Source organism: Corapipo altera, unplaced genomic scaffold (genome assembly GCF_003945725.1).
Source record: "Corapipo altera isolate COAL_440 unplaced genomic scaffold, ASM394572v1 48b, whole genome shotgun sequence".
Taxonomy (NCBI): domain Eukaryota; kingdom Metazoa; phylum Chordata; class Aves; order Passeriformes; family Pipridae; genus Corapipo; species Corapipo altera.
The window spans coordinates 10,126,695-10,198,783 of record NW_020884884.1 but is presented as its reverse complement, the minus strand read 5'-3'; the positions used below and the strand labels follow the sequence as shown (position 1 = coordinate 10,198,783).

Genomic DNA, 72,089 nt, shown 5'->3' with positions numbered 1-72,089 from the left:
CAGTGGATTTGCCTCAGTCCAATCCTGCCAGATCCTGTCCTACTGAGTAGGTACAATTCACACACATACAGTCAAGGACTTCTCAAAGCATCAGATAACCCATGTAACACCTAAGCCATGATCCCAGCTTAGGCAAGGGAGATTTGACATTTCTTGGATAAAGTCCTGTATTTGCAAATTCAAATACATATTAGCACAGGCAGTAGTAGGACTATAGAGTGCATTTCCAGACCCAGCTCCTTGAGATACCTTCAAACTATTCTTTCTCCACCTCCTACATGCCTCAGCACATAAGAAAATCAGACTGAAGTGTCTGACTTCTGCCTTGGTTTGCACAGACCCAGTGCTCTGCCATCAAGCATCTCCCAGAGCACGAGCAGGTGTTCTCCAGCGTTGCTGACATGGACAGGCAGGCAAGGTGGGCAGTCGTGTTGGTACTGCAGTGACAGATCCACTGGGTCTCACCACGCTTCACTCAGAGGATGTCTCATGGGTGCTTTGACTTGAAGGTGATCTTCACCTGACCTGATGAGACCAGCAACAAAGCCTGTACAAACATCTGCTGGGAATCAGTCAAGCAGGCTTTTACTATGGAAAAGAAGCCTGATTCTGAAGTCTGCCCTAGCATTCAGTCGCAGAGTGTACCTTTGATGCACAAGCTAAGGCATCACGTCATGAACAGTCTCAGTCAAACATGCCTATTTATGGTGGCAGGCTAAAGGTGCTATGAGTCAGGTGCCTGAACAGGGATCTCTAATAATACCTTCCAACTACGTGTAATATGTAAATATGCTATGTGGGCAGGAAATGTATGAAATAAGAAGGCATTTATTATAATTATTTTAAAGTAGTTTTAAAAATATTCAAGTATTTAAACTTTATTTACAGCATGGTAAAAGCTTCTGGGAAGAGAGCTGGAAGTGGATAAACTTTTCTCCAGCTTTCTTACTGGCCACTTGTCAAGACGAAGTGAATGTCACTTTTCTGTCTCAGTTTCTTTATTTTTTACAGCCACACCAGGCAATACTGAGCTATTCAATAAACTGATCTGAGTTTTGCTGATGGAAAGGAATTTATAGAGCCTGGTGTGATTTATAACAGTGTAATACAAAGGTATTTAAACTGTGGCTTCTTCTGACAAAGTGGACAAATTCTGGGATTTCTTTGTTGATGTTTATAGCACATTAACCTACTAGGGAAAACGCTGGAGTGACAGCAACGAGGAGCAGAGCAAAAAGGCAGAAGCTGCTCGTAGCTCTTCACAAAAGGGGTGAGCAACAGAGGTGGGAAAGCTCCCTGAGCTGCCATGTGCCCTCAGAAAAGGGTGCAGGAGGACAGTGGTGACTCACACAGTGGCAACTCACACAGTGGCCTGCACATGACATACACTTTTGTCCACTGTGCTCTGGGGTGAGATCACCACATGTGCCCAGCACTGGCTGGGCCACTGGCCCCTGGGGACAGCCTGCTCCTCTGTCCCCAGCTCTGACTTGGGAGCCTGCAATGTAGGATATGCCTATGCAAGCTCCAGGAAAACTGTCTAAGGCGGTCACAACATAGCAGTCTGACCAGAAGGGGACTTCCCAATAATGGAGTTGAAGATATTCAGGAGTATTTTAGAATCATCTCTATAAGAGCGGTTCAAACCTCAGAGATGGTTTTGGACAGTGACTCATGGTGCCCAGTGCACAGCTGGAACAGGACTGCACATACAATTACAGTTATTAAAGTCAGCCAGCTATAAAAACCCACTGCTTCAAAGTGGGATATGAGAAACAACAATTATTTCCGTTCCAAACTGTAGGAGAAAAATGTGGTATTTTTTGGTACCAGCATGCAGTACTGTTTGCAACAGCTGTACATGTTCAACTGAAAGAGAAATTATGTTTTCTGACATTAAAAGTCTAGTCAGTACTAGAAGATCCATCAGCCATGAAACATAAGTGTTATAAATGCAACTCTAAGTCCTTCACTGTCAGGGCAGGCTTTGGACCAGTGATGTATCCATAACTATGTTGAAGTACCATTTAGCAAACCTGTGTCATCTGTCCCTTCCTTTCTAATTTACAGGGGGAATAAAACTCACTGATACAATTACAGCTTTCTAAAGGATAAAATAAATGCTCAGAAGTTGGGAACAGCAAAAAATTTGAGGAAAAAAAAACTGTTGAGGTAAACTCTCAAATGAAGCAGAGAGAACCTTTGACTGTGGCTCAAGGCTCCCAAGACACTGGGAGAAGCAGTGAAGCAAACAGTCTTGTGCTTGGCTTATTTCCTGACAAGCATCTGGGAACTCCTTGGATGGGGCTGGCATGAAACCTTCATGGCTCAGAGGCCTTCCAGGAAGCACACTGCAGAGAAGAAAGCTGTCCTGTACATACTGCATGGATCAGATGGACTTGTCAGTCCAGAGGAGGGATCCAGAGTCCTCTCAAGGGAGAGGATTAAGAGCAAGGAGCAATTACATCTGATGTCCTTGGGCCAGCTAAGCTGCAATGCTCCTTTTTTAGTGGGTAACTGCCCCAACATTTTGGGTATTAGCAGTTTTAAATAGTCAGTTAAACTGAGGTGGGGCAGGGAAGAATACACTTAAGTGTATACAATGCTTTCCCGTTCACTCTGATAGCAAAATGACCTCTTTGGAAGGCTTACTACTTCTTCTACTAGCTCAAAAAGCTGGCTAAGTACAACAGCTACCAAGCTGGGTCATTTCCCCCCATCAAATTTGTCCAGAATTTGATTTTGCCTTGCTGGAATCACACAGCTGACAAGCAAAGAAAACTTGGAGCTTTGAGAGAGGCTATTCCAAGGCACCAATAGGAAATGAGTTCCTCAGAGCCTCTGGACATTGTGGTAACAGACTGACTTTGCTGGAGCAATAAAATCTACACCCATTCAGCAGTCCCCAGCTTCTGTTAAGGTTTCTCAAAGAAGCTTGGGTGTGTGTGGATTTGAATTATCTCTGAATTCAGAGGGAAAAAAAAGCAAGCTGTTGACAGCATTTAGATCATGTAGCCACCATAAGAGGGTCAACAGCAATCCTACACCAGCACTGTATCTCTGCTTATCTACACATTTAGGAGAATATTTTCTCCTCTACTTCAAAGCATTCAACACATCTCTAAGGGTATATTTTAATTTAATCATCCAGATTCTACTCTTTAAGGTATCAAGCCTGGAGTTAAATATAATTTTTACATGATTAATTCAGTATTTTTAGGACTCTCTTGCTTCAGGAGAGACTTTAAAAAATCTGCAAACAATGCAGATTGCTTTAAACATTTTTTTAAAGCCCTCAAATCTGAAAAATATACTATTGAGGTTTGGTCTCCTCAGAAGTAACCAAGGTTAGATCAGTCTGACTTCCTTCATTATCACAAACAAAATTCAATATAAATATGATACATATCTGACTATTATACCTAGCTCTGATAGCAGAAAGACTGTTTGGTTAATAGATTTTTCTTTCTTACCTTCTACAACACAAGGCATTACAGTACTCTCACTAGTTTTTATGTGTCTCTTTACAGATTATAAACCTTTCAGGTGTTGCCATTGAGGGACATTACCGTTTCACATAATAAATTGAATTTATGAATGGGAGATTCCATCCCAAAATGAGTAGTCGCATTATGAACGGGAATGTGGGTATGTCCCAGTGTGCAGTGTAAAGCTCTAATGTCACAATGTATACTAATTTATAATATATAAAAAAACAGTTTCTGAAGGTTTTCCCCTCTGTATCCAGGTAAAATAACTTCTAAATAAATCTTAACTAAATAGATAAAAAAAACACCCCAAAACAACAAAAAATCCCAACCAGCAAAAGAACAGCAGATCTGATCTGTCTAAATTTCAACAATCATGATACGAAAGAAAAGGCAGTGAATTACTTACACTGTTTGCCTCCATGCCAGCTTCAACAAAAAAAGAAATCCAAGTTAGTTTTTAAATATGTCTACATTTTTAGTTGTAATTACACACACCAAGAACACAGACTCATAGGACCTCGTTCAAGTGACAACGTGTGTGAGTGAATTCCCACGCTCCATGTTTGTGCAACCCATTTTAATCATCTTTGAGAAGATGAGGAGCCTTTCCATTGCACAAGTGATTGCTGGGATCATGATCAAAAAACTCTTTAAGGTGTGTCCTGAGGGAGATATTTATACAATGAATAGTTACCTGCCACATTCCCTGCATCTGGTTTCCCTTCCTGGAACCTTTTGCCATCTCAGTACTGTCACAGCATGAGCTGAGCATGAGGCCTTTGCCATGGCCACTAATGGCTGCTTTTGACAAACATGCTCCAGGATGACCATGTGTCTTATCCTAAAACAGTTTGACTGCAAATACAGAAGACCTGGGAGCAACAGGGACTGCCGGCTATCCCAGCTGGTTTGATGAGAACCAGCGAGCTGAGTCAGCCCACAACGTGATAATAAGACAGAGGATGAGTACACAGCAGTGTTAACAGCCACCAAATAGCACTGGGTCCCAAGCCAGATGTGGTAAGCAAGGAATAAAGGAGACTCAAACTTTCCTTCAGCAAATACATAACAAGAAATCTCTTATTTGGATGAGTGACCTAAGTCAGCAGGGAACAAAGCACAGCTGTGTTCCTGAAAGACTGTGGCCTTAACAGAGAGGGTCCAGTGGAACAGCTGTGACCTCACATCCGTGCTGTGGGACTTTTTGAGGAAAGAGGTGGGTCTGCACCATCTGTGGCCACCTTCTCCATGTTGCAGCCTCTGTGCAAAAAACATACAAACACACAGCTCAAAAGCTGCAATAATCTGACAGGCTGGCTGACTGGAGAGTGAGGGCTGTGGGGTGCACTCCACAAAGTAATCCATGAATGCTTCACAGCCCCACATGGATCAGCAGTGCTGCCTAACCCAGTCCACTGTTTCTGAGTCTACTTACTCAAGTTCCCACAAAAAAAAAAATTAAAACAGCCCCCACAGCTTTCCTTAAAGTTCCCATTGTAAACTCTTACTAATTTCTCATCTCAAAAAACAGCATTTAATCACTGCAGAATAAAGCAATTAAGTCAATACAAATAAATAATCAAAGTCTGCAGCTTCAAATTCTGTATTTCTAGATCTAAAAGCTAACCTACAGAAAATTACAGGTGACGTGCTGATCCAGGTCTGGATCTCATACAACTCAGAAGGAATCCCAGCCATGTCATTTTTCCCCAGGTAGGAAAACACCCATTGATCCATCACTCACATGCCAAGCACATCTTCTGACTTTTGCCTAATGCCTATGCTGACCAACAACAACTGCACAGTAAGTTCTGGAAGTGGGAATTATTATTATATATATATATATATATATATGTTGCTGAGAACACAGCTGTGCTGGGCAGGACACGTCTCCAGGATGAAGGACCACCGCCTCCCTAAGATCGTGCTCTATGGTGAACTTGCCACCGGCTGCTGCAAGAGAGGAGCCCCAAAGAGGAGATACAAGGACACCCTGAAACAACATCTCAGCCTTGGCCATATTGATCAACATAACTGGTCTACTCTGGCCTCTGATCGGGAGACCTGGAGACACACCATCTATAACACTGCTGATGCCTTTGAGAAAGCACGCAGGATCACCCTTGAGGAGAAAAGACAACGCAGAAAGAATCGTGTCTTGCAGAATGTACCACCTAAGGAGTCTTTCAGCTGTGCCTTTTGCAACTGGACGCGTCTATCTCGTATTGGCCTTTTTAGCCAACAGCGTGCTTGTAACAAACGTGGGTAGAGCCCTTCCCAAATCTTCGTTCGCGAAGCCCAGCCATGATGATGATATATATATATATATGCACACAAGTAGAGTAGGTTAAGTAAGCTGTAGAATGAAGATACAGCTCTGAGAGGCCATTCTGTACATTAAAACATTGTAAGAAAGTTTTAAACTTCTTTTGCATATTTACTGACTAGCTGAAGAACCTTTATGTGAAGGCATTTGCTTGAATTTTTTCAATCTTTTCCTCATCCATTCAAAGAGATTGCTTTGGCACAGAGAAGCATCCTCTCAAAGTACAATTTCAGTGAACTTGAAATTTTTCAGAAAATTAACTAAAAAAAGTATATATCTGTTAAGGCACATATTCACTACATACAAGTTGAAATGTATCAGAGTATTACTGGAACCACTTACACCATGCCAAGGGGCATGCACTTTGTTTACCTTGTGTCTGGAGCAGATGTATATACTTCACCCCCCATTAAAGTCACTTGGATTAAATGCATTTTCACAACAGGTCACAGCATGACTTTTACAAGAGCAACATTCATTTCCACAGACTATTCACCTGGTAGACAACCCTGCTACCCTCTGAACCCGAGAAAGTAATGTGGAGCAGTATTTTGCAGTTCCTGGAGAGGGATGAGCAGGGCACTGCTCTGCTGAAACCTCACCATTCCTGGAAACCCCCACATCAGAATATTCCTCAGTAAAGATGCAACCACAGCTCCAGGTAGTTGCTTTTGTCACCAAGTTCACAAGAGCACATTTAATATTTTCATCCTCTCACTTTTGTTATAGGTGGTGTCACAACCAGCTCTTTCATTTCCCAACCCTCAGATAAAATAGCCGAGACCTGCACTTCTGTTGTGGAAGGTGGTTCCAAACAGTTTAATAGTGTTCAAACAGAAAACCAAAAGGTTCCTCAATCTCCAAGAAAAAAATGGGATGATTCAGATATGTACATCTGCAGTTTTGGGAAGAACAGTAATTAGCATAAATGAAACTCACCTCAGATAAAACAGTAAAGCAAGTGTAAAATCAAATTTTGTCAAGAGAGACAGTGCAGGGAGGGCCAGCTATAAGGGCATGTATTGTTCACCCTTGTCATCGATTTGACAGTCATCAGAATGGTTGCTATGGGCTCAACAATGTGATCGTCCTGGATGTCTAATCCAGTTTAAATATCCCCCAAGGAAAGACGTTTTAAAATAACATAGAGAGAGAAAAATTAAAAGAGAATGAAAGGAAGTGTTTCCAAATCCTTTAAGTTTCTAACCATTGCAGGATGGAGGAGAAAAAACAGTGTTTCAGCAGCAAAGATGATCACAGACAAAATTTTAACTAAGAAGCTCAGACGCCAAACTGTGTGCCAGAATGAAAGGGAGGAATATGTCCCTGCAGAAAAGTGATGACTAAACTCCAAGTAGAGAATCTAATTACTTGGCTCAGGCGTTCATTCCTACTGTTAATTAGGGTATCTCCCAACAGAAAAGCAAAGTCATGATTTAACACTGAGGACCATATGATTGAGGGCAGTGAATGGAGCTTTGAGTGGAGATGCCAATTTAGAAGTCTGTGAGCAGGTCTGAAACAGTGTTGATCAGCACCTACTTGATCGACTGGTAAATTGCCTAGTTATTTTTGGCAAAACTTGCTGTAGCAAAACAAATTATAAGCTATTACTGACTCAAGTTACAATGGACATGAAGAGACTACAGTGTCTTGAGAAAACCAAGAGGAGCCCTTTAAAACAACCTGAAGAGGACAATAATACTGCAGAAATTCTCCTTATGCAAAACTGAAGGCAGCTCATTGCTCAGAGTGCAAATTTTTCACTATACAGGTGCAGAGACATTCTCTCTCTGTACTCTAGGAAAAGGCAGCCTGAGGAGAGCCCTGTTCAATTAACCAAGGCAAATGGGCAGAATCTCTTACCTTGTACGTGACAAGAGGGATGCCAGAACTGGCCCTGCTAGGACAGAGGGATTTGATCTGCAGACGTACTCAGGCAGGAGCCAAGCCAGATTTTCTCCTGTCAACCTAAGACTTCTGGCTACAGGAGGGTAGTAAGAGCTCTCTAATCACAGGACATGGGGATCAACTCTTGTGGCTGGTTGTCTCTTTTCACCTACAAAAGGAATCCCCAAGAGGCAAAGGAAGATTGAGCCACATTCAGAGCCTCAGACCATCTTAGGCTGTTTCACGAGGTGGCACTCGTCCTGGGAGAAGCATAAGGATTAGAAATGGAACCCTTGTGAAAATGTCTAAACTGCCAGAAACCAGGACCTAGGGTGAGCTCTGGAGGGCACCACTGCCTACGAAGCACACAGTGGACCAAGCGATGACCTGCTGGAAAGTGACTTCCAAGGCATCCACCAAGGGCTGCAGCCAAGTAATGTTTTAGGGCACTACTCAGCTTTTCTGGGCAACTGTATCTCTGGAGCTGGTGCCAGTCCTAAATTCTGGTGAGAGATACCAGACACCTGAGAATTTAAGGAGGTCTTAAAGTGACACAGATACTGGCCTTGGAAATGGCTCTTTCAAAGTTTGTGCTGGAACTATTTACAGGAAATTTTTCCCTTCTTTTCCTTTTCCCTCCAATGTAAAAAAAATCTAGGTGAGGTGACCTGGCATAAGGATTAAGACTCTTTGAAGTATGGAGTCAAGATGAAACTAAAATCATCCAGAAAAAAATAGCTGAAGCTGCTGATGCTTCTTGCAAACTCTTGGCTTAAAACCTTTCTCACAAAATGCTTCCCACTGGTTTTTTCCTGAACAGCATAAACACTGGCAGTACTCATCTGATGGTCAGTGCTGGCTCCAACACATCTGGAACAGCTCAAAGCCACAGAAAGCCACAGCCCTTATGCAAAGCCATTCACAGAAAGTCAGGAAAGCAAATCTGCAGCTAAAAAGAAAAACTGGATATCCCTGGCTCAAGTGGACAGTTAGAAGAACAAGTGTGAAAGTGTCCTCCAACCATGAGTAGATAACACATGCACCAGGCAGGAGGGGAGGGAAGGAGAGTACCCTTACCAATACTGCTAGGGCAGAAAAGTATTTGGCTTAAGTATCAAGGTGTCCCCATGCCTGTAGTATGAATGGTCACACAAGCAACCACTTGAAGGAAAAGTCTGTCTTTTTTCTTCTTGGTACATAATGAAACTGAAGATAAACAGTGTATAAATAAAACAGTGTGCTTCTGTAGTACAGAATGATAACAATCTCAACAATTCGTCAGCTCATGCCAGGAAATTCTCCTCACACACTGCTTGCAGGTTTATCAGCCTTATCAGATTGGCTACAAAAAGTAAAATGACAAAAGCAAGGAGCCAAAAAACAGTGTCTCCACAATAGAGCTTGTAAGGAGCAAACAATTCTTTATGTGGGGAAACCCCAAACTATGGCTTGACAGAGGGCTGCATTAGGAAATAAGGGGTGTATGGCAGTCAGTGCCATGCCACTTCATACCTGTGCATCACATATATCGTGTCAGTCACTCCTTGAGCAAAAACACCGAAACAGAAATACTGGGGGTGGACACATACCTACCTCAGGTCTCACTGCTTACTGAAGGAAGGATGTTAGACATGTGCTGCTCATCACTAGAGCACAAAGTATTTCACAGATGAACCAAGTAGCATTATTCTTTTTTTCACTAAAGGGAAACGCAAGGTAGAGAGCAGCAACACATCCAACTTACCCCACAACTAGCAAGTCTGATTCCAGGCAGCTCTTTGTGACCTTCTTATGAAGGCTGTGTCCCACACTTGAAACTGTAATGAATTTACATATTCCTAGTAATTTAACAGATGAGAGTGACAACTAATGCTATTCTGAAGATTAGAGATACTATAAATTACAATTTTTATCCATTTTTATAAGTTCTAAGGAGAGACTGTGAAATCCCTCCTGAAGGTTTACAACCTTGACTTCCCAGATGCCCCAAGACACCTGATGGGAGAGCAATGTGAGAACAGTCTCACAGGTAGGTTGTATATTTATTCTCTATACCAACATGTTCTATTCTAAATACCTGCACAGTTACAATACAAGAGCTTTCTGAGACAGAATTCTAAAATTCCCTCCCTAGGAAAGTGACACAGAAGCTTCAGATCACCTGGTGTTTTGAAACCCTTTTGAAATATTACTGTGCCTGTATCTTCTTTACCTAAACAATAAAACCATCATAATATTACATGATTAAGCATATCTGCTATAAATTTAAAAGTGCTTGCACTTCATATTTCAAACTCACCACCATAACAGGAAAGTCAATGTCCATTACTTTTATTTATTAATCAATTATGGATTTCAGCTGAATTTAAGGCACTTAGGCTTCTGCATGTTTCAATGAAGCTAAAGCTAGAGAGGCAATCTCTATGTAAAACAGCCAAAACTCAAGTTTGTTTTCAGGGTTTTCATTTTCTATTAGTTCACTACTGATGAGAGATAAATACTTCAATGGAGCCTAGCCTAAATGTATTTTTAGGAGCAGTGGTCTAGAAAATATATATAATTAACAAATTAAGAAGCCTGAAATAGTTCTACATAGCAGCCCACAATACTTCTTCAGCTTGTCACACGTTTGTTGCTGTGCCCAGCTATAACTCCTCACCAGCAGCATTTTGCTCAGTTTTCATAATTATCTACAGAGTTTGCACTAATTTGCTTTCAGAGCAGCTCCCATCAGGCACAGAGGAGAAACACTCCCAGTTTATGGGATGACATCTACATCTGTTCCTTAGTTTGTGCTCAGGGGGACTGTGCTCTAAAAGACACATTTATGTCAGAAAAACACATCTTTAACCCAAAACTTGGAAGAAAAACACTTGAGATTTAAGTGAAAACTTGCTAAATTTAGAGCTTGATGGAATTTCACAGTGAGATAAAACTTCTAGAGGCATTAACTGTCAGTCTGTGGATCTCTTGTCCAAAGTATTTTAGAAGCAACAGAAATGGACTGGAACAAACATGAGTTAACGATTACTTTAACAACTTACCGCTTTGACATGTACAAAAAAATATTTGTAAAACTGTGTATTTACAGTACAGACTTAAAATAAACTCATTAAACCCACTTTTTTGCTCCCAAACAAATATAAAAAGAAAACAATATGGCAGTTTATACCCCGTTTATTAAGACAGAGCCATCTATTACTTAATACACTGGTTGGGTAGCCATAAATCACATTATTTTCTTACTCTATTAAGATGCAAGACAGTTTGGCAACCAAATAACAAAGACAAATTAGGCAGGGTGGAGAAACATTTAAGCTGCAGGGAATTAAAGAACATCTAGGCTAGGGAGACCTAAACCAGCACAGTTATACAAGGTGCTGGCATCGGGTGACGCTCGGCACGGTGTGCTTGCCAGCCTACTCCTCGAGTGCCCAGCGGGCCTGCCAGGGCCCCTGCAACTGGAATGTCGGAAAAGGTCCAGGGACCGTCTGGATGCTGCTTTTTTGGCCACCTACCAAAGAGCGCACCACCAAAGCTACAGTTTCTGTGCAGGGATCGCATAGTTCTCTGTAAGAATGAAGGCTTCTGGTAAGAAAGTTTAGTGCAATCTGAATTAATTTGTGCCCACAGTGTCATTATTCATTTTCCCAAAACAGTTTAAATATACTTGCCGTTGGAATTTGCAATCTCTGTAAAGATATTACAAAGCAGTGCTTATACAGTTGGTGACTACATAGATTCAACTTTAATAAATACATCTCTTCAAGCTTTTGCAAAACCACAAGTATGAAAGCAAGAAGTGACAAAGCAGCCAAGTGCTTCTGTATCTTCCAAACGCTATTAAAACTGGCATGGCTCTAAGAAGTTGACATACCTTATCGCACAGGAAGCACACACTGTGTTCAGTTTAACAGCTGCTCAGAGAAGAACAAAACCTAATTCTGCTTCCTCTTTGCCAACGTGCCACCAAGTTACAGCTCCTGCTGAGAAGTCAGAGAGGTTGCTTTACTCCAGACAAGCAAGTTCAGATATGTTTCTGCTTGTCAGTGTAGCTGTGTGCTTAACATGGAAATCTGTAAAACGAGCTATATCGCAGAGTTACGTACTTTTCTTCCTATTGAAGACAAAAAAGGGTCAAGCACCGGGAGCTTCAGCTCATAAATACATTGTGTTGGCCCTAGAGAACCCAGCTGGTAACAGCTGTACCCTTAATGCAAATTTACAAAGTGAACACTTACTCAGCTTGAAAAGCATACACACAATAGTTACCTTGATAACAATAAATACAGTATCAGGTTAACATCCTGTTGATACACAATTTTTGTAAATTGAATATTTTATAAAAATAAGAAATGGCAATGCTTCCTTGAAATAACAGATTTAATTTGCTTCTTGAAACAACTGCTCTTAAATCAGTCTGGCAACATGCAAGCAAATTAAGTAAAAGCACCAGATTTCTTTTCAGTCTTGAAATGACTGTAAGGTTAAAGTCATCAAGAGGTTGTTTGGCTCTTTTCTTTTTTAAATAATCTTGATTTAAGACACAGTGAGAGGGGAAAATTTCTAAAAAGCATCTTCAAGAGATCCTTACCTCATTGCAAAACATTTACTTTATGCATATTGGCATAAAAACATCAAGCCTTCTTCTTTTCAAAGCCCTCATCAGTAGCATTTTCAATTACAAAAAATAAAGCTTAGAATTCAGACATTAAGTCAAATGCATTTGGCAGACACAACCCATGATTCCCTGTACATAGGTATTGCAAAAAGGGAGTGCAATTAGCAGTGTTATACCATGCTCCATAGGAGTTAACACTTTAAAAGCCAACTAATTTGATTTCTGTCTATTTTTAAAAAAATAATGATGAAAAATCTCCCTTGGTCACAGTTCGGAGATGACCGTTTAGCAAGCATAACAACAGCAGGAAAACACACACCAATCAACTAGTCATAATACATAAATATAGATGAAGATACAAATAAAATAGTCCTTCTATTTGCAAAGCATGCCATGCACAGAGAGAAAACTGAGGAAGAATTTTTAGAATTCCAATATATTAGTGCTCACCATACTGGTGTACTTCAGTAGCTTCAAAAAAGACCATGAATGAAAACCTGCTAAGAGGCATCTTATTAACTTATAAATATATATGTGCTAGATTCCTGCAGACTAAGGTTCAGCACATGTGCTCATTTCACAACAACAGTTTAGGAAAATGAGGCTCAAAAAGCGCTTTCATAATTTTAAATGCGAATGGTTTTAAAAGGAGAGACGTTGCTATTTTAGAAAGAATCAACTAAGACTCAGTTCATATTTTTCCATTAAATACTGTATTTCAAGATAACTTTGAAAAAAAAAATACCTGCAGGTACATCCCTCTGGTACTTCTGACATGACAGCTTCTGTCTTACATGCAACTCTGCAGCAGAGACAAACTTTATAGCATTCTGCAAATATTTTGGCTTCCACAAGGATACTAAAGTAAACAGTTTTTTTATCACAGAAACAAGGAAAGATCCTGAATTTCTAAGTAGTGCAAAACTTTAAAGTTAAATATGGACTTCAGGATTTGAGTGACTGACATGTAAGAGGCTTGACTTCATCTTATCAAACACTGTGGATACACAGACATGTCTTTCAAAGACTATGCTTCTGATTTAAAGACTAATTTCGTAAGCAACAAGCCTCCAAATACACATTAAATTTAAAAGTAGATAAATGCAAAACATGGATTTGCAACTTATTTTCTTTAGAAGTTCCTTTCTGACAAGTAAATTAGCTGGACAAGTATCTACTTGCCTTGAGAGTATTTTCAAGAGTTATGCCTTTAAAACTGATTCACAGACCCTCCTATATACTCAAAATATAGTATATTTTCTTTTCTCCAATTCCACGGGGACATAAAATATCTGTGTAAGATTTCTCACAAAATCCTCCTAGAGAGTAGACCCTTTCTGTAGCCCTTTCTGCAGAAATGAGAATCACCTCAAAAGAACACTTTACAAGACTGAGGCTCAAAAACTCAGGCATCTGTCATGTAACCAAGTTAGATGAGAATAATACAAGTGTACCTTATTACACTAAATCCTACTGTTAAATTAAGAAAAAAAATCTGTGCTCTGTGCACATCTGTAAGAAGACAAATGGAAGATTTTCTAAACCAAACCAGAAGGTCAAACAGAAACTGAGAAATCAATTATTTGCATTCTCCCCACACTAGCATGTTAGTGCCTTTAGAACTGAAAATGCATTCATTCAGAAATACACTGCAACTTGAGTAGTCAACACTCAAGTCCAGCATAATTTAAAGTGTCATTTTAGTACAACCACATTGGCAAATTATTCTGTATATTTCAGTGAAGCAAAGCTTTAAAAAAGCTGTAGAGAAATAGACCATTCCTTTTTTGTGTGTTTTAAGGGAACACTAAATCTCTCCATAAAGATTATTTACACAAAGGCAAGAGCAAACTTTCTGAGATAAGGGTTTGGGGTTTTTATTTTTTTTCTCCAAGGATTCCACCACATGATAAAAAATTAAACGAATGTGTATTCCTGACCACATTGACAACGTCACAGCTAATTTATGACAAGCAACTGCAACAGGTGTAAACAAAAAACAGGTCCCTACACCGGGACAAAGCTTGGTTGCAGGCTGACTGTATGATACTATTGAAAGCAAGATTTTAAGTAAATTCATCTGGCATTCAGATCTGACTGAGGGAACAGTGAGAACGACACAGTGAAGGTACACTTAGGTGCAATTTCATGCTGGTGACTTTTTCCTCTTTTTATGCTTAGAGCAGATTTTAAACCAGGAGTTGCATATCCAATGACACACATACAATTCAAAACTTAAGAGACCATTAGCACAGTTGTACACATAATTACATGAACTTAGTATTTACATATTCTAAACAAAGTTCCATTTTAACAGTGGAAGTCTTTTAACACACGAAAGAAGATAATCTACTACAAAGAATGCATAACGGGATCACAAATTTTCCACAAGCATATAAACACATGTTTTAAAGTGCTTTCTGGGTGCTTCAGATTAACCCCTCGCAGTACGAGCTTTCATGTAGTGCTGTTCCAGTCATTACAAAATTATTTAAATCATTCCTCTTCAGGTGCATTGTGAGTTCAGGAAAAATGACGACACCATTGATGTAAAAGTTTTAAGCTCTACCAACATAAACGTGTACATTACTTAAGTTCAGATGAAGTTGTCAAATACTTTGGTTTATCATAGCTTGGGATAAATATTTGATAGAACAAAAATTGCACCTCTCCACTCTTGAGTTTTTTTTACTAAAAAAAAATACCCCAACGTAAATTGACAGTATTCTTTGGTAAAAACAGGACATTTGGCCAGTTTGCGTGTACATCTATTTAATAAAATAGCCTAAAAGTGAACAAATGCCACTGCTGTACTGTCAATTTACAGGAATAAGCATTCCTTGCTCAGTGGGGAGTATCAAAATACTAACCTTAGCAGTTAGCTATATAACAAGCTGAAACACCTTCAGCAACCATTACAGGGGATCAATTATGTTTTAGAACACTTTTTGCTTAACATTTATCCTTTACATTACAAAAACCTGTAAAATGCTCTATGCCTGCAGACAAGTCCACTACTTTGCAGTGACTACAGAAACGTTATTCAGTAGTGTACACTGTCAAGTTTCTGTAACAAAAACCAGGAATACGGTGTGCTGACCAACCAATATTCAACTGCACAGTGCTTGTGCATTACCTATACTAAGTACTAAGAAAAGCCTATTAAAAATTCAGTTAACTGCTACAAGTTACGTGAATATATAAAAACAGAGCAGATATACAAGTATAACACTGAACATACTGTACTTTATTAGCACAAAGAGCCAGAACAAGGCACAGCAAGCAGAAAAATTCATCAATAGAAGGGTTAGTGTAGCATACAAGAGTAACGTTTATTGTACTTGCAGCCAAAATGTTCCCTACCTCACACAGGTCACTGCCCTAGAGAAGTAAGAAATAACATACTGTAGCAGCTGGTAAAGAAACTAGGGAGCACTCAATTGGTACAAAACATTAAACAGGGGTCAGGGCATTCCAACAAAATTTTAGTGCAAAATGTCTAAAGACAGAACTACTTTAAGTTCTATCTCCAATTAAATAAGCAAACAGAAGTTAGAATCTTGTTTCTAAGTAATCTGTTGAAACTATAATCAGTGCATATTACTTTAAAACATTTTTAAAAGCGCAAATGGAAATATATTTACAAATAAAGTGTAACAGTACCTTTGAAACCTGACATTTGTTTCAGATATGTCAGATTTTGTACTCTGATTATAATAATTCAACCACTTGTCATGTTCTCCATAAAAATATCAGTCAACTTTAAATAATAAAAATTTTTTTCTTGTCACTATTACCTTCCATTGTAAGTTACTAGCAGTCAGGCCACCAAGTTCTTTTTTATAAAAAAACCACAACCTTATGTTTTATGGCAATAATCTAATCCTGTGTCCTGCCACTGAAGCAGCAATTCACACTGGAAGGTATTTTTAACTGTCCAAGACACTATTACTTTTGCTAACAATGCCACTTAAATCTCCAAGTGTTTATAACAGAATTACAGTACTGAGCAGGCATATTCAAGTTTTAATGATTAGGAAACCTTATACACTGTGAAAAGCATGATTCATCTGTTAGCATCAAAGAACCATTAACTCTTAATGGACTGCTTCTAATGAACTGCTCTTCATTAAAAGAAAATATTCACTAGTATTTGGAAACTTGTTTGTGAGCTAAATTAGTACTTAGAGTAGCGGAACGTTTTCAGGAAGAGAATTTTAAAAAAATACTTCAAATATTAGCAAAAATGCTCCTCTGATAAAGCCTTTCTTTATTAGCATTACATGAATGCCCCATGGAAAATGCCTCATAGTTTCTTCATCCAATTACTACAGCTATAAAAGGGAAAAAAATATTTAGAAATTAGCAAAAATATTTTCATTATGCCTTAATGAAAAACGTGCAGAATTTGTCTGCTTATTGTTTCCAAGAGGCATCACAACTTAGTTTGATTAACAGCAGGCAGCATCTGACAGGATACTAACACTTAGCTTAAATAGGATATTGCAGAAAAGCTAGACGTCGTCGGTGCGCTCGCTGCAGTTAAACTGTAATACACAAAAAAAAGCATATTCCAGAAGCTTATTTTGATTTCCATTTACTTTGTTTTTATAGGTTCCCGCTCCAGCCATCGCACCCTGACTTTTTGTTTATAGTGATACTCCTTTAGAAAGTCTTGCAACATTGAGGGTAGAGGAAGGTCATCAATCCCATCGTACGTAGTGCACCTGCAGATTACTGCCCGGCAGATATACTGCAGACTAAAGGGGAAGGTCCTGTTCAGAGATACAGTAAGTAATGGTTCAAAGAACATGCAAGAGCTGGGGTCTTTGTAGTGCTCCAGAAGCCCTGTAACAGTGGAGGAGTGAAACACACAGGGATCATGGGCATCGAAACTAAAGTTGTGATTCCACTGCTCGATGCGTGCGTGCAGCGAGCGGTTGTAGCGACGGAAGCTCACGGAGAAGAGGTAGTCCTCCTGCGCAGAATCCCTGAGCAAAAAAGTGCCTTCGGGTTTACCCTCCAGAAGTGCTTCTGCTTCATAGCGGTCCATCACCCCCCAGTAACACGGGTTACCTGTAATCTGAAGTAAGTCTGGCACGAGGCAGTGGATGTAATCGATCTGAGTGTGCACTTTCCAAGCCCCCTGCCTGCTGATATGGCCGTGGCTCTCTCCAGACATTTGACGCTGCTTCTGCCTCCGTGACTGCAGGCAAAGCGTTGTTGTGTCCTCTTCGGAGTCACAGTTCCCTGGAGGTGTTATGGTTTTGTCCCCAGTCAGCTCAGTCATACCAGGGGCTAACTTTGGTCCCAGTTTATACAATGGATTAACCTGTGCTGTAGCTTCAAAAGTATGTATTTGGGCATTGGGAGGGGGATCAACCCCTTCTTCAATACTAAGTCTACGTCTCTCTCTGAGCCTATCTTCTTCATCTTCTGTGGAAACCAAGGAAGGATCAAATGTGTCAAAGAAAGTTGAATGAGGACTCACAGGCGCTGTGTGTTGTTTAATCAGATGCCACTTCTGAGCCAGATCGGAGCCTGCAGGAAAAGGGCATTTCTCAAGCATTAGTTCAGAGAGATGGATCTTTCTTTTGTTAGAAAACAGAGGTTTGGACTGTTTGCTGTAAGTTCTCATGGGAAAGCACAGCCCAACAGTGTCTTGTAGACGCTGTCGCAGAGAACGGCTACCGACTGTCCTGCTGGATACTGCATCCATATCATGGACCGAGCTCACCCCATACCTTCTCTCTCTCCTCTGCAAGCCACTTCGTGTTCTACCAAATCTTTTTTCAGTATCCAAGGAGCTCTGGGTTTTGGTAGAGCAGGAATGCTTCTTCTTCCCACCCCAAGGAGCATGTCGAGAATAAGAGTCCCTTCGAGCAAGCCTGGCTCCCGTGGTGACACACGAGTCATTCTCTTTCTCAATGCTTATTTCAACAATCTGAGGAATTTCTGTGACACAGTTTTGGTTCCGCCTTGCTGAATTCTTTGAAGGACTTAAACCTAATTGCAAAGCAATGTTTTCTCTCAAAGGGCTGCTGGGTGGTTGTTGTTGAGTCAAATCAGTTATCTGGATAGCTTTCTCTTTAGCAGATGAGCAATTACTGGAGTTCACAATTATATTTTCATTTTGGCTTCCACCCTCATGACTAAAGAGGTTCTGGCACCTGTATTTGAAATTGTTCCACATCTTTCCCACTTTATCCATGGATTATGTTATCTAAATTCAAGAGGAGAAGAAATATTGAAATAAAAATATAAATTAAAAACATGAGGATACATCTTCAGTTATCAATTAAGTTACAGAAACAAGATGACTTAACTGAACACACTGCCTTGAAAAAGTGCCTTAGTCTTTGTAGGGTTATGTGGAAGCAACATGCATTACTCCACTCTGATATTTAGTAAAATCACTATGAAGAAAATTTTTGGGAAATTACGAACATTTTATTTACAAGCAGGCCCTCTCATTTTTCTGTAGGCAGGTAGGTGGGTCTGCATAGTTCTATCCATATGTTGGCGGACAGGAAATACTCTAAAATTCTTCCTTTTAGGAAGAATTTGTAAGTCTTATGTAAGGTATGACTCCCTGATAAGCTTCCAATAAGCAGCAGTAAAACAAATCCTAAATAGGAACTGTTCAAGTCACTCCAAACTATGAGAGCAGTTATTGAAATCCAACAAGTGCACTGCAAATGCTCAGATACGCCATCTAAAAGCAAAAGTTTCAGCTGCAGGTCAGATAAATTCCCAGCTATAACCTGACAAGGTTAAAAACAAATAGCACAAAAAAAGAAATTTAGGGGGAAAAAAGAATTTATCATTCTTAGATGAGGCAATCATCAAAAGACAATTTTAGAATTATGAAGTCTCTGACACATTAATATAAGCCATTTGAGACAAATGAAAAAAACCCAACCAACCACCCAACAGCCTGGCTTTATTACTTAAGATATAAATGAATGAAAGAGCCCAAGGAGCTTTTCTGTCTTTAGTAAGAACACCTAAAAAGAAAGTAGGTCCACAGCAGAAACATGACAGTGAATCATGAAGATACAGTAAAAAGATAAAAACACTAGCAGTATGTATTCTGAAACTATATCTTCAGAAACACAGTTTAATAACTGGAACAAGACTGCCAAAAACACAGGACTGCCCTAGGACAGAGAGAAACAGACTAATTCTGTACTAAATAAAGTCAGGCAATGCCAAGCTAAATTAGATCTAATTAAGTTCTGAGAGAAGTGCTAAACGTAAAGGACTAAAACATGTCATCTCATCTAATTTAACTCTCTCTGGAAACTGCTCCGTTCTTTGGAAACATTATTTTGAAGCAAAACTCCTCTGTTGCTGCAATTCTTTTCTGTTCACAACTAGAAAGGGATCTGAAGCAGTGCGTGAATGTGCTAGGGCTCGTGAAATAAAGTGGATGATCAACAAGTAAGCAATACTCTAGCAGTCCAGCCTAGAAGTCCCTTAAGGCAGAACCACAGCTGTAAGCCCATGACTTTACAGAAGAATCTGCTAAGACTGGGGAAGAGTCAGAGGCATCATTTACATGAGAAACATGAAAGCAGAATGAAAGTGAAACACCTGACTGTTACAGGATCAGAAAGCAAAAGTTTTCTTCCTCACCCTGTCATCTGATGATCCAGCAAACCCAGCAAGGTAGGTATCCACATCCGACTGCATTAAATGAGACCTTACGAATTTAGTGCAGATGAGGAAGGTGGGGGGGCAGTGGGGAGATACAGCCCTAATAATCTTTGGAGATTACTGGTGCAAGTTACTTAGAACAGCGTGCTAATGACAACCTGCACAGCACCCAAGCGGTTACTAAGGAGGAAGACACTTGCAGAGCAATGTTACACATAGAAGATGCTACAGAGTTTCATACTGTGTAAGCAAATCAGCAAGGAATGTCTTCCCGACTAAAAAAATAATAATTCCTAAATTTGGGGTTTTTTTCTGGAGTTGTCTGGATCAAACTGAAGGACTGGGGGAGTTGAAGAGCAGCAGAACCAATAAGTCAGATCACATACAGATTTGTAGGAACCATTCAAACACATATCCTGCCGTGGCAACAACCATAGCTGTTGTGATGTCTCAGATTATCCACGCTGACCACGGCAGAGCACATGTTTGCTGGCTGCCAGTCTGTCAACACAGTATATATAAGGTGGACTTCTACACTTTTTCCTCATGTTGTACATTTTTTTTTTCTTCCTCGTCAGACAGATGTTTAAAATTTTTGGGAAGGGAAAGGAATGAGAGAGTATATAAACTCCAGTCCCTCGGCAAATCAGGCTAGAAACAGTACACATCTTTGTGACAACGAACTGGAGTAACTTTTCTAACCAAACACATACTATCTGGCAATGTCTTTTATTCTAGAATTGCTCTTTATTGCTCTTCCTTTGCACTGTTAGTCTAAAATGTCTTAAGACTGTTTGACAGGTGGAAAGTTCTCTACATGTTCCCAGAAAGCTTCAAGAACAAATAAAAAAAAAAAAAAAACCAAAACACAAAAAAACCCCAAAACCCTCTACTGACAAAACCAGCACCATACTGGCTTGACAGACTAATTTTCAAAACTTAAAGTTAAATTTAAAAGGTTAAGTACTTTTTTCACACTCAAGAGACTATAATAGATACACTTCTTACCCAGAAAAGCATATGAGTCACTGTGTCTTGTCTCAAGTATACACCTCACCATGAACTTGCTACATGCCTTCTCTGAGTTGTGGACATGGTTACTACAAAGGAAGAAAGAGAAATTTTGTTAGTTGTTAGAATATTTTTTAATTTAGATATTTACTATTAGTCACAAATATCAAAGGGTACTTTATTTATACCTGAAATGTGTGCATGGAACTGCCTGTTCACTATATATTTTTAATGCATATTAACAAACACAAAGCTTCACAGAACTTTTTTTGTATCCATTAACAACATTTGTGAAATAGAGTCATGGGGCGGACCCTCAAATAAAACATTTGATAACCAAGAGCAAAGCCACGGCATCTGGATCATTGAAGTGTCAGACACAATGGGCACACTCAGGCCTGTGAAATGGTTTCCCCACATGGGGGTCTCAAGTCCAAAGCTGTGGTTGGCAGTGCTGTCAGATCACCTCCTACTGTCTCTCTTCCTTGTTTCCAGCTGCTACATCACATCAAAAGGCAGCTAAAAATACACACTTTTCTAATATTACTTTTCCAGGTAAGCAACTGCTGTACTTGCCACAAGGATGTTATATGATTGTGAAGTAAGAGCAATATGAACCATGATTCTAAAAATGGGAAAGTGGAATGCAAGAGAAGTTCTTTATTAAAAGAGCAGGTCAGCACTTCCCTGAAATAATCATCATTGTTTTTCAGAAATCCAAGAAGAGCTGAGGGATATAGCATGCTCACATCACTGTCAGACATCTAACAGTAACAGAACAGAGGAGAATAATTTGCTTCTTCATGCTAGAACCAAGCCCAGGAGAGCAGTAAGAATTAACAGAAAACACTGGAAACTTATGTTAAAGCTTTACATGCAAAACAGAAAGAAAAATATTCACATAATGCATATGTACTAGAAAAAAAAAGCGAGGGGGTTGAGCAATCACTAAGTGACTTTTAGAAGTTAGTATTCCTAGGCAGAAACTCCAGAGCAGTGTCAGAAAAGTACAAATATTATTAGTTTCCATTCACCTCTGGAAGCACTAAAATCACTGAAACATTTTTAAAATTAGGCCACATTACTGCTATTGAAAGATTCCATAAAAGTAACCTTCTCAGAGAGCAACAGTTACAAGTACAAAATCTTTGTACAAAATTAAGATTAAAGCAAAAAGTACAGTTCTTTTGCAACTTTAACATTTACTCTCATTTCTTTTTTTCTGCAGTATGTTCCTAGCCAGCCTACAAACACAAGACACAAGTAAAACCTACTATAACTAGTTGAGAGCAAGGCCTAAATAGAGCACATGGAAGGGAAAGTAACTAGAATAAGGGCTATCCAATTTTCAACAAAGCCCTACTTAAGACACTAGGCCACTCAGGCCTCTGAAGAGACCTGCATTCCAAATAAAACCAGTGATGTTGTTTTACTGGGTACAGGTGGCAAAGGAGCTGCATGCTAACCATTTTAGCTCATTAAAAATACAAAAAAACCCCACATGGATGCTTACCTGGAAGTGTCATGCTTAATGGTATTAGTGTTATATACCACCATTCTTCCTCAGTTCTGGTCAGAAACATGAGCAGTCGATGCACCACCTATCTATCACATCCCCATTGCTATCCAGCTGACACAGCCCAGAAAATCTGCCCCTGTGGCTCCAAGAGGGAGTGGCTGCTTTGGGAACCAGCCTTTCCTAATGGAAAACAGCACCTTGATTATGGGTGACTGTCTCAGTCAAACCTCTCAACCTTGTGTTAGATTTAAACTTGAGTCATAGGTAAAGTATTTCATATTCAATCTAGTAATTTTAAATTAGTTTAAATCAATGTGCAACAGATGTGTAGTTTCACAGATTTCTTGTGGCAGCACTAAGCTTGACAAAACACAATTGCTTCTGAACTGGTCCTAAAGCCATCCCAGTTTTACGAAGAAGCACTGCCAATAGTTATTCTAACCTAAAAAGGAAATAAATGTCATTCCACCAAAATGCACAAAGTGAATTCAACAATTTGTGGATTTCCTAAGAAAAAATTATTTCAATTATTTTTCTAAGAAAAATAAAAGTTCTAGTAATGTTCCTGAAACAATCTCTTTTCAACTAAAAGTTATTCCTGCCTACTTTAAACTGGCATTAGTTGTCTTAAAAAATAAGAGGTAATAAGCACTCTACAGGGACTTCAGAAGCAATGAACAGTGGTATCTTAGCACTACAGTCCCATTTGCAGTAAATTTAGAGACATTCAAAGCCATGAAGTTTGCATGAGTGTAGTCTTCAAGTATTCTGAGTGCACAAATGATGAAACCACAAAGAGAGCTAGGAAAACCATTTGTGCAGTATGATAAAGCAAACAGTTACAACCTGTCTGTAGTCCTAAAATACCATATATTATTGGATTACTGTGAAAACTCAAGACTCTTTCCAGAAGTGTCACATGATCTATCTGGAGTTTTTGCCTGTTACTGCCTAAAAAGAGTAGTCAAAGTCAAGGTTGTGCTTTCCATAACAGAATCACAGAGTCACAGTATATCCTGAGTTGGAAGGGACCCACAAGGATCATCAAGTCCAAATCCTGGCCCTGCACAGGACAGCCCCAAGAATCACATGTGCCTGAGAGCATTGTCCAAACACTTCTGGAACTCTGTCAGGCTTGGTGCTATGATATAATACACTCATTTCACTCTCACAACTTACCTAATTTAAAAATTAATCCATGTGGAATGTTATATTCAAAATATTAACTTCTAAAAATGTACCATCTTCACAAAAGATGATACAATGCCCAAAGTATGACACCTTACAAAGCAGGTATACTATGATTACTTCAAACAAGAATCTACAAGATTATTTGTTTTGGTGTTTTCATAAGATGATAGCTTCAAAACATTAAAAGACCACAAGGTCAAAACATTGAAGGAAAACAAAAACAGACGGTTCTTCAAAAATCAATACCCTGAAAGGAGAAAAGAGAGGAGAGAGAAAAATCTCTCTGCTCCTTGCACACTGTTTAGTTCAATGCTAGCAGGAGCCTATACAGGCCAACATTCTGTGACACTGGTACACACCACCATGGACCATGAAGGCAGAAGCAAAAAGATTGGAGGGAGACTATGCTTCTATTTGTATCGTCCCTTACTTTAAAACTGTTCACTTCATAGTGACGAGACTGTGTTATTAAAGATTTTGCTTCCATTAAGGGATGCTTGCTGAAGAGGTCACTGTTTATTTGCACACTGCCAAATGTCCACGACAGGCTCCTGTTCCTAGGGATGCACTAACAGAGCTGCTCACATCAGCACTCCTCAACCTTATTCAGTCAAAATGAATAAAGCTGGCAAACCCCTACCGTTTCAAGTAACCCACTCAAGGAAGGAACAAAGGGCAATATTAAGGATTACAAAGCAATTTCCTCCCTTCCAGTACACATTCCAGAAATAATGAATTACTACTGTAATACCAGAGATAACATTTCTTTAAAAAAAAGGAATATGCTGGCTCAAGTGGAAATATATATTTTTCTACACACACAAAAATGTGCTCACTGCAGACAGCTCAAAGAACTGATTTAGAGGGTTGGAAGGAAGAGGTGGCTTCTAGTTTTTTAACTAGACAAGGTAAAGGGGCCAATAGTCTCAAGTGCTCATGAAAGCCCCATTAGGATAAAGTACTACTGTTTTCTTCCTAATAGGCTTTGATAAACTGGAATTGCAGTTGCACAGCAAGACAAATCTGAAGGTCTGAACCCCCAAACCAAAAGTCAAACCTGCTGAGAAGAGGTAAAGGACACCAAGCTGCAATTCCAACAACACAAAATTGGCCTAAGTCAGCACTGCAACCAGAAGAAATGGCATCAGCCTCTTCCTGGCCACCTGTGCTGGTGCAGGAGGTGGTCTGTACACCATATGGCTGCTCAGTCAACCAGCTCAAGGATCTGATCCAGACTAAAATGAATTCTCAGAAAAAGTCTCAATCATTTACTCCATCTGATTTATGACTTCTGTATAAACATTCAAGTTAACATACAGAAGGAACGGATGAGGAGGGAGGAAACAGCAGCCAGGGCAAGGCTGCTTCCTTCCACAGCAGCACTACTTAGTTCTGCTGAAGTTATTAAACCCTTAGATGGCTACTTTGAAGAGAAATCCCCATTTGAAGCCTATATATTAATCAACTGTGGGGCTCTGGCTGCAAAGAGAGAGATTAAGACTATATAAGTTGCTGCTTTGAACATTTGCATTGAACGTTCAAGCCACTGAAAACCCTTACTTCAAAAACAAAATGCTGAGTTGGTTTGATGGCTTGAAACTGCTAAAACACAAGGAATGCTACAAGTTTCAAGGACTTAAGCTGGTAGACTGTCAAATCAAAGAAAAATAATTATATTTTGCCATTGTTCCAACCTGAAGCAAGAAATAATCTCCACCCCCTCCTTGGTATAGATTCACAATGAGCAAAACGCAGGATAGCTAATGTCCTGCCAGTTTCTTTCCAAGCAGCTACACGTTGGTAACCTCAGTTAAAAAATACTGTTCCAAGACATTTTGAACAGTGGACTATGTCCTTGTAGCCCCTTATTAGGTTTTGGTGTTCAAAAAAGACAATGTCAGGGCTACATGTGTTCACATTGGACTAGAAAATACTGTTCAGAAAATCTAAAACCCCTGAAGCAGATAAACCATCAATGGAAGAACAGAATGTGAATACCTCTGAACCAAAAATAGAGACAACTGTTTCTGAAGTACTCCTTTCCCTGTACATGCACAAGTCTAGTGGGTAATGACACAACCATCATGAACAAAGTTCGTCTTTCTGATCATATGAGGATCACAGAGCTACACATAGCAAACATCAGATATTAATACAGAAATAACCCTTTACAGATCTACCAAGAACTCCACATGCTGATAGATCTCTAGGGTAGAAACTCCGGAAATTCAAGAAAATGGTACATATTCATGCCAAGTAAAGAAACCTTCAAATAATTTAGGCAGTATCCTGATGGCCACTCATCATAAAGTGTAAATCCACACAAGCAACATGAAACAGAAGCAGTTTCCTTTAAATTGCCTCCCTACACCCTAATCAGGCAACTCATAACTTCACCTTACCATTTGAAAAAAATAAAAGAAAAGGCATTAAGTTAGCAAAGTAAGGTACCTGCTGTGGAAGAGAACTCTAGGTGACTCGCTGTAATAATGTTTTCTGTGCTGCTATGTTTAACTCTGCTCAAACAGAAGCTGCCAATATACTTTTTTTTTTATATATTCATGTGGGCAGAATAAATGGTTCCAGTCAGTATTCAAGTTAAACACAGCAGCCCTCTTGATGACCTCTGCAAAAGCTATAAGTACTCTGAGAAGTTCGGGAGCTCTCCCCCAGCAGGGTAGAATTTGTTTCTACCTGATGACGCCTATCCTGCTCTATAAAGTTCTAAAATATAAATAGGTCTCAAATTGATACAAAGAGTGATCTAATGGTTATTCGTATGTAATTCTTCGGAGTTCTGAGTTAAGAAAAAGCATACCTTAATAGCTATGCCTCACTAAAAGCAAAGGAAATTGGAAGCAAAGTTGAAAAGATGAATCAAATCACATCCCACACCCTTGACTAGCTCAGTAAAAACATCCAATTTAAGATATTTTGTAAACAGAGCATTTCATTCAATTGCAAATGGCCTATTTTGCAAACACAGTTGTTCTGGGATCAATTTATACTGGTTTAACAGTCCTATTTCTTCTCACTACATTTTTCAAAACCTCAACAGCCTGCCTAATGCCTCTCTCTCACCACTGTAGCCTTTCCCCCCACCACCTTACAGGCATCTCCTTTGCACAGAGCTCTTCTCATGCACCCAGGCATTTCCCATGTGTCCCTTCTACCTGACCAAGCAAAAGATCATAATCTCCAATACAAACGAGCCAGCTGCCACCTTGTAAAACTGAGGAAAACAAAGTTGTACTTGGCTTTCTCTAGTGATGTATCTACAATGGCGACTGCATAGGAAAAAGCATTATTGCTACTCACACAATTAACAAGACATAAAAAGTAGCCCCCCCTTCCTTCAAATTTCAGTGAAATGGACCCAAGAGCTCAAAACCTTCTAGAACCACAACAACTGAGAAGAGTGACAGCCCAAGCTATGGTTTCTTAGGAATTGCTACTAAAAAAGTTAACTGAAGACTAGATATTGCCACATGCACTTAAAAAAATTTAAATCTCTCACACTGTGGATTGCTCAGTGCATTAATTCGCCATTTCTGATGAAAATAAACTCAGTGAGGTTTAATGGAGAGCACCTGTGTATTTTGTTCACTGCTAATACTACTGGAGCAAAGGACTTGATATTAGCAACAGCATACACACATGTAAAAGACAAGAAAATCCAGGAAAATTCCACAATTAGAAATGAGATTATCTTTCTAGCACCATTAATTACTTGAACTGTTCAAAAATATGAAACATTTAATTGTAAACTGTAGCTCAACTACATTAACAGATCACCTGGAACCTGATCAAACTCCCTTGCACCACTGCAATACCGGAGAGAGACTAAACTTGAAGCTACCAGAGAGAAAATGGTCAGAGCAGCCTGGTGTGTTATCCAGCTACAGCCACTCTCTACAGCAAGGAGAAGGTGGGCTGGCATGGACGGCTCCAATAGCATCCACAAACTTATAAAGTGACCTTCATAACGACTTAACTCCCAACTTACATTCTTTCATGACAGAAGTTTGGCACATAAACTCTATCACTACAGCACCACTGCAAGTCTAGATCACTTTCTGTATAAAATATGCTTTCATAAAATAGAAGCATATTTGAATAACTGCAGAATGAGACCAGGGGATTTAACCTGCAAAGCGTTTGGCAAGCAAGGAGTTAAAATCCTGCCCAAGACTATCCCACAGCTGCTGTCAGCAGTCAGGCTTGTCAAGAGAAGCTCTGGGCTGTCTTGACAAGACTAATTGGCAGCAAGCACCTGGTTCCCTAGGCTGGGTCCGGGTAGGTAAAAGAACATAAACCCTGCAAAGAAGGAGAAGCAGCTGGAAGGCTGCCAGTAGGTCTAGCCTGTTTCATGCTGTTTTCACTTTGATCCACAGGCAACTTTATCCTAGACTATACCCAGTTAGAGCTATCAAACATTTTTCTGCAACTTTCTAGCCGAAGAAAACCTGTGTTTTGTGGTTCTTTGCTTGCAAATTCTGCCACTGAGCACCCACCAAGCCTTGCTGTGCCGGGTCACACTGCAGCACAGCCAAATGCAACATCAACACTATTATTAAATTGCAGTGGAATTGAAATTTTGGTTTTCAAATGCCACCAAAAATCCACTTAAAGGTGTTACTGTAACTGTAAAATTACAGACTAATATGCCAGAAAATCAAAACTAAGACTGTCCCGGTTATGCTGTATATTGAACACAAAGCACGTGCAATGACAGCTTACGGAGAGCAAATTACAGTGCAACTTAAAGACAGTAAAACAAAAAAAATAGTTAAAAAATCCCCAACATTCTGAAAACTAGCTAGAAGTAGGATGCACGAGGAACTTAGAGTGGGAGTTCCAGAAAAGTGAAAAGACACTTTAAACATGTTTTGACCTCTGCTAAGAATTATGAATTTCAGTGGATGTGAAGCTTTCTGAAATTCTGCCCTTGTTTTTTTTCACATTATTAAAACTCAAGTAGAAAAACTTAAAGTCTTAGCCTTGCAAGCTCAGCCCCTGAGGTAGGGAGATCTTTCTTAGGAGTAAGGGACAAAAAACAAAAGAAACAAATCCCTTTGTTGGTTTAGCAGAGTTTATATTACTGAACCAACAACTGTCCAATTATATATACACAAAAATGAATATATATAAAATATATATAACATCAATATACTTCAGATTTTTTTGTACAAGATAGTATAAGTATAAACATTAAACAGTCAGAACTAAATTTCTTCAAAGCAAAGTATTCAGTAAATACATTAACTGTGCCTCTGCCAAGTTTCATGTTTTAGGCGCTTTAGTGTCAGCTTGCTACTCAAGAATTCCAGCAACATACAGTAGCGTCAACATTTCCATATCTTAAAAACCTGGAAATTTAGAAGTGTACTTGTACACAGTCTCAGTATGAAAGACATTTCAATCAACAAGCATTACGGCAGAATTATGGTGTTTGGGAGAACAAGAGATTGCAGTGGAACCGCCAGATAGTCAAACCAGCAGTATCACTAGATCAAACTCACCCCAAGTGCTGCAGAGCATGCCACTCTGCTTTTAGTTGGACACATCATATAAACAGTTGCAACGTTCCTTTAACTAGTAGTGATGCTAAACAGTACCAATACAAAGATCCATTAGCAGTCTTTAAAAAGAAAAAGCTCAGGGTAATGAGATTATAAATTCCCATGTTTAGAGTTACTGCTCTAGCAACAACAACAAAAATGTTTCTCTCTGTGGAAGCACAGTAAAGGATCCAGCCCTTTACAGCACCTGCTCTCCATTTGTATTCAGAGACAACTAATGGCTAAATCTAGAGGCTCTCTTGGTCTCTACTCACAATCAGGGAACCTTTAGTGTTTTTAAATTAAAAAAACAAACAAACAAAAAAGCCCAAACCCACCCAACACCACACTCTCCTTGTGCCATGCAAAACAGGAATGCCCATGATTCAAAACAGAAGATCAGGATGTACCATAAAAGTTTCAAGCAAAAAATCTGACTCTTCACATGCTCAAAAATGTAAGACTGACTGGAATATACATTAGAGACACTGAACAAAAATTGATAAGAAAATCAGGTCTGTCTTCGCTCTTAAGAGCATCTACTGCCTGAGTCCATTACCACTGAGGTGTTAACTGGATTATTTCATTACTATCTTATCTTTATGGAGCTATTGCATAGTAAGATGAAATAGGAGAGTAAGACTGTCAAGATGTGGCTACATCTTTCTTCTTGATCTTACATAATGCTATCAGTTACATCAAAACTATTTGAATGAAATGCTCATTCTAGCAAAGAGTCACCCATGCATGTTAAGTAAGTGATACCCCACAGGATGAGAATTTTTTGAGAAAAATATGTTTTAGGTTAGCTCCTAAATTCTTCTGAAAATAAAATATATAAATGCTTTTTCTTATGAAGTCATCTATCCAATCAAAAAGCTGACTCTGGTTTTCACTATTGACTGTTGTGCCAAGACCTAGTCACAGACAAATAACCCACTGGTTAGCTAATGTGCATTCCTATTAATCAATAGGAAAATGGCCTATCTAAAAAGACAACTCACTAACCTGTGATACCACTCTAATACCCACACACCCCAGCTCATTCAGTATTGGAAAGCTGCTAAGTATCCAAGGGCTCCTATCTCATATGGATAAATATAAGTTATAGGCTGCAGGAACTCCAAGAAGACACAGCAAAAGAACAGGCTAGAAAAATGAACCTTTACAACAGCATTACCAGCTGCATGCCACTAATAAAACTAATAATGCTCTTTTGCCCTTCATCAGATCTGTGAAAGCAGAGATTCAGTTGTATGAATGGTTTACCCTGCTTGAGCAGGGAGGTTGGACCAGATTACCCACTGTGGTCCCTTCCAACCTTACCATTCTGGGATTCTGTAATGGTCTAAGACATTGCATTTCATGCAGAAAGAGTCTGCAGCACCACATAAAACTGAGCAAACCTAAATCAGACAATGATTACCAAATGCTGAACTTGTCAGAGAGCAGGTATTTTAAAAAAAAACCCACAAGCACTAAAAGCCACACACAAAACCAAACAAATCCCAAAACACAACAGAGACAAAAGGAGCAACTGGTGCTATTTCACCATATCAGTTTGAGATGATAATTTACCATCCTTTGCACTAAAGGTACAGAAGAGTACAGTTCTTTCTAGGTTGTTTCTCATTAACAGAATTTAGCCACAGACAGCCTATAGCCCTAAGTGTCATAGTCCAGGATAACTAATCTACCATTACGTTGCTGGTATCAAAAGGGTTATTCTTGCTTCCCTCCCATCCCTTTGCATCAGTTGCAACATTCATCTGACCTCCATTTTCACCATAAGCTAATTAATGGAAGCACCAGAAAGACAAACTTCAGCTAGGAAAAAGAAGCCAGAAGAGACAAGTGACAGCCTGAGGGCAGGAGAATCTCCTGGGTCTTATGCAAAGAGGGAAAGGGAGAAGAACCACCAGTAGCAGCAAGCTGTTAATACTGGTTTAGCCCCCTCTGTGAAATCCACTCCTTAATGTTAACCTAGGATCTCCTTATATTCAGAAACATGTTTTATTAAATGAAAGATTAAATCGAAGACATAATTGTGCAGCAAAAAAATAAAATGAAGCTTTTAGACTAAGACTCATCTAGAAAAACCACTCTACACTTCAGAAGGTCCTGGAACTATAACACTGTTAACAGGAAAAATTATTAATGTAAAAATATAAGAACTATTAATCTTCATTTTTTCAAAAAGATGGTTCAACTGGTTACTTAAAATACCAGATATTTTCTGGTATTTTCATAAATATTTTCAAGAAGACAGGGACAACCTGTTCACTAAATGATTTCAGGAAGCTGTGATCCTTAAGTATCCTCCTTGATGAAAAAGAATTTGATTCTTGATGTAAAAAAATAAAATTGTCATTGGGAGACATGGCAGTTTCAACATCTAGCTACTGTCACACAGTGGTCAGGGCTTCCTGATGGAAAACATGCATGGTAATCACAAGAATAAGAATTCCAGATTCTCATTCACAGATGAAAACTAAGAAACTTTCTAGAGATACCCATGATTACTCACAGCTTGAGCACATCTTAAACCATCATATAAAGCTGAAGGGTCCGAATAACTAAAACCAGTAGTGCAACTTCACACAGATCTCAAACTCTTCTGCTATAGATTGGCAGGAGTCTGCCTCTTAGGCAGGGGGAGGGAGGGGAAAACCGGGGAACACTGTCCAGTGTTCAAGTGCACATAAGGCTACAAATTTCTGATAGCACTGGCATCAGTGGCACACAGACATACAAAACTAACCTGTAGATAACATAAAATCTGTCATTATCTGAAGATTTAGCTTCACAACAGTTCTGATCATCAGCCAGACTGGAACATCTTGCAGCAAAATCTGTCTGTTCACTCCTATACCGAACAAACATGGAAAAGAAAATCCTGATCCACCGGGTACTAACTGCACAAGGAGTTCACACAGCACAGGGGCTCTGCTGCTAGTTCAGAGAAAGCACAGCAATGAAACTCAGTGAGGGTTATCTCACAGAGCTTCAAGTGTCTACATAATTGACGTGGATTTTGCTATAGGAGAAATGCATTTTAAAAAGTATACTTTCAGCTGTACAGTGTCAACACACAAGGCCATCTTTCTTAAAGTCTGAACTAGCCACCTCAAAAACTGCAAGGAAATTCAGCCTACCTGGAGGCCTTATTCTTCTTCCCAACAAGAGGGACATGCTTCTGAAAAATTTTTTTTTCCTTTTTTTCTTCTTTAAAATAATTTATTTATTACCATCACCTAATGCTTCCCATTATCAGATCACATTCAATGACTTTCAGGAGCTTTCTGATTTGGTCTGAATTTCATAGGCTAGGTAGTTACCTAAAATAGTTCTTCAAAGTTGAAGTAGTTGTAGAAAAAAATGTCAAAAGCATTACATTTTGGCTATCTTTAAAAAAACCATCTGCTCATCTTATAAATTCAGGAAATGCAGACTTTGTTTGGAACACCTTCTGTTATCCTTACAGAAGTTCAGCTACATTTGGTCTAGCTTGGAACTCCTGAAGAAAAAAACTGTTTAGGTTCATTGTCTCAGTAGTCTTTTGAGATTTTATCTGTTAAGGTGTCTGAGGGACCCCATGGAGCTTTCTCTGGTTTTCACAGCAATCAGTACTGAACAAATGCATATACCCTACTTGTATGACGTGACTGAGCACTACAACCACAGTTACACATTAGTGTGATGACTGACATCCCTGTGATGCTCAGAAGTAATAAATCTGTTCAGATACAAGAGAAGCCAAACTTTACCCCAGCATGGATACTTCAACTTCTCTGAAAAACAGTCTTAACACTGTCAAAGTCACAGTCAAGGGTATTGGTGTTGGTAGGAGTCTGAAGGTATTGCAGAGCTGATGGGACAGGAAAGAAAGAGGAATGAGTGCACCATTCTGGAGCTGACACGTGCCAGGGCTATCTCAGAGATTTCCCACCTGGCTTTAAGCCATAAGATCCCCCTCAGCCCCCTAATTAACTTGGGACAATTGTGTTCCCAGGCTCTGAACAGCTTATTGCAGTCCAGAGGTATTTCAAAGAAAAACCTTGCTGAGCATACGCACAGTGCAGACAAGTCTCCAGGGAACACTACCAAAAAAAAAAGCCCAACCAAAAACCACTGCCATGTCAAGATCACAAATTTTCAGAAAGAGAATTGGCTCAATTCTGACCTATTTTCATGTAAAATTAAAACAGTACAACTCAGAGGCTGCCCACTAACAAATTTCAAATAGATGTTCCAGTTCAGAGGTGCACTACAATGTTTCAAAGAAGAGACCGACATAAAAAAATGGCACAATTATTCTAGTTTTGTTTATGAAAACAGAGGAAGAAGTTTGGCTGAAAAATTTACACAAAATTAAACTCAAGGCAAAGAAAAGGCATAAAGTATTTCAGTCCAGAAGATCAGAGATCAAGAAAGTTATAAGCAACTGAACATACCATCTCTTAAAATGTTTCTAACACTTCCTATTATCTACAGAAGAAACAGATGACAGAAGAACACCAGTGGGAACAAGGACTCATGTTTGAACTCCCATTCTCGCTTAAGCAGCAATACATTTCTCTACAAAAGTTTAGAGCTGTGCAACAAAATAGGATACTTTGTCAAGGATACAGAACCAAACCATTCAAATTGTCCGTTATGAGTCTGCAAACTGACAGGTGAACAACTAGACACTCTTGGAGTTATTTGTGTAATGGCCAATGTCAGGTTCAGTGAAATGACAGAGCAGGATGATCCAGCAACACAAATAAAAATATTTTTCTTTCTAAAAATTCCCACTATTTGTTTATTCATTAAGATCAGGTAACATTAACACTCTATGCCATTTTGTTTTCTCCAGAAAACATTTGAAGGTAAATCCGGGTGACCTTTAAGAGCCTCAGAGATATTACAGTCAACTGGAAAACTTCACAGCCTTGACCTTGTACAATGGTATACTCCATTCTAAGAGTACCAAGTGGAGGCAGTGAATAAGAAAGTGAAACAACATGGACATAGACAGAAGACAATATTCTCTAAAGTTAATACTGAAAATAGAGGACTTTTAGGCCCACAGTAAGCAGGAGCTAAAGTCCATAAGGACCAGATAAGATCCCTCAAAGAGTCTGAAGAGGGGTGAAAAACCCCACCTCAACCATAAGAAAATACAATGAACAGGAGAGGTTTTTCTTCACTCTTCTTACTCTCTTCCAAGCAATCCTGGACATTCTATTTAAATTCAGATGATATATAAATAAAACCCAAAACAGCCATGACCACTAACATCCAGTTACCATTTTTCAACTCTGACTAAAGGCAATTTCAAGCTATCTGAAATATTATGAGAAGAGCACTACATGTACTCGGCTTAAAAATTGAAATACCTTTGAAGACAGCTACACTTGGTACAAAGTTACACCTTTGTCTAAATACTGGTTGGTTGTTGTTGGGATTTTTTTTTTCAGCTTGTTTGTTTTAAAGAATAGACTATTTCAGTTGGGAGGGAAAACAATGATCATCTAGTCCAAATACCTGACCAATTCAGGGCTGACCAAGTTAAAACACATTGTTGAGGCCATTGCCCAAGTGCCTCTCAAATACTGACAGGCTTGGGGCACTGACCACCTCTCTGGGGTGCCTGTTCCGGTGTCTGAAGAAATACTTCCTAATGTCCAGTCTGAACCCGTGCTGGAGCAGCTTTGAACCATTCCTACACATCCTATCTCTGGATCCCAGAAAAAAGTCTCAGCACCTCCCTCTCCACTTCCCCGCCACAGGGAGCTGTAGAGAGCAATGAGGTCACCCCTCAGCCTCATTTTCTCCAATCTATATAAGCCTAAAGTTCCTCAGCTGTTCCTCACAGGACATTCCTTCCACCCCTTGCACCAGCTTTGTTGGCCTCCTCTGGACATGTCCAAGGACTTTAACAAGCTCCCTCTACAGACCTGCCCCACAACAGATTTCCACGGTCATATGTCCTTTCAACGTGACTAGAGGGGAGAAAGATGTAAAAGCAAAAATCCTTATTTTACCAGGCTGGCACTGTGTTACAGCCCAGGGATCACACACAAGTTTGGCATCACGACCACCTGTGGCTGTGCTACTGCTGACACGCTGCAGCTTCACTCGGCAGAGTGCACACACAGAACCCACCACCCTCACTTTATTATACACTCCTTTGCTGCTGCTGCTCCTCACCCAGAGGAGAAAGTCTATTTTCCTTCTGTTCACTCCCATAAAACAAGCAGAGTGCATGAGTATACAGTTTACTCCATCTCCCTGATTCCTGCACACATAGGACAGGTATGCTTGTGCAAAGCCTGAGTAGCAATTTTATATATGGTTATTTGAGCCCCAGGCTTAGCTCCTGCATAGAGGCATTTAACTACCTCAAATGTTGAAGTACAATCACTTCCTATTAGAGCTGAATACATGGTTCAACTCCAAAATTAGTAAAAAGATAAAATACACATGCAAAGCCAAATGAGTAGGAAACAAAGATCAGGAGCACTGGATTCAGCTAATACTTAAGGGATTTGCAAATGGTGCTGATAGGCTTACCTAGTGAGATTTTGTAACAGAGAGGAACCTTTGTACATTGACATTCTCTTCCTGATTTGGCTTTCATCACTGTCCCAAATTAAAGACCATAATTTTTTTCTACATAAGTGTATCTGTAACACCATAACTCCTGCTATATGCAAATCACACGGATTTCCAACAGCAAAGACCTAGACTATTTTTCCATGCTAGTAACAAACTCAGCTACATTTGCAAAATGTTTCCCTCTGGATCATTCCTTGTACCAGTACTATGACGTATTTATAAAAGAAAAGTGCACCCTGAGCATCAGGAAAACTTACAGTGATTAATGAAACCGCAGAGCTAAACATCCTTCAGAAGAGAGGTATCAGCTGAGTACTATCACACGCTATGGAATGACTGAAGTACGTCATCCTGATGCCTCAGAGCACCCCTGTTGCCTCTTCAGCCCCTCCAGGACACTAAGGGAATATGCATAAACTAGCAATGCAGAAGAGAAGAATTTCTGTTAGGTATGTCATCTATGATGCCAGTGTATTCTTAAATCAACAACTGCTAACTTACTGTCCTCTCTGAATTCAGAATAACTTGAAAAAAGACAGGGTACCATGCTTTAGAGATGACAGCCTTACAGTTGGCAGGAATCTTGGAGGCAGCAGACTTTAGAAATGCCTCAACATTGACTCGTTTCTAAGAGTGAAAACTAAAAAACTTACAGAGAATTGTTATCTATTTTACAGGTAAGCTGTACCCCAGTGACTTTCTCACTAAATTAAATCAGTTTTACACTTCTTTGGGCCACAGCTCACACTACATCTACAAATTACCTAGGTAATAGAGTTTTGAAAACCTAACTAGCACCTACTCCTATGTTTGCCTTTGGCAGAAAAAAAGTTTTCGACTCATTTTTATGTTCAATTAATCCACAGTCACATTCTTCATAGAAAGGCTTCTGGAAAAACTCAACTTGCTGGAAACTGTAACTATAATTACTGACCCTCTTCAAGTCAGCCAAAATTAAATTGCAAAGTATATTTTTTGGCATTAGAGTTATAACTTAATGGTACAAAGAAAAGCAAGTCTATGAGTAACAGAAGAAACCAAGCCCAGCATTTGTGAGAAACTCAGAAAATGAGATACAAGCAGTGAGTGTAGGGGAAAAAACTGAGAATGGGCTCTGAACGATCTTTTTCTAGATTTGTACTGCATAACAAAAAGGACAAAACTACTGCTTTGTTCATCTTTGTAGTATCAAACTTCTGTCAAACTCATTAATATTAAAAAGGAGGAATATAATTTTATCAAATTTCATTGTAAGAAACAAGTTATAAACTGTAACTGCATGGCACTTTTTCTTCTTTCATAACACTATTCATTTTTCTCTACAATTTTCAGGTTTGATTTACTCACTGCTCTCTGGGACTGTGAGGAAAGGAAAACCAAAATTATTAGTGACTCTCTATTTCTCATGAAAATGGAAAACACCATGGCAGGTGTCCCATTAAGAAACTTAAGTGAAATTATATATGCCTCTGTCAATGAAAATGGAAAATCAATATTCTTTTCATTTATTACAGGCTTTAAAGCAAGTGCAGGGATGACATATTCCTCCACCACACATAGATACACTGTTACTATGCCATATTAACTTTATTAGTATTTAGACAATTGGCTTATCTTGGTGCAAAACTGACTAATATCTCATATTTGACTGAAGTTTTAAAAATATAGAATTCATGGGCTATGCAGATATTCTGCAGCATTTGTTTTTAGTGATACAGTCAAAATAAGGGAATTATTTGCATAACTGAAACAAAATGTGATTTTGTAACGTGATAATTCTTGAGCCTTTAAGCAAAGTAATTTCTATCTTAAAAAGCATTTACAAAATAAGCTGAAGATTTGCAGTTAGTCCTATCTACAATACTCCAGGAGAATATCTTCTACCCAAATAAACCGTATTGCTGAAAACACAGCTGTAACATTCCTACAGACCTCACTAACAATAAGGATTTCCAAATATCACAAACATAGACAGCCTCAGAAGAAACAACTCATGGAACATTACTATGCTATTTTTTTCATTCTTAAGATTCTGATCAAAACTAGATGTGAAAAAAAAGCTAAACAGCAGTCACAAAAGAAATACAACAGTGATTATCAGACGTGGGGAAGTGACAAACCAAACAACACAAAGGAAGAAGACTTCAAACTTTCAGGTCACTGAGGAGTTAGCCCCTAGAAGCCAGCTTTTGAACTAGAACTGAAAACAAGTTTAAGTTCAATCAACAAAAAGTCAGTTTTGCCTGAATTATATACAATTCTAGAACAAAATGTTTTTTCAAAGCCAGTGCCATATTGAATCAAAGTCTAAATCTTATTCTAAAATACAAGATGACTACTACTTTTTCAGACACTAATTCCTCTACTGGTCTGGACCTTAAGAACCCTAACCCCGTTTATTCTGTTCACAACTGTTAGACAAATACCAAAACAGAAGAATTGTTCAATGCAGTGGTCATCATTCCCCCACATAAGCAACTCTGAGCTATAGATGAGTGTAACTACTTGATAGTTTTGAATGTTAGTCACATTCATTCTGACAAAAACACTGAAAATCCTTTAATAGACACTTTACTCCCAAAGGAGTGTGAGAACAAAACCATGTCATATGCAAAACCATGTTAATAGGGACTAACAGTTCTAATGACAAAACACTAAATCCTCTAAAAGATGCTTCAAACCCCAAGGAATTTGAGAGAACAAAACCATATCCTCTGCACATGAGAATTGACACAGGTGAAACAGATTCCTGAGGCAAAGCAGCTTTCTCACTTCTTGTAGCATAACTGTTTCAGCACTATAAAAATTAAAACTTCTATCCAATTCCCAGATTTTATCTTTTTAGTTCCAGGAGATTAGCAGGTCAATCTGAGAGAGTCCTTGTATTTATTAAAATAATTTTTGTTAGAATAAAGTTCAACGGGCAGTAAAAATACCTCTGTAATATACACTATGGTATGGATTAATTGAACTTGGAAACATTTTAATTGAGACATGAAAGCCATAGAAGATCTATAGAAGAGAATTTATTTTGGAATCGTTATACTGGAAAACTAATTGCTAAGTTATCTGTATGAGAAAGAACAAAAAATGAAATTTTCCTTCTCAAAGAGATTAAGTGAATAGTGATTTAAAAAAAAAAATTAAAAAAAAAAAAAAATCAATATTTCTAAAACTTTACCAGAGCACATTATGTTAAGCATCCAGTACAAAGGTAGATTTTCTGCACAAGACCATTTGAAACATTCTCTTCTAAAGAGAACTAAGTTAATGAAAGAAACAATGTCATAACCAAAGATGGGACAGGATCTTGCTAATTGCCAAACCAGGCTATATGCTAATCATGTCAGCAAATACTAACAGGCAGACAACACGCTCCTGAAATACAGTAATGGGATGTAACATAAGAATAGTCCTGACCATCACAGGGTACACCTAATAAAAAGCCTGTCTTTGCTGCTCAGCAAAGAATACAGTAACATGTGAACTATTTATTAACACATTCCTGATATCCTCTCCCAGAAGAAGGAAGGTTTGCAATTCAGGGTTTTAAACCCAGAAATAGTACCTTTGAATTCTCCAAGATTATTCCATCAGTAATTTTAATCTCACAATTTTAACATAAATTATTACACATGATTTGTCCTACATTGGTAAAGGACCAGAGGTCCTGCTGCCAAATTTCTTGCTTCCATAAATAAAGTGTCCAGATATTAAGGACAATAAACATAAGAAATTTCTTCAGTGGATAAACCAGATATATTTTTGAAGATAAAGCAGGTCTGACAATGAAACTCCAATCTACCATCATTGTGAAAATCTGCATTAAGACCTCAATATACTATTAACAAATAAAATTAAAGCAAAATCAAAGCAGATCATGTTTGTTGCCCAAGTTTTAAATAATGTCAAATGTCCAAATGGATTAAGCCACTGGCGAGAACTTGCAGAGATACCCAGGGAGATCTTGGCAGCAGAAACTTTGTTCTCTGGGTTCAAGAGACTTTTCTTACATTAAGAGGGCGGCTACATGAGACAGACTTAAGAACAAATAAGTCACTGCAGTCTGAAGGGACAACACAGCACCATTACCCATCTGCACCCCCATACTCTATTACACATCCCAGTACACTCTTAGCACTCACAGTTGGCCTCCCTTAACAATCCATTAACAATTAACCCAGAGTAGAAAAGAAATAAGAACACTGTGGATTAACTGAACCAATTGAATAAAAACTGAGAAACTGTGTCAAAGAATCTGGGGACTCCAAATGCATAATAACACAGGTGCAATTTAAGACAGGTCAAACAGAAGCTATGGTCAATTCACACCATCTTTTCTGGTTCTCTGCCAAGTGATTGCAGAGACCCATCCTGTATACTGTTTCAGAAAAAAGGCAAGGAAAAGCATTAATTTCAATGTTAACAAAGCCAGGTACCCACCCCTGGGAGGGATGGACTCCTTAAGTCCTCTGCTAAGCAACCGCAATTCTAAGGAGGACTCAAGCAGTAAATAACATGACAATATGGAGAGATGGTTCTTGGTGGAACCCACAGGAGTGGCACACCCACCACCAGGTATTATCCTAGCTCCTAAGTAGAAAGTTGGAAACAACCACAGACTGCTAGCTTTGTGTTAAAAGGAATGTTCTTTTAGTAAAGAACCTCTTAGCCAGTCCTCTCAATCTTAACTGTTCAAAATTTTACCACCACAACTGTTCGACAGCTTAAAAATACGTAGTTATTTTCCTCTTCCAAGCCATGAGTAAGACCAACAAATGAAAAATTATATCTACCAAGTCTAAATACTGTAAGACACAACTGAATAGAAAATTTAACTCACTGAACAACTTTGAAATTAAAAAAATGTATTTTGATAAAATTGCTGGGTCAACTATTCATCCAATACATCTGAAGTAAGCTACAAACCAGTTTTAAAATTCTTCTTGTATATTTAATTGACTTCCACATTCTATCTAAGTGAGATTTAACATATGCTTAAAAAATAGTACTTAATTCACCACTCCCCAACAGAAATGTAAAAATTAAAGACTTAAGAAAACAAAGCATCAACTAAGCAGTGTGTTTAACCAAATCTATCACACAAAGATACAAGTCAACTAAAGATTAAAGATAATTTGCAGACTAAAATTAATTCACTTTATCCATATGCTACTTCAAAAGAATAAGAGATCTCCTAATGCACTAGTGGAATGATTAAAATGCCTCTTTCTTCACAGATGACAAATGCAAAAGCTCCTCTAAAACGAAGTTTAGTAATAGGTACTTCTTTCATAAGCAAATCAGTCAGACCTCTGCTGCACAGGTCTTACTGCAAACCCAAAAACTCAAGGTATAGAGGCAGTGTATATATATAGTTAGATATAAAAGCAGATGTACCTAAGCAGACAAAATTCAAGATATCAGAAGTTAGAGACATCTCAGAGATGGAAGCCTGGTATTCAAGTTCTTTTCAAGAGACAAGGTACTTGCAGGTCAGCCCTATTAAACATGTTCATTCTTAGCCAGCCAAGCTCCATGAAGAAAAGCAACCACTACAAGATAAATGTTTGTTATTAAAGGTCAAAAAGTCTAAGACATTATCTAGAATCAGTTTTTATCACAGTCTTGATCGAGCCTAATTCATTCAACTGCAGTCCTTGAGTCTCTACCAGCCTAATGGGAATATTAGGTGGTAAGTGCCAGACATTTTTTATCCCAGAATTACAATTCTTAATCCTATGATTGACATTTGGGTCTTGAGCAACAAGGCCCAAGTTATTTCATCTCGGAGCCAGGCTGATTGTTAAATTACTATCAAAATTCATTCTGTTGAAGAAGAATATTACCAGATTTATCACTGCAGAAAAACTATTTTCTATTGCTTCTACCCTACTTAAGTTTTCACACAATCTTTCAAATTTCACCTCTGTAAATGTACTCTAATCAGAAGTCACTGAAGCACTTACAAACACTGTAAAAGTTTCTGCCTGCGAGAAACTGGTGCTCACCATAAGTATTGCAATATGTATTGCAATACAACGGTATCTTAAGAATGCTCTGGGCTTCTTCAACAACAATGAAAATATTTGTTACAAAAACCTTGACTTTACACAGAGTACTTATGTACTGCACTGAAATTGTTCTTATTCTGCTGCAGCAAAACAAAACCCAAATTCCTGACGACTTTGATACTTCAACTACTGTAAAGACCCAAACTTTCACAAGAAAGGAGAACTGGTTTAAATACTTCAGCTGGTAACACAGAACATGGTCAAGAAGTATCCAGCTAGCCATGAACACACCATATACGGCTACATAAAGAAAATACTTCAGAGTCCTCAAGAAGTATTACTTATCTGGGCCAGCCTCCACCTCCCCCTCCTTATCCCAATCTTTCAAAGATAGGCTTTAAACATTTTGCAGCTGTCCAACATTAAGGCTGAAGAATTCAACAACCAATGCCGTGTAAAAGCACAGGGTGAAAAGCAACTACCACGTTATCCAAGAATTCAGGATCCATTACACAGCTAGAAGAGGTTCCTGACTGCAAACTTCTTCAGCAAAACCTGGATAAGGTCCTGAGAGCAGATAAACTTGTAAAATTATTCTTTCTTCCTTCCAGATAATTCTTCAAGTGAATTCCTATCATATAAAGTAGTGCAGACTATGCATAACTGCATTGAGTTTTAGCCAGCCTCTCTCACAGCCAAAAATATCAACCACCACCACTGCACACATTTTCTTACTGAGATTTTCAGAAGGTCTGCATAATCTTATAACTACAAAGTTAGTGAGCCATTTCATATTTCCTGAAACTAAACTACACATTAGATGATTCACCAATTAGTGTATTCATGGAGCTTTAAAAACCAATCAAAATCTCATTTTTGTTGAAAAATTTAATAGAAATGTCCAGCTGTATGCATAGAGAGAGCATGTGGGCTCTTCTCCTTTATTTAACTTAACTAACAGCTATGTTAGCTGGTGAAAAATATTCAGTGTGTCAAAGTTAATTTATCAAGCTGACAAAGTATAAGGGCTCCAGAAGGTATAGCATACATTTACTAAATTTTAAATACATTTTAACTAGATATAGCTCAAAGATTAAAATAAGCTGTCCAACAACCAAATCACACAAATATGTATCACTTCAGGGCACTTCTTATTTAATGGAGCAACTGCATGTTTGTTTCAAACTCATGCACAGGTCAACATATCAGAAAAGTTGGTAATCCTTCACACCCCAAACCCCATAAATCAAAATGCATGTTTTTTAAACTAGACAGGTAGCTCTGGAGGACAGACGGCTTGTCAGTACAATGCAGGCCACGATGAGATGGACAGGAGGCAATGCATGTTGCTCAACACAACCAAACCTTGTGCCTTACTGAAGCCTCTAGGCATAAATACCACAACATAAAACTAAGTGCTAATTTCCCCCAGGGTTGAAGAAGCTAGGAAGCATAGCTCTTGGGAAAAAAAAGGCAAGGAAATCAGTCTAAAAGAGACAGCTACTTAAGGATTACTCAGCTAGCCAACCTATTCCAATATTTTGGAGTAAGAATCAATATTTTAGGAGTTTATGATGGAGCCTTTACATCTTTCATTCTACAAAGTCAGGAATGTACAGTTTAGTAAACAAAAAGGTGTCCTGTTTAGATTTTACATTTCTTTGCACTATTTGTAGCAGTAAATAAAATACCACCACCTTAACTAAATCTTAAGAATAAGCTTAACTTACTGTATGAAAGTTACATGGAGTGATCTGAATCCATGAAGTATGAGCTATTTTGCAACAGGACTAGATGGTTTACAACTATTAACAGCAATCATCACTGTTGTTTGATTAGACTAAAACACATCTCTTAACTTAAAACATAATGAATGAGACCAAAAATTGCCTGCTACGCCATCTCAGGTCATTAGTCCGTCATGGAACCATGGGAATTGCCACATCTAATTCGATGAACAGTCACTCATCTCTCCAGAACCTTGCTGCAGAGTGACAGGTTTCGCATGTTTCAAAGAAGATTAAAAAAAAAGCCCATTCTGCTAGAACACAGTTGATTTCTAATCCCTTCCATCTGCTCTCTCTTTCTTAGATGTACCTGCCATCATTAAAAGAGCAACAGGAGAGAAATTCTAGATATTCCTCCAAGGACTAACCCAGGCACTTTTCCAATACTCTCATACATATGAAGTCATGTCAAGCTATTGCTACTCAGCTGTCTGAACTTACTGGCTGGTTTATATTGCTAATGCAATTCCGAAACGGGAGTAGATGGAGGATATTTAGACCAACTAGAAAATCAGAACAGATTTCATCAGCTCAGTCCATCAGGTCTCAAAATTGATTTGGTTTCTCTTTTTTGCAGTTTGCTTTGGACTGACAAAGAATTCACCCTAGAAGTATAGTTAATTCACTCCGCCATACTTACTCATGTACAAAAACGTAAAGAAATAAACCTCTTCTGACAGAGACTCTATTACTAAGGCTATTGCTTTGATACCAGGTCCACTTGAGTATCTTGGTTTACAGATTGACAACTGAATGAAGTAGGAGGTTGCTAACTTGGTAACTTGCCTCCTTTCAAAACTCTCACTGCAGCAAACTCATCAGCTGGGGATATTCAAGGTAACAGGGGTTATGCTTGGGCTGAGAGGTTCATAGCATCTTCAGCAGGAAGCCTTTAATGGTACAAACCTGCATGACAGGATGTCTTGAGGTGCATGGACTATATTTCAAGATTTCCATGGATGTAACATTCCCAAACCACACTAGCATTAGCTCCAGTGAAAAAGTGTCTTTGGTTTGCATGGCACTGCCAGGGATCACACCTCATATGATGGGATATGGTACCCCATATAGCATAAAATTTACAGCTTACAATCAGAAACACTGCAGAAAACTTCAAGCAGCTCTCAAGAGGAGATAGGAGGGGGAAAAAATGAAAGAGAGAAGCATTCTGTAAATATTCAGGGAATGAAAACATAACTCCTGTACATGCTGCGTTCGTAAGAATAGAGATCAAACGATACACAACCCTGAAGAAATAAACATATCAGAGGCAGAAATGTATTCCATGGGATTAAGCTACTGTGGTTCAGTGCAAGTACTGAAGTACAAAGTTAACAACAGCAGCAGAAATAACTCGATTTACTGCTTCTACAATTCCAAGAATCCATTCATAACTCCGAGCCAGACACTCATAACGACCACTTCCAAACTTTTACGAACGCTCACGGGGGACGCGGCCTGATGCTCAGCGCACCCCCCTCCGCAGAAGGGGTTAACAGGAGCTTTTGCGCCCCAAGGGCTCTTCAGTGGCAATTTTTCCAGCGCGATTCCCATACGGACAAACGCGCGTGCATGCCCAGCACGGCGGGAGACAGCCGGCCACCCCCCACTCCTGCACAGCCCCACAGTCGCCTCGGGAGCCGACACCGGCTGGGGGCAGGTTGGACACCCCCACCCCAGGGCCAGCGGCGAACGCCCGGAGGGCGCCGGGACCGAGCGGGGCCGCCCCCACACACCGCCCCCGCCTCCCCGCCCGGGCGCCCTTCTCCGGGCCGCGGGCACCGCCGAGCCCTGCCCGCCCCTTCCCGCGGCTCCCTCGGGCCGGGACACGGCGGCAGCTCCCGCCCGGAGCCGCGGCCTCAGCGGGCGGCGGCAGAGGGGCCGCGGCCGCCTGTGGCCGCCGGGGGGCGAGCGGAGCAGGCGGGTCCCGCCCGCCGCGCCCCGACCGGAGGCAGCACCTACCGCTGCGCCGTCCCGGGGGGGCAGCGGCGCCTCAGCGCCGTCCCGGCGGGGGCAGCGCCCGCAGCATCCCCGGCCCGGGCCCGCCGCCGGTGTCGCTCCCGGAGCGACCGGACCGAGCCCCCTCCCTCCCTCCGCCCAATGGAAAATAGTTCCCCGGGCCCCGGAGCGGAGACACCGGGAGCGACACCTCACTGGCCAATGAGAGCCGGCCTGGCCCCCCCCGGCGCCAATGGGAGCGGCGGGTCGGAGGGGGCGGGGCGTCACCCAGCCAACCGGGGCGCTGAGCTCGCACTGACCCGCTAGGATATCTCTGGTTGCCTCCATTGACCACCATCTTGGAGTCGGGCGCGATGCCCGGCCTGGGAAGGGGCTCGCCGGGAGGCGGCCATTTTGGGTCCGGGCGGAATCACGTTGGGGGCGGGCGGGTAAGGGCGGCCGAGCGGAGGCCCCGCCCCGGCGGGAGCCGGAATTCCCACGGTACACTCAGCATCAGAGCTGGAATGGCGGTAGAGAGGTGATTTTTCCAAGCGTAACTCCCGAGGCGGCCGGATGCTGCGCTAAGCGATGGCTCCGAGAGCTGCGCAGGCAGGGACCGCCCCGGCACTGCGTTTGGAGCAGTCAGGAGGCTCCTTGTAGGATGAAGGGAGCAGCGAGTGCTCACGCGTGGACACCCTTGGAGACACGGATGTTGTCGGAAGGGAGTAATTCCCCGTTCCAAACAGTTTCCTCTGCCTTACTCCGTAGCAAATCCATTGCTTGGCTAAAGTACAGGTGAAGTAACATCTGATCCCACTGGGCAAAGGAATCACTCGTTGCTGCACCAGGGCAAAAAGACACCCGGTATTCCAAGTAACAGAGCACACTGCAGCTTTCTGTATCTGGCAAACACACACTGGGGCACCACAGAGCAGAGGGTGGACAGTTAGATGGGAAAAAATGTCCAGATGTCAAGTTGAGAGGGAAGGGACCCTGAGTGGTACCACACTGGAAGGCTGCAGCAAGCAGGGAATGGCGGAGGACAGTTCTCTTTGACATCCTTCTCAGTGACCTTTGAGGAGGAGATGGAGTGTGTGCTCAGTAAGTTTGCAGGTGATGGTAAAGCAGGAGCACTGGAGGACAGTGCTGCCATTTAAAGGGATCTAGACTGGTTGGGAGGAATGGCCTTACCGGAAGTCCATGAAACTCAGCAAGGACAAATGCAAGGGGATTCAACAAGTCCAGCACTTGGGAAGGAAGAACCCTCTGCAACAGTACAGGGTAAGGACTTCTGGGCTGGGGAGCAACTTTGCAGGAAAGGATGTGGGGTCTCAGTGGACAACAGGTTGGCCATGAGCCAGCAGTGTATCCTGGCTGCAAAGGAGGCCAATAGCATCCCAGATCATGCCACCAGAGGCACAGCCCATAGGCCAAGGAAAGTGATTATCTGTTTCTGCTCAGCCACACGTGGAATAATGTGTCCAGTTTTGGGTCCCCAAATGCAACAAAGACCTCAAGAAACTAACAGTGGAGACTACCAGGGGAAGGTGCAATGCTTATCCTGTGAGAAGAGTCTGAGGTAACCAGCATGGTTTACCTCGGAGAAGAGACAACTTCAGCACACAGAACATCCCCTAGCATATACATTACCAGCAAAAATCCCAAAGATGAAATAATACACTGTATAAGCAATTCTGCACCTTGGAAGAGGATGAAAAATATAATGAAACATACATAATTGATGTTAGTTGCATTCAAAGTGATACTGATGAGGCCAATGTGTGAATTTACATTTGTAGAGCAGGGTAGCACTCATGAAGGATTCATGTGCACCCCGCACAAATGCAGCTAAATTGCCACTTGGCAGTCCTACGTAAACAGCACAAGAAAGAATGAGCTAACAAGTAGCAACAATAAGCAAAATAAATACAGAGCCAGCACAGCCAGCATCTAGTCAGCCTTAACAGTTCAACATGGGGAAATGCAAAGTTCTGCACATGGTCAGCAGCAGTCCCAGGCACCTGCACATGCTGGGAACTGACCAGCAGCTTTGCAGAGAAGGACCTGAGAGTTCTGGTGGGCACCAAATTGAACATGAGCCAGCAATGTGACCTTGCTGCAGAAAAGGATAACAGTATCTCGGTCTGCATCAGGAGGAGTGTTGCCAGCAGATCAAGGGACTCTTCCCCTCTACCCAGCAATGGTGAGGCCACAGCTGGAGTGTGGTGTCCGGTTCTGGGCCCCCCAGTACAAGGAAGATACAGAGCTATTGGAGAGAGTTCAACAGAGGATTGCTAAGATGATTAGGGGATTGGAGCACCTCTCCTGTGAAGAGAGGCTGGAAGGGATGGGATGTTCCAGCTGTAGAAGAGAAGGCTCAGAAGAGGATCTTATCAATGTATATAAATACCCTAAGGGAGGATACAAAGAGAATGGAGCCAGGCTTTTTACAGTGCTGTCCACTGGCAGGACCAGAGGAAATAGGCACAGACTGAAACACGGGATGTTCTGCATGAACGTTAGGAAACACTTCTTTATAGCAAGGTGACCACACAGTGGAACAGGTAACCCAGGGAGATTGTGGAGTTTCCGTCTTTGGAGATATTCAAATGCCAGCTGGACATGGTCCTGGGCAGCCAGCTCTAGCTGATCCTCATCTGGGTAGGATGGATGAGGTGACCTCCAGAGTTCCTTTCCAACCTCTACCATTATGTGATTCTGTAACATTTACTATCACTGTATCACCTGAGAGCTTTTGCATCTAAAGCATCTTATCCTTGTACTGGTTTTGGCTGGGATGGAGTCAATTTTTCTTCATAGTAGCAAGTATAGGTCTGTGTTTTGGATTTATGCTGAAGACAGTGTTCATAATACATGGACTTTTCATTACTGCTGAGCCAGGCTTACACAGGGTCAAGGTCTTTTCTGCTTCTCATGCCACCCCCCAGCAAGGAGGCTGGGGGTGCACAAGGAGCTGGGAGGGCACATAGCCAGGACAGCTGACCCCAACTGACCAAAGGGATATTCCATACCGTATGGCATCATGCTCAGCATATAAAGCAGGGGACCAGAAGAAAGAGGGGGGACATTTGGAGTGATTATGTTGGTCTTCCCAAGTCACTGTTATGTGAGATAGAGACCTGCTCCCCTGGAGATGGCTGAATGCCTGTCTGCCCAGGGGAAGTAGTGAATTAATGCCTTGTTTTGCTTTGCTTGCACTCAGGGCTTTTGCTTTACCTATTAAACTACATTTTTCTCAACCCACAAGCTTTCTCACTTTTAACCTTTTGATTCTCTCCCCATCTGACCAGGGGGAGTGGGGCTTAGCTGCTGGCTAGGGTTAAACCACAACAATCTTTTCTGCAGTTATCCAACAGTGACTCCACTTGTATAAAAGTTACATGAGTCAGTTTTAACTACAGGCCATTTCACTTTTTAATTAGCTCTGTAGGAAAATTTAGGATTTTCATTTCCAGTATGTAGTAAATAATTTTATGCAAAATACCTAAAATCTTCTCAGAATTATAAGGTTTTTGTAACATAAACCCTTATCATCTCTGCATATTCATAGAGCAAGTCCTCTTGATGTTACCATTTTTGTCAGGATTAAGGTTCAACAACAGTCTTCATCTAATGAAAACACCTGGCATTGTGGCCTGCTACTTGGGCAAAGAACTAGTAACTGGATAGAGGGAAATAATCAACTGCTTTGTTCTTTCTACTGTGTTTCATTTTGGGGATTTGATTATAGGACGGAGAAAAGAAAGAAAATAGTCTTGCTACTTGCTATAAACAAGAAGAAAAATTCCTAGTATCAGCAGAACTAGGCTGGAGCTAGAGCTTAGCAGGATGGAGGCTGTGCAACTGGTGGTTGTCATGCCAAGGCTTCACCAGCCTAACCCACACAATTGTGGGATTTACTTTGATTTTGTGAGGGAGCATTGGTGCAAGAGACCAGCACTGAGACCTCATGTGCATGACACTACTTGCTGTGATTCTTCTGTACTAGTGTGGACATCTGAAGAGCTCTATGAGTAAGACTGAGAAGGATATGAGAAAGCTGTGGGCCTTTGTTGGTGCTCTAGACTATGAGGATGCAATGAGCCTGTTGGAAGAAATTGGATCACGTCCTTTCTCAGGATATGCACCCCCTCTTGAATGAAAATCAATTCGCTTGGAAAATATTTGGGCAATTCCTTCTTTCATAAGTCATTTTATTTTCCCGATGGAGGGCAGCGGTCCATTCATCGTGGTAGGACAAGGGGTCGCTGTGAGGAAACACCACTTGGAAGAAGGTGATCAGAGGCTGGAAACTGAGCAGGCTGCTACCTCCCCCACTGGCTTACTTTCATCTTTCAATGTTTATTTCCCAGGCATGCTGCCAGCCTGGGGTGTGTGCTGCCAACAAGCAGCTCAGCACTGCTGGGCATGCTGTGCACAGTGCCCTCAGCCTGCCACTCCTGGGGGACACTACCCACTATCCTCTCAGCCACCATGGTTACTTTACCAGCCCTGAGCTGCCATGTTAACTGTGTTTCCTTAGCCCAGCTCTGCTGGATCGTTGCTTCCCAGTGTGTCCCTGGCTGATCTGCTTCTGTGTTGAAAATTGTCTGACCCTGGCAACCTCTACAGCTCTGACCCTGAGCACTTTCTCCCATTCCCTTCTCCAGAGTTTATCCTCTCTCCATTTGATGCTGCCTCCTTACTTCCAGGCTTTTTCCCTTCAGAGTGGAACTAGATGACACTCCTCTCTCCTTCAGCCAGGCAGAGAAGAATAATTAGTGATGGAAAATCTAAGATAATAACAAGTTAAGAGAGCTGGAGCAGAACAACAACCACTTTCATTGTCCTGCTGAGGAAATCTTGGTGTCTGTGGATAAATCCTGTCAGCAAATGACACCTTGAAGCAAAAGTCTGATGAGCACTAGATAAACCACAAAGACTTGGGAACAAGGACTTGCAATAGGGACAGAGACCTCTGCAAAGCAAAAGTGGACAATCCTGGGAAAGGCAGAGCAAATACAGAGTCTTGTCTGTGTCTAATCTAACAAACATAATCCCAACATGGTACAGATTTAGGATTAGGAACAGAGGAACCCCCACCAGCAGGCCAGCCAGCTCCATGTAGCTGGTTTCACCTACTAAGTACTGCCCTGCTTTGCCTTTGCTGACCTCTGACAGTTTTGCTTGCATGTGAAATCAGCCACAGCACAGTGATCTGGTTGTTCACAAACAGACTCATTGCTAATTTTGCAGGACCAAAAGTTCTATGTTGCCTAAATGAATAGAAGGCAAGTTAGCACTTAAAAAAACCCATGAGAACCTAAGGTATCAGAAGAGAAATGTACTTTGGAAATGTTGACCTGAACATCCAGCACGCCTGCCCTGTCCAAGAACTGCCCTTCAAAGAAAAGACAAGGCTGCTAAAATGAGTAGATCAAGCTGGAAGACATGGGTGCAAACGATTTTAATTTGGGCTAACTGAACATGACTAGAAGTAGAGGGGTGTGAAATAAGGATACCCTGGTGTAATCACTGTGGTGGAGGAAGAGCTTTCTCATTCAATCCTTTGCTTTCCTCTGCCTGCTTGTCTGCAGCTGACCTGGGGAAAAGACCTAGAGCCTTTCTGATTTTTTTCTGAAGCTGAGTCATTTGGGCAGATGAAATAAGAACATCTATGATGCTCCTTTCTCCATTGTTCCATACCTTGAATAACCATTGACACCAAGGCTGAAACATCACCTTTCTGGTTTGGTTTCAGGTTCCCCACTTTGCACAGGTGTTAATAGTGATTTGTCCTGCCGGAAAAAGGACAGCCAGGCTCCAGGACAGCTTCAGGCAGGCACAACGCATGCAGTGACTTTCAAAAGTACTCTGACACGTCCAAGCACCACCCAAGACTGTAGTATGTGGTCTTGATCTTTCTTTTACTGAGTAATACAAAGCAACTGCTAGAACCGGTCCCTAGCCTACCCTCTTTTGCTTATATGTTTGTTCATTTAGTAGCTTCCAATCATCCCAAGAGTCGAGAAGTCTGTTCTTGCAGGTGCAAGGAAGGTATCATTTAAAAATATTTTCCTTTGAAATGGATTTATTTGTGATCTACTCTGGTGCTCTATTACTAATTTATGAACTGACATACTTTTGTTACCAGTAAACAGTAGCTACCATGATCGTAAAATGAAAGAGCCTGGAGGTTTTAAGAGGAAGGTAGACCTTTTGCAGAAAGTCAGTGCTTAGCATTTTATGAAAACTGGGTCCCTCTTTAAGGTATTTCAAACTGAACATATAAAAGCAAAGAAACCCCAAATCATTAGTTACTTTTGAAAATTTTAGCCAGGAAACATTTTTTTTAGTGCTGGTTGTGGAGTCATTAATTATCATTGCACAGAATGTAATAACAAACCAGAGCTCCCCAATGGGCAAAAGCAAACCACTTCTTCTCTAGTTCTTTTTTTTTTTTTTACAGCAATAATAAAACATATTATTATGAACTTCCCACTATGAATGTTCTCCAAAGCAACTTGATATTAAACCCCAAATCATCTGAATGGATGAGTTTTTACAGATTGTTGCAGCAGGGCAAGCCAGGAATGTTATTAGAGTGGCCTGAGGCACAGTACTGTTCCATGGAAAACAAGGAACAGTTAAAAATTTAAAGTGTTCCAAAATTCATTTTCTCAAAAGGGATTTGTGGCACTGCTGGCATTAAAGCTGTTCCTATTCAAGCAGCTATATTCCCCATGAGACTTTTGTTTGTGCCTGTTTAGTCTGAAGGATCTGGTTTATTTCACCAGGGCAGAATACTAATGTGAACTGGTGGTTCTGTTGTCTGGACTTGTTTCATTTTCCTTCCTTTCTTCAGAAGCAATGCATTTGCATAATTTTTTAGGCTCCAGCAAAAGTATGAAAAGATTGGGTTGAAACCTAGTTAATGCCACCCAAATGCATTCCAGGTTTGTATTTTTGGTGCTCAGTCCCTGTGGCTGCACACTGTACTGCGGGCTTGGCAGACCACACCTTCCGTGATTCCACATGGAAGACTGTTTTTCAGCACCTGCAATAGCACTTTTCATTGGCAGAATTCACTGCTAGTTATTAAGAGGTGAAGCAAAATGATGTGTAACTAACGTCTGACACCAGCATCAACAGGGTTGTGTTACATGGACCAGGGTTTTTGAATATAGGTATGAGCAACCTAAAAGTTGCTTTAAAATATCTCTTTGTTCTCCAGGTCACTTGATTGTCAGCATAATTAGAGTATAAACTGAAGCAGCTGAACAATCCCCAAGAATATCTGTGCAGGCTGTATTCTTCTGTGGCAGTGCCTTCTAGGAGGTGGTTTGGGAAACATTCAGTTGGTGGCTTCACTGCACTGGGAGATTTCCACACTTGCAGCAAAGAAGTTTTGAACTTGTTCCATGTTTTCAAAGTACTGAAGATCAGCAATGTAGGATTTAGGTCTTAGATCTCTTGCTCTCATAAAAATCTGATTTATATTCAGTAATGTTTGGTGTTAGTGGCTACTAATGTGATTTCTGAAGGCTGACAGCCAAACTTAAAGAATGGAAGAAAGTGTTGGAAGAGTGCATACAATGTCAAAACAACTGAATTGTTTATCTTAAATGATCTTGTGTCCAAGCATGTGCATGTGGCTATGCATAAATATAAATATAGATTATCAATCAGTAGCAAGGTACTAAAAAAAGAGAGAACAGATCTCAGATTTTCTTCACTCTCAGTCAAGAAACATAGAAAATACAGTGTGTTTATTTCTTTGGGTTTGGGGTTTTTTGTTGTTGTTGTCATCGAGGGAAGAATATAAACTGGGAAACACAGCTAAAGCCATAATTGAAGAGAGCTGCACAAATGAGAATTATAAGAAAATGAGAGTGAAAGGGATAGAATAATAATAAACATACAATTTATGTGAATCCAGTGTCATTTATATAAACTCAGTTTATGTTAAAATTAGTGCCTATTTCCTGTATCAGAGTTGTCTGGATTTACTACAACTTGGATATTAAAAGATATTGTCCTTAGAGCACAAGCTCAATAAAGACTTGAAGCTTTCTTTTTCTTGAAGCAAAGTCACAGAACAACAAAGTCACGTAGTAGTAGTTGAGGTTGGAAAGGACCTCTGGAGGTCATCTTGTCCAAGCCCCTGCTTGAGCAGTGTCAGCTAGTACAGGCTGCCTAGAACTGTGTCCAGTTTAGTTTTGAATATCTAAGGATGGAGACTCCACTAGCTCTCTGGCCAACCTTTGCCAGTGTTCAATCAACCTCAGAGTAGAAAAGCATTTTCTTGTGTTCAGGTTGAATTTCATGTGTTTAAATTTCTACCCATTGCCTCTTGTCCTGTCTCTGGGCGCTACTGAGAAGGTTGCCTCCTTCTTCTTTTTTCCCTCCCATTAAATATTTGTACACATGGATGAGATCCCCCTTCACCTCCTTTTCTCTGGGCTGAACATTCCTACCTCTCCCAGCCTCTCCTTCTACAAAAGATGTTCCAGTCCTGTAATTATCTCTGTGGCCTTGTGCAAGCTGGACTCTCCCCGGTAAGTCCCCATCCCTCTTGTTCTGGGCAGCCCCGAACTGGACACACTACTCCAGTAGTAGGCCACCGGGGTGTGGCCTCACCAGGGCTATGTAGAGGGAAAGAATCACCTCCCATGACCAGTGTTCCTCCTAATGGAGCCCAGGATGCTGTGGAGTGCTGTTTTCTGGGCGCACACCTACACTCCCAGCTACCTGTGGGGCTGAATCTGCCCAATGGCCTGAGCCCAGGATTAGCAGGCTGCAGTGTGCTGTGAGGAACAGGTGTCCATACTGAGGCCAGCAGCAATATGGTGATCCCCAGGGAGCTGAGGCTGCCTAAGGAGGAGTGAAACAGGCTAGGTAGGAAATGGAGAGGGCCAAAATTCTTGACAATAGACAAATTAAAAAAATTGAGAAGGTTTTAGATGTTAATTTTAAACCTAGAAGAGAATTAGATTGTCTTAAACATGCTATATTTTGAAAATATTTCAGTGAGGGAAAAACTTTTATCACATGTTCAACTAACCAAATAGTAGTTAATAACCTTCTAAATTAGTTTTCTAAGCCTTATCTCCTAGGTCAGAACAGGGAGAAAAAAGGGAGCATAGGTGACTAAGTTTAGTCAAGTTACCTGATAACAGAGCCAGGTAAGACAACTCCTGGATCTCCTGCCTCACACACCCACATACACATACATACACACCGTGGTTTGTTACTGTAATTAGCACTGAACAAAGCACATCTGTCAAGCACATACTTCTTGCCAAGCCTGCACAGTTGGCAGCAATACACCACCACTGTGGCTTTACTTGCTCAAGGTAAGGCAAGGCACTGCCTCATTTACCCCTGTGTCACCCTGTTCTGTTGGGGTGACAGTGAAAACAGTGAGCTTTGGGGCACTGTTGTTGTTTCCCACAGGCATACCACACTGTTGGGGATCTTTTCCAGTTGCTATTCTGGACTTCAAATGCATTGTTGGGATTGACTTTGGTTAAGTCACCCAGGTTGCAAAATGGGCTCAACAACAAACTGCATGTCTCATCAGACCTTCATTTCACCAAGTATTTCCGTGAGTGCCACGCTTCATTGTCAGCTACACAGACCACTTTTGCATCCAGGATGGAGTCTGCTTTCAGGAAATGTCCAGCAGGACCAACATGGACTCCAGGAATGCAGACATAGACATGTCTGAGAAAGCAAGCAGCAAGTTATGGTTGTTTTCAAGCCTCTTCTGAGGTGAGAGGAGGCCTCAGGGGTACATCTCAAAGTGTAAAGCAGTGACCAGATTAAAGGAGATTTAAAGCACAGATTAAAGAAGCCCTTATTAGAGAACACATTAGAAGAAGTAGGACAACTAGAACATTTTCTCAGGATGTGCTCAGAACCACACAGGAATTGTTTCAAAGAGCAGTGGCTTATGACTAAAAGAGACAGCTTAAAGTGTTTTTGGACATCATATGTCTCATCTTTACCACAGGTTTAGCTTTGCATGGGCAAACACTCCAATTCCAGCACAAGGGGTGTTTCATTTCTTACTAAAGGATGCTATTTAAATGTTGGCAGTTGGAAGCAAGGGTGCAGTGCTAGATTTTTATGCTCTGACTCTTATGACCCCTCTTCTCCACCCTTTTTGCGTTGAAAGCCCACTGGGGTTAACCCGCATGTATTGGCTGAGTGGGAGCACAACTTATGGTCAAATACTACTGGTTCCAGTGCTTATTTTCCTAAGCAATCCTATTGTCTCCAGTCAGGCTATTTCCATTGATAAAGACCATTCTTGTTGTAAAGAAATGTACTAGTAGGTTTTTTTATTTGTAACTGGCAAATACTTGGCCTTTCAGCTGGCAACATCCCTAAAATGTATGTAACTGTATGACTAGAATAAGATTTAAAGAAACTCAAACATTCATGCTGATCTTGCCTTAAAACTTAAATATCAGAGTTTCCTATCTTTGAAATATCTAACTCCCACCAATTCCAGTGAAATAGATATTAAGTACCCTTGAGAATTTGAACCTGGAGCATAGCAGAAGGCAAAATATAACTCACAGAAAGGCATAATAGAAAAATAATTATATTATAAAAATAACTTGTAGTGCTATTGCAGTGGATATTCTGCACTTGGATGTCTCCTTTAAAAGGATTTACAAGGTTTATAAATCTGGTTCTAAAATGTTTTAGAACTCAAATCTGAGATAGATCGTGTTTTTTTTAAATTGCCACAACCACATGAATGGGTTCAGCTGAAGAGGTTCAACTTACAAGAATGAGTATGATTTTTCTGACAGGCTCTATTTTCTCCTGTGTGTATTTGATGATATAAGCTACAGAATCGCTCACGTGTTCCAGTTAAAGACTATACCTCTGCAAATTTCTAAAAGTAGGCTCTCAAATCATGTTGTTAGAGACAACAAGCCATATTGATTCTTACTGGGAACGAGATATGTATTAAGTTTTGATGTTAGCTACCACCTGTGGGAAACATTAAAAGAAATTGGCAACAGTCAGAATTTAACTCTGTCTGTCAGGAAATGTAAGCCATTAGGCTAGTCCTAAAATCTAGGTGATTTTGGCCCACTAAGTCAAATTTTCATTTTTAGGCACAAAACACTGTAATTATAATCAGGCAGTTTATACCTGAAGACAGACAATGAACTGTCCAGTTGCCTAGATGACACATAACACTTCTTGTGTGCTTTTGAATGAGATGCTTTTTGATGTACTGAATCTGGATATGCTTATCTGGTGTTCAATAGAACATAACAGGTTTTCGGATGCCTTGTAATCTCACTTTGTGAAATTAAAACATTCAGGTAGCTTTCCACTTTCATCATCTGTATTATATCACTTATCAACCAACTCAAGGCTCTATATTTTAATCCCTGGAAAGACTGCTACATCTTATGTTCCTCAGAATCTCCCCAGGCCACCCAGGTAAAATGTAGATGCTAAATCTCAGCTGCCCATTCAGAGCTGGACCCGGCTCCATCATTCCCTGGATTTGGCCTATGCTTATTGACTGAAAATTACTGTAGTGCCATCTAGTGCTACTCTGCTGATCCTTTCATTTGCTATATAGTTTCCAAGGACATTGCTCTGGATTCATTACTTATAGCTCTAAATACTCTGAAATCTTGAAAATGCAATTAACTTCTTTGGCAACATTTCCCATCCCCCATTTTTTTTCTCAGGCAAGTCATTATATATATTATATACATTTCTATAACAGGCTTTCCAGCAATGCATTAAAATTGACTCTGAGTGTGGAGTGGGGAAGGAATTGGAGATCATCTTGCAAAGAGCATGTGTTCCTGTATCTTCCAAATGTGCAACTTTTAAATATAGGAATGCAGAAATTGCTCAGGAAAGTATGCCTAGAGAAGGGGAGGAATCCTTGCTTGCGAAGATGATTTTGAAGCATAAAATCCAACCCAGTTGGTGAAGAAACTATTCTTTTCCCTGTATATATAGCGTGCTATCTCTGTTGAAAAATCCACAGGGATTACCACACCCTAGGAGATGAAAAAGACTTCCAAGACTTTCTATGCAACTCTGTTAAGTAAAATGTCCCTTGTTCATGTAGCAGTTGTCCCTGTTAACTCGAACAGGTCTCCTACGTTTCTAGACTGGGAGCACTAGAGGATTTTGGTATTAATATGGGACAGCTGCCCTAATAGTAACTGCAGTTGAAAACCAGTTACCCAAAAGGCAGCATCTGGCTGTCTGCAGCCTGAAGCAGTGTGCCTTGAGACACCTAATGCCATATTTTCAAAGTATTTTTAAAGTATTACTACAAAGACAGTCCTAGTGGGAAACCAGTGGGAAATAAGCACTTGGGGGCTTGTGAAGATCCTGCTGGATTCCTGTCTACATCTGCAGAAGTTTTTAAATCTGACCTCAAGACACCTTGTGGTCAAGTAAACGTGCTTTGCTAAATGTGATGCTGATTTTGTGAGCTGTGGTACAATGTGACCTGTGGCCTGTGTGATTAAAAAGTAGCTGCTGTTGCCAGATGTTCCACGTGTTCCAGGCTGCTTATTTAGAGTGTTGGCAGCATCTACCCTCAAGCAGTCCAGCACCCCCGGGGCCAAATGGCTATTTCTGTTTTCTTGAAGAGCTATAATGTCAAAACATTTATCTGAAGTAGTTTGAGACCATGCCCATGATAGCAACTGGGGAATGAATAATTTCAGGTATGTAACAGGTTCCACTTAAACCAGTAAAGCCTATTCTATGACTTCTTTCATCTCACAATCTTTATATAGTTCAAGAACTATATTGGGCTTGTTCTTGCAAAGTACTGGGCTTGTTCTTGAAAAGTCCTACTGACACTCCCAGCCTTTTCATCACACCTTCAATACAGATCTAAAATTAGACTCTGTTCCTGAAATTAATATATTGCTCTTCAATACACAAGCTACACATTGAACAATAAATTCTTGTCTTAGTGTTGCATTAGCTGAAGGTAAGATAGGAAGTTTTAAGTTTTACCACACCTAAGATAATCTAATAAATAATAGAAATTGTTTTCCAAGTAGTCTACTTGAAAGTTATAGCATTTTATTAGCTAACAGAGCAAATTTTGCCTGATAGCAGAACTATAGGTAAGAGAGTAAAATAGGTAAGAGAGGGAATATTATAAAACTCTAAATAAATATTTATCAAGAATTTAACCCAGCATACAAATCTAGAAGCATTACTGCTATTTTATATAAATGTCTAGACCTTATTTTATTTGAGTGAATTTATGCCTATTTAATAAGCAGGGTGGTGCTAACAATTTTATAGAAAAGCCCCACATTTATTTTTCCTCTGGAATGTCTCCAGGCAAGTCACACTCTTAAAAAACAATTTTTAGCTCTCATCCTGCAAAGGCTTGTGTATGTGTCAAGTTTTACATGCTGAGAAGAGCCTCATTGATTTAAATGGAGCTACTCACAAAGTAAAATGTTAAGCCTCTGCACAAATTTCACCAGGTTCAGGTCTTCTGTTTGAAATACCTTTATGTATTCTCAACTTTCCTTTTGAAAGGGCCCTTACCGCCTATTGTTCAGTTTTTTCCAGTTGTCAGAGACTGAAATGGTTAATGATTTATGCATTCTAGGAGACGTTTGCAGGCTTTTGACCTCTGATGGGCAGTTGGGCCTATCCCTCCCTTGACACCTTGAAGGTGTCAAGGCCTGAAAAGGCAGGAAGAGCCGAGTTTATACCTCTGATGGCCCATCAAAGCCCATCCCCCCCCTCTGCCAACTTGAAAGGTGGGAACCAGGCCAGACACAGAAACTCTATGCAGGCCCAGGGAGAGGTTGGAGGCTCGAGGCAAGGCCTGTGACACTATAACCATGGATATAATAACTCATAACTTCTTGGCGTGTGGGGGCTTCCCTCCTTCACCCCCAGCAGATCAAGGCCACCACTTGATCTGAAGGACAGAAGCGGCAACTACCAAGTGTCATCGCTGGACCCCGTGGGCGATGACTATATATGTTTTTTCCGTTCTCATCTTTTCTTTTTCCTTACTCTCCCTTACTCTTATCCTGTCTTTCTCTCCCCTATGCATTTTCTACCCCCCGCCAAAGGTTATCTCTATGTCACATTGTTATATGACAACAGCCAAAATGCTAGCATACCTGTTGATACAAAATTGTTAAAATAAACTTTACCAATATGTGTTTTCAGACTCTGATTATTCAGTGTCGTTCCACTCTTAATCCAACCCAAGGCAATTATTGATAAGAACCTGGGTTACCTCCCTCCCCTTTTTCTGGGGCGGGTAGTAACACCAACACTTTCTAGTAGCTGTTCTAGTATTACTCCAGCCTGAATTTGCTGGAACATTTCATAGGATCCTGCAAACTGTGCAAGAGGAAACTGTAATAAGGAAACCTATACAGTCTATACTTTGCACAGATCAAGACTGCAATGCGTGATCCTTTGAACAGTATTCATAGATCTCTGTGAGTTAGTGAGAGATGGAATTTGATCCAATACAAAATGTCTCAAATACACTCAGCAGGAGTAAGCATGCCCCCACCCCACCTCATGAATGCCAATAACTTTGATTTTTTAAAAAAGTTTCTAGTGCTGTTCCTGAAAAAAGTCAAATGTGATTTGGAATGACACAGTTTAGTAACATCTTCTGTGGAAAGAGTCCACAGAAGGTAATTTCAGAGTCTCCACTGCTGTCCAACACTTTCTCAAATTGCAAAGGGGTGAAAAAACCTGATGTGAGAGGACACTTTTCAGATTTTGCCATGTAAGTTCTACAGAATGACAGCAAACCTAATATCTTCCTGAAGTCTTGGAGGTGACTGTATAAGCTATTTCAGAGGTGTTCACTGTCTATCTTGGATTATGCTCAAGTTAGAAAACTTAAAGCGGTGATTTATAATTACCATCTGAGTGGCATCCATTTGGAACATATCACAGGAACTGTGGGAAAGACTGATACAGTTTAATTTAGGAATTTTACTTTCCATTCTGTTAACTCTGATAAGACTTTCAATTTTAAGACTGTGCTAAATATGTCTTAGCAGTAAAATATACCAAATGTGCAAAGGAACTATCTAAATTTTACCCTTTTTTAAAGGTTAGGATTACATTTCCGTTTTACCTAGAAAGGATTTCACACATTTTGTGAGCACAGCATATTACACAAAATTGAGCTGATTGACAGTGTCACAGCTAAAGACATTACACAACTGTCTCATTCTTTTAAAATGTCAAATAGATATTCTACTCTGGTATACTTCAAACTGTGTGAGAGATTTAGATATAACAGGTATAGATCAGTTTTTCACTGTCAAGCAATAAATATATCTTAAGAAACAATATCAAAACAGACAGCTTTAAATACAAATATTGCCTTCTCCTAGGAGTTGTACAGAGGATACCAGTACATGACTTCTGAAGTGACATCTATCTTCACATTTTTACCACATATGATGTGGTATTTGGCATATAAAGTTCTCCTCTCTGATACTGTTCTGACTGCTAAACCTGACCTGATTTCTGTCTGAGGGACTTTTTCTTATCTGCTTTCTTTTGCGTGTTTTGTTTTGTTGGTTGATTGGTTGTTTTCTTTTTTCCTTGTTTTTTTTTTTATCTCTTTGTGCTGCTTTTACCCTTGGGACAGAACTGGTCTAATTTGTACCTTCATGGATGATCCTGAACGTGGTATCAACCAACAGAGTAGGGAACCCACTACTGCTCCAATACAAGTCCTTTCCAAAGACCAAGTACCTGGGTGAATAAATGACCTCTCTCCACTCAACCTGATGAATGAATGTAACTAAACATTGACTTCTATATTAAGCATGTATTTAACATGTAACAGTCACATAATGGGTGTGTACACATCTGCATGGAGAGGTCAAAACGTTCTGTTCTAGGAGATATTGATGCTGGACATTAGACAGTAATGCAGGGAGGCACTGAGGTTTAAGGTAGAGAAAGGAAGGAGCAACTGTGTAGGAAGGAGGCTGAAGAGAGGAGGATGAGAGTGAAAATCAGGATGCACAAGGAGAGTGAAGGGTGAATGGACTGGAAGAGAAGCAGCAAACAACAGCAATGGGCCAGGCAAATGGAGGCTGGTGCCCGAAGTTTGGAGTTCAGGACATGGTTGTCTCCAGAAGGACGAGGCCCTTACCAGCTGTTGCTGTGCATCTCTTCAGACAATGGGAGAAATGAAGGTGTTGGAAGGCTATGGCTGTTACTCCCTGATCTCAGCCTTAAATGGATGCTTTGAGGAAGAGTAAGATTTTAAAATGCTGAGGGAGAGAGAAAGAAACAAGGGAAGGTGAGATCTGAGTCGAGCCTCAGTGTAACTTGTGATTTTATTTCAGGCTGCTTGCCAACACATATTTTATTTATTTTTGTGATTACTATTGGATAATATTAAAATGTGTGTCAAGTTGTGACCTGTCAAAGGTGTTCAGAAGGTGTTTCAGTCCATAGCAGAGAAAAGATTTTGTCACTCCCCACTTAACCAGGTTAAATATTTAACATGGCCAAGGGCTGTCTGTGAGTGCAGTGGAGAATCCAGCTGGAGCAGAGAGGCGTGGAAGTGGTCTCTTTATCAAAGACCAGCAAACTGGAAGCTGAGCTGTGCAGAAGTCTGTAAGTGTGAATGTCATCTATCCTAACATCACACTGAAATCAAATACATTTCTGATGAACTCTTCCAGCCTTCAGAAAGATTCATATACCTTGATGCCCTTGAATATGGCAGATCAGTGCCTGGGATCCTTTTCTCAGCTGCTGATGCTGCTCTCCCAGTGGGGTGGGAGGCTGTGTGATTTGCACTGACTGGACAGTTGAGACACAGAAGTTTGGAAACCCTACTAAGCCTCTGAGACCTTGACTACAGCTGTGATGGCAGCAGGAAGCCCCTTTCAAACTCTCTCACCCTGTATATCTTCTTTGTCCCTTAATCCAGGACCTTTAAGAGAAGAGAAAATTGGTGAATGCTCACTAGATCCTGTCACTAAGCTTCAGGACTTATGGCTCAGGTGCAGAGGTGCTGCAGCACCTGTCTCCTCAAGGCGTGGGGTCCTCTATCAACCTCCACTGCTAGAGCAGGAGACTCTCTGAGTCAGTACTGCAAAGCAGCTCTGCTGCAGGGCTGTGGAGCAATGGAAGGATGGAGGGAGCCATTTTACTTGTTGTCAAGTAATAGTGCACAGGCCAGTCAGTTTTCATAACTCTCTATGGGTTATTTGATATTTAGTAAGAGTTAGAGGGTTTGCTTTGAAAAGAACTGACATATTGCAGGATTGCTCTGGAGCCAATCACTTGCAAAAGAGTATCCCATTTCACATTGCTGACTAACACACCCACCTCTCAGTGGCACTGTTTCCTATCCCCTCTGTTTAACAGCCAGATTAATTTTCATCCTTTATTACCATTTCTTTAGTTTTACACAGTTCACTGCTGTAACTCCAAATAATCTCCATCTGGAATATAACTTTGACTCTCTTTTTTCATATTACTCATTTAGTTTTGTCGATGTTTCAGTTTAACTCTGCCTTTTTTGGGGGATTTTTTTCAATTTTAGTAGTGAGTTGCTGGAAGATTGTTAGCCAAGTTTCTGGGTGGATTGCATTAGCTTCTCATTCTTATTTAAAGGTACCAAATGCTAAAAGTTAACAGACTGTGTCACAGCAGAGATTTCATATTTTTTTTGAAAAATCAGGAATAATGCTTGTAATGGATTCCTTTTTTGTCCTCCTAATGCTTGCTGTATACTTGCGATGAACTCTATCAAGATAGCAAGTTCAGTTGTGTTCCCAAGTCTCTGTAACTCCTTCTTGGTAGTGGAATGCCTTCCCCCCCCTTCAATATTTATGTAGTTTCATGTCTCAATAAGTCTAAATATAATTCTGTTTAATAGTAATAGTGTGGACTTCTATACAATGTTACTTGTCTTTCTGGTAGATTGGTTTCTTTCTATTTATCCTTTTCTCTTTTATCCCTGCAGATGTAAGAGGTGTGTTAGAACAGATTTGCCTCTTTACCAAGTGCTTGATTAAAATCAGTTAAAGGCTCCTCTTTATGATTTCTGCACATGCAGAGCAGAAATCAATGAACTCATTCAGGACCAGGCTCTGTCCTCTTTTTCACAGGAGCAGATCCACAGACCTCTGCTGACTGCTCTGGAGTTATAGTGCCTCAGTTTATGAGACCAAAATTTCTGCTTTAATGTGTAGCCAGCAGCATAGTTCTCTCATTGTCAGGAAGATGCTAATTCCTATGAGTGTTTAAACTTTATTTTCAGAATGGTTAGAAAGGGGGCATATCTTTTTTCAGCATTCTCTGAACTTCCATTGATAATTAAAGTGTTTTACAAAGTACTGCAGAAATTCATTACACCATGAATAAAGACAAGTGGGTTTTTTCATTTTCTCTTCAGATTTGAATGCATTTGAAATCTCTGGCTTTCTTGGTCATCCTTTCCCAAAGTGTAGAATTATGGTGCTATTGCAGCAAGTTGATGCCTATTGGTGCAGCAATTGAGCTCTTTCTGATCTGAAGGATTATCTGTAGATCTCTGTTAACATTTTTCCCCTTGCTTGGGCCTAAAATTTGGCAGATTCCTACTCTGCTCAGGGGCTTTCTGTAATATGAGTGAAATGCATTTTATGATGAAGTGAGCTAAGAAAAGGACGCAGAAATTACTCTTTTTCTTTTCTACTCATTTAGCACTGCTGTGTGATTTGATATTCTCTGGCAGAAAAGAAAAAACTCCTCAGATTGCTGATGTGACTTCTGTGATCTGTAGTAAATACTGTCAAAACTGAAAAGTTTGAACAGGAGTTTTCACTCTCCTTGAATATTCAATAGATTACCCTTATCCAATACTGTAGGTTTCATTCTAGGCTTCTGCATGTAAGTTAAAGAAATTCTGTCCCAATAAATGGAGATTCCCTTTAGCAGGAGAGACGCACAGAGAATCCTTCCCACTCACTCCACACAGGTAAGCTCCCCTTCTTTCGTGGGGCCAGAGCTCTTGGGCTTACCCTGAGGGTTTTGGAGAAACTGGATTACGCTGCCTTGTGGACCCCTTTGCATTTGCCATTTCAAAAGCCAGGCTGGGTATCTTTCTACCAGAAGTGGTGGGCTTGATTTGTGAATTCCAGCTGCCTCTATTATGTCAGAATAAGACAAGATGATCTGCAATGACTCTTTCTGACTGCAGGGCTTATGAATAAATGAAGTGTTCTTGGGGAGACCTCTCCATCATGAGGAACAGTAAATATGTTTATGTGCACAAGAATCAGAATTAGAGGGGCTTAAATGACCATCAAATTATAATTTCTGAAGATCTGCAAACTTTGCTTTCTGGTTTTTCTAAGGTAAAGGTTTTCCATAGAATTCCTTTGTAGTTTGAACACATCTGATACCTCTTGCCACAATTAGGAAATCTGAAAATATTTATAACTTTTGTGTAGTAATTGCCTTCTGCTCCTTTCAGAGCAGTACTGACAGCACTGTAACGGCACTGACCCTGTGGCTGCAGGATTCCCGTGTGTCATTCGTTCTGTTGCAACACTTTTTTCTACCTCTGAAATTTTTTTCAGCTCTTCTTGACTGATCTCATCTACAATAGAGAGACACAAAAACAGTTGCAGATTCTGGTATGATATACTGGCTTGCTAGAAAGATTTTCTCTTTTTGTTGAGATATTTACTAAAACTAATTAAGTTTTAGAAAACGTATGAGTTGCATTATTTTTTTTAAAATTGCAATGATTTCAAGAAAGTATCTTTTTATAGCTTCTAGGCTCTTAAGGAGCATAAGTTTTCCATAAAATAATGTTTTATTTTTCAAAAAGAGTTGGTTTTACTCCAAATGCCAAAAGCTAAGACATTTGAGAATGTGAAAATTGTTTTCTATTTTCATTGGCAAATAATTTCCATTTCTGATGATATATGATCTTACAGCTTTGTAAGGTGATATGAGCCTCTATTATTGCTAACATTTATTTTGTTTTAGAGGGAAAGCCAGCAGGGAAGACTATGGGGCTTTGCAAGAGAGTAGAGAGCATTATAACTACATTAATTATACTGGCACTTCTAATATTTCTTCAAATAAATTTGTCTTAGTGTTACAGCTCCATTACAGTTAAATGTCAGTCAGCTTTTCAGTGTTCTAACATGGGTTTTAGGATTTAGAATGGCGTCATATGAAATTGTTTCTAAGCCCACTGTGTTTTTCTTCAGTGAAGCTCATTGTTTAGATAATTGTTTATTTGTCTACTTGTCTGTTCTTAATCATTTGCCTTCAACTTAAAAAACCATCCAGACCATTAATTGAACTAACCATGTTTGCTCAACTGACATATAACTTCAATAGTTCTTTTTAGATGTACAGATCCTTGAGAGTGACATAGTGGCAACATTTAGGTGCACTGTTGTTTCACACACCTGAAGCTCACCCATGTGTAGTTCAGTCCATTTGTACAACATGTTGTTTCAGTGTGTGCTTCCTCCCTCCTCCCCTTGCCTATGCCCACAATAAATGGAGGGCTCTTGGTCATGCACTAACAGTGACTATGGAGGAGTTTTTTGCAGGTGCATTTGCCCTCTTTGACCACCTGACCTTTATGGTCATAGAGAGCAAATTCCACCTTGGAAAGCTAAGGATCTAGAAGAGCAAAGCTATGAATAAATTAGCAAGGCCACACAAAAAAAAAAAAGGAGATGAGGCCTAGAGCTCACCTCTTTGAAATTCATTCCATAGATTCCAGCAAAATCAGTCTTTCATACTGATTCAAAAGAGACTAAGACAAAGCTCTGATTTTGCAGAAGTCTGCATCCTTCTGAAGTAAACGATTCTGCCTGTCTCCAAATCTCTTCCCTATTGTCCTGCCCTATGACCAGTTGTCCCCTCGCTCCTCCTGCTCCCCCTCTATTCCTTCAGTAAGTCCTGTGATTTTGCACAGGTCCTTGTCTCTCCAGGCCTGTTCGTGCCCTTCCCTGTAAGAGGGAAAGAGCTTTTTGAGAGAGAAAAAAATGTGTACATCTGCTATAAAAGGCAAGCCTGGTCATAAGGAAGCCATTCCGTAACTTGTTATGTGCAGAATTTAATTGCAGATTCAAACCCTAGGTTAGAGGAGAACCCCAGTAGTTTGACAAAGCGTGCATGACTTGAGGCACAAGTAAACAAATCCCGTACTTGCTAGTTTTATTATCCTTCCTCTGTACACTGCTCTGTGAATCAGTGAATAAAGATGTGAAAGTCAGCTAAGTGACTCAGAAAATAAGCTTCCAGAGATATGACTTGCTTTGCACTGAGAAGTGAGATTTTATCCAGAACTCGTGAGACTCCATACCAGGAGTGTGCATGCCACACACACCAACCTAGCTACACTCTTAGCCTTCCCTGATACTTCTGTTTCAGGTATGTCCACCCAGTGTGACTAGACTTAGATGATAATATATCTGGGCAAGCCCAGTGCCTCTTCTGGAAGGCAGTAAGTGAGAAATAGCCTGGTTCTTCTCTCTTTTCATCTTGGAGTCCACAGCCCATCACAATGCCCATCAGAGTGTTTCTAAATACTGCATAGCATCACATCTGTTCCAAGGCTCAGTTCCAAGGGTAACAATTTTCAGCTTTTATATGTAATAAGCCAGGTTTTTATTCTTTTTCACAAGAGTTATATATTCTTCTAGGCTTGTCATAGTGTGTACCATAGTTTAAAGAATGCTTGGTTACCTTATAGGCATGATGTTTGTGTTTTACTCCCCCAAGACCAGCTGAGGTGGAAGGTTCTCAGTCCACCCAGGCTGGAGGAAGGACACCAGGACAGATTGGGATCCCAGTGGGAAGGTGCTACAGCAAGTACAAGAGGTTACCAAATTTAGGGGTGCCCAACACAGGATTTGTCAAGAGTGACAAAACCCACCAAGCACAGCAGGTGTAACACAGGACACATAAGCCTTGATGGAAAGCACAGAAGAGGCTGCAAAAGAACTGAACAGGCCTTTGGCTAATTGGTGCCTCCCTGTGTCCATTCTTTATAGTCCATACGCTAGAGAACCAATATAGGCTTGCCAGCTGGCCAGTTAAAAAAACCCTAAAACCAACAAAACCACAACACAAAACAAACAAACAACAAACCCCCCAAAACACCAACAACACAAAAAGATGTAAATCCCAAACACCTGTGCAGTTGACTGCTACATGTGCTTTAGCTTTTGGCCAGTCAAGGCTACAGTTGCAAAATATGTAATAAAATTATGTGTTTATAGACAAATGATTAAGATTTTAGGTTATTTTAATTTTATTTCATTTCACTTCTTTTATGAAATTGTTTGAGTCACATGGCATGAAGTATATTTAAATAATTTCTGGAAAGAAACCCATAAATACAGAAAATTTTGATGAAGCACTACATACTTCTTATCACACAATAAACTTGGGTTCTCACAAGAGTCTACTCATGCTTAAATAGTTACAGTCTTTAGTGCCACCGAAATCTCATAAATTCTTAATCAAACAATCCGAAAGCCTTTGATTGCATGAAAACAGTCAGGTGATATCAAAACCAGCACTTTCACTGTAGTTTACATACAGATTAAAGACAAACTTACAGTTCTTCATTGCATGTGACAGCTCATGACCTTCTGGGTTTCCTTTCATGCACAGAAACATGGTCCTCCTAACAATCCATTATAGTCCTCCTAACAATCCATTTAATTTAGGCCAAGGAAATCTTTTTATTCTGTGCAGAAAATACAAACTTCAAACTTCAGATGTGACCCATTTTTCCAGCTACACAGACATCTTGGGAGTGATCAGGATAGATCTGAGCTAGGCTTCTATGCCATTTTAGATGACCTAGGTTGTCCAAGATACCTGCACTGGTCTGGCAGGTATGATAAGGACTTACAGGAAATCTAAGCCCTTTTCCAGTAGCAGCCAGAGACTGCTCAGGATCAAAGAAAACACTAGATGCTCCTAATTAGGCAACAGAACCTCAGTGGTTCAGCAGCGGGTGTTCAAGAAGGAGTCTCTCTTTCCTTGAATTGGCCAGAATCTGAACTATTAAATCTGGAACGTTACTCCTGAACTTTGAATACATCCTTCTCAATTCTAACTAGGTTTTTGCCAGCTACAATCTTATTGGGTGGACAACTTGAAATAGAGGGCACAGAAGGTAAGATGCAGCCACAATCAACCCTTTGTTATACTTCTTTATTATTTTTTTCACTCATGAACATTCATGTTGCCTGTACAGTCTACATACCTATTCTAAAGTGCTGAATTCCCTGAGTGCAAACACTTACCAAACAGTCTGGGTGTATGAGGGGTGGGGGGGAATGCTACAGACATCTGTTGTTGTGATGGAAGTATTTAAGTACTTTGCTCTGACTTCAGTTTCCTGATGACAGGAGTGGAAAACAATTACCGTTTTTCCAACTGAATTTTAAGTTTATTGTCTTGGGAACATTCCTTGCAGATGACAGAAAGAGAAGAAATTATCCTACCAGATGTACTTCTAGCTATTCCACTACTTATCTCTCCTGCCACTTGGAAGTCTGTTTATTTGGTTTATTTAATATTACAGCTTACTGTAATACCATACAGCAGGACTGGAAGAACTACTGTGTTATCCTCTTTTGTTCAGCTCTTATCTAACAAGGTCATTATTTAATGAGTGTAGGCACATATAACCTTCAAGACACAATATGGCAATAAACTGTTCTATGAGCTTTAAAATCTGCAGGATGACTGACAATTATGAACATCTTAGGAAGTGGTGTATGAGATCCTTTTTAATACTAAATTCTGATATCTATATTCTGTGTTGGAGGTATGGTCTCTCTGCCAGGAGGTCAGTTAAGCAAATAAACAGGAACATATGAAATATTTCAGTTTTAAGGCTCAGTTGCATCTTCTTGCTAAAGGATACTCACCATTAATAACTTCCCCCCTCCCCTTCTGTTTCTGCATCAGTCAGAAGCAGCTAATTATTGTCTTTGAGATATCTGGGCAGCTAGAGGACTTCTTAAGCACTTTACAATAAAGTACAAACTCTCACCCCTGTGATTCCTAGATGACACACACAACTGAGTGAGGAATGTATCTTTCATAGGACCTTACATTCTGTTGGTCTGTACTTTAGTAATATATGTGCTAAAAATATTTAAATAGGTTCGCTGCATTTAGTTTTTACTGTCTCTTTAATGAGACAAAACATTACATTGATTAAACCCCTTGCCATGATCTGTGTATGACACAATTCAGAATACAAGTGCACACTTCTGAATTAGCTCAGATTACCTTTGTCCTCACAAGAACGAGTGCAGTGATCCAGGATAGAAGTGAGAAACGCATGGAAGGAGGCAGCGCAGTCATTGTCCAGGATAGGTACTCACAGGTTGGTAATCAGGCACAAGGGAGTTCCTGCCTCCGCTGCAATTTGCACATCCAGAGGCAGCCAAGGAATGCAGGCTCTAGGACGGGCGGTTGGGGGGGCGGGGGGGGGGGGAAGGGGAAGGTAGGCATATCGTTAAATTGGTAGGAAAGGTCATGCATATCTGTCATTCCATCTAAGCAAAGTAAATACAGGTTTTCCTGAATTTTGACATCATTAACAGGACTAGAAATATATAGCTGGAAGGGATTTCCTGGTATCATTTACTCCATTCCCCAGCAACAGCACAGAGTGACACCTGTCATGCTATTCCTGACAGATGCTTATTTTTTGACAGCTTCCAATTAAGGTGATTCCACAATGACCACAAGCAGCATCCCCTCATGCTACTTCATTGCTCTTCTAATTAGATTTTTTTTCTAATTGCTAGTCCAAATCACTCTTGTTACAAACTATGGTAATTAATTCTCAACCTTGTAGCTGCACTGGACATAGCCAACTGTTGAATCAGCTTCACGACAACTGAAAACATACTCAGCAGACTGTTATATTTCCTCTTCCCTCAGTTTCCTTTTTTTTTCCCAGCCTAAATTCCTTCTATCCCTTCTCATAGCTCAGGATTTCTGAAATGCCTGTCAACTTTTCTCTCAGCCGTCTCTAGTTTTTCATTCTTTTAAAAACACAGTCTCCAAAATGGGACTCTCTATTCCAGCTGTGGAAGAAAAATAGGGTGCCAAACAGACCCCAAAAAATATCTTCTTTGGCTTATGTGTGGTCCTATTATTAAAACTTCCCAGAACATCGTTTGTCTGTTTTGCAATCCAACGTGACTCATGCTCAGCTTGTGACCTGTGTAACCCAGGGTGCTTCACTGCAGAGAGGACTGTGGCAAGCCCGGCTAAAGGGTCTTGAGCTGACTCTGGGGGACAGATGGGAGTAGATCACAGGGTAGATCATGTCATGTTGTGACAGCTGTGAGGAAAGAGGGCCTCAGGGCTTGTATCCACAACCAGACTAGGCACAGCTCAAGTATAATGATGTCAAATAGTTTGCACAGGGACCTGGGTACAATCAGCCCCAGAGGAACACTTGTTTCTGCCGCTGGTTTTCTGAGTAGATCCTTGCATTGCACTGCATTGTCAGATCATTTAATATGATAAAAATGGACTGAAACAAATGTAAATGGAGTCCACAGGCAGAGGGCAGTGGGGAACAGAGATGTCAAGCACATGCAGATCAGTTTATATAATTACTGGCCATGAGTCTCAAGACTGTCATGCCTATTACTTTTGCCCTCAGTGTGCTAAAAGAAGACCAGAGAAGGGAGTTCACTTCACTAATGGTGTGCTTTTCTTTAGGTGTGTTCTCCTCACTTTGCTTCTACCTCGAACTTAGTCGAGGATTTGTCCCATGTAACTGATCTAAAACTGGTGTCATGTCTAAGCCCCTTTCAATCTCCTCTGGAGTCTAGGAAAAGAAACCTACCTTCTGAGCCCTGGATTCACCCCATTCCAAAACAAATGTTTTAGAGACAAAGTATGAATCATCTTCTGAATGTGTTGCCTCTCTCCATTGACCAACAAGGGAGTAACTAGGTCAGCCTTAGGCCAGGTGTCAAATTAATTGAGAGCCACAATTATTTCCTTGATGGTGGGCCAGACTCTCTAGTCCAGCTGATTACTTTTCCAGAAAAGCCCTCATAATCTGTTCCATGCATAACAAATTCACTGTATGTATGAGAATCCATAAAGTTTAGTTTAAATGCTGAATATCCTCTCTGTTCTCTGTCTTAGACACATCCTCTCCCTCTAGTTCTGGTTATCTATAGCAGATTGTCTTTTCCCAGCCATTCCTGGCAATACCTCAATAACCAACAGCTGGGTCACATTCATGGACTCACAAGAACAGGACAAAGCTATCAGTTAAAAATTGTATCTCCTCTCAGTGGCTTTCTTTTGACTTGGCGTAAACTGACAAAGGGATGTCATTTTTTTTTTGCCTGCTCACATTTCTCATAGCACGTAGAAGGAAGTGTATTTTGCTATCACAGCATTTTTTCA

General features: G+C 40.3%; 1 protein-coding gene across 2 annotated transcripts; it reads right to left on the bottom strand.

The window, feature by feature from the left end:
- Positions 1–14,180: 14,180 nt before the first annotated feature.
- SOCS5 (suppressor of cytokine signaling 5) lies at positions 14,181–59,206 on the bottom strand. Of its 2 annotated transcripts, none has more exons than XM_027641443.1 (3): positions 59,089–59,206; positions 20,996–21,087; positions 14,181–18,551 (listed from the first exon to the last, which is right to left on the bottom strand). In XM_027641443.1, the coding sequence occupies exon 3, from the start codon at positions 18,537–18,539 to the stop codon at positions 16,926–16,928; it is 1,614 nt and encodes a 537-aa protein (XP_027497244.1). In that variant the 5' UTR covers positions 18,540–18,551; positions 20,996–21,087; positions 59,089–59,206; the 3' UTR covers positions 14,181–16,925. The 2 variants fall into 2 exon arrangements, with proteins under 2 accessions (XP_027497244.1, XP_027497243.1); XM_027641442.1 differs by lacking the exon at positions 59,089–59,206 and adding an exon at positions 45,636–45,724.
- Between the last annotated feature and the right edge of the window lie 12,883 nt (positions 59,207–72,089).

What these genes read in the sequence shown, in the direction of transcription:
- SOCS5 (XM_027641443.1), bottom strand. Translation starts at nt 18,539, where the DNA reads ATGGATAAAGTGGGAAAGATGTGGAACAATTTCAAATACAGGTGCCAG.